This window comes from Bidens hawaiensis, unplaced genomic scaffold, assembly GCF_021521415.1.
Source record: "Bidens hawaiensis isolate Kalapana, Puna unplaced genomic scaffold, B.hawaiensis_p1.1 tig00035616_1, whole genome shotgun sequence".
NCBI classification, from domain to species: Eukaryota; Viridiplantae; Streptophyta; class Magnoliopsida; order Asterales; family Asteraceae; genus Bidens; species Bidens hawaiensis.
The window spans coordinates 59,242-131,330 of NW_027496203.1; the positions used below are offsets into that span (position 1 = coordinate 59,242).

At 39.4% G+C, this 72,089-nt stretch overlaps 1 protein-coding gene and 1 pseudogene across 1 annotated transcript; both read left to right on the plus strand.

The window, feature by feature from the left end:
- The first annotated feature begins 18,246 nt into the window (after nt 1-18,246).
- Nucleotides 18,247-25,218, plus strand: LOC143587613 (uncharacterized). The gene is made up of 11 exons (XM_077068859.1): nt 18,247-18,426; nt 18,512-18,583; nt 19,846-19,941; nt 20,033-20,108; nt 20,467-20,559; nt 20,651-20,727; nt 21,250-21,357; nt 21,447-21,584; nt 24,558-24,663; nt 24,735-24,961; nt 25,038-25,218. Exons 1-11 carry the CDS (start codon nt 18,361-18,363, stop codon nt 25,104-25,106), a joined length of 1,128 nt encoding a protein of 375 aa, XP_076924974.1. The 5' UTR covers nt 18,247-18,360; the 3' UTR covers nt 25,107-25,218.
- An 18,700-nt stretch (nt 25,219-43,918) lies between these two features.
- On the plus strand, nt 43,919-45,446 carry LOC143587614 (uncharacterized; annotated as a pseudogene).
- Nucleotides 45,447-72,089: the final 26,643 nt, after the last annotated feature.

Consider the following 72,089-nt stretch of genomic DNA (forward strand, 5'->3'; position numbering starts at 1 on the left):
ACAATGGTTGTACTAAAAACATCCATCTAGAAGAATCTTACCGGATTGGGAAGACTCATCAACCTCTGAAAATATTTCTCAGGTTGTTGGTGCATAGATGTCAGTAGTTCATATGTCTAATGTCTGTAATCGAGTCTGTAATATTGTTTGTGTATTTGTTTGTAAAAGCGAAGTTGTTGACAAGTTCGCTTAGGCGAACTTGTTAACCAAGCGAAGTTGTTGACAAGTTCGCCTAGGCGAACTTGTTGAACGAGCGAAGTTATAGACAACTTCGCCTGAGGCGAAGTTGTCGTGTATTTATATTGATAGGTTACGGGCTGTTTTAGGTTAATCGGTTGTTAGAGTTTTGGTCGATCGAGTTCAGTTTACGTGTAATTCAGTGAGTCTATTGACGTGAGTCTGTAAGCATCTCGGTTCGAGTTATTAATATAACATGGTTTTGTTCGTATCGTGTTCGTGTGTTCGTGAGCTTATATTCTACGTCCGTAATGATCTACACAGGGATTCCGCACCTGTGTATATCGGGATATCTCGTGTGATCCGTCCAGGGAACCTACAATTGGTATCAGAGCTTTTGCTCGATTGTGTGGTTCTGGATATTCACGCGGGTGTAGAATTCGTCTCATTTCGGGTATTACCGGGACGAGTTTGTGGTGTTTTTGCTTATTCTAGGCTCCTAACAGTGTGTTTAAGCCTTTAAACCATCAAAATCGTCGTTAAAATCCGATTTTCAGATCTGCAGAAAGTTTCAGTTCGTCAGGCGAAGTTGCTGTTCATCAGGCGAAGTTGCCGTCAGGATTCGTAGGGTTTCAGCGAAGATATAAGGAGAAGCGAAGTTATTCACAACTTCGTCTACCTCCTCAACTTCGCCTAACTCAGCGAAGTTCTCTTCAAGTTCGCTTACTTTCTAAGTTCGCTTACCCTAAGCGAAGTTATTCTCAACTTCGCCCAGTTACGCGAATTTAAGAAGAATCCAGCGAAGTTATTACTTAAGCGAAGTTATCCTTAACTTCGCCTACAGTACTGTTCAGAAGAATTTTTTTTTAACTTCGCCCTTTTCAGAATTTTTTTCGGGTTTCTTAGTCTTCAAGAAGGATGTCGTCGATCAACATTTCAGAGCTTGTAAAAATGGAAGTTGAAGCGGGGTCAGCTACAAAGGCCCCAAGGTTGCTGAAGGGAACCGATTTTGTCGCGTGGAAGGATCGGTTCATACAATACGTTAAGTAACAGGATGCGAAGATGTGGGTATGCATCCAAGATGGATATATTCCACCAATCATGGAATATGAGGGTCGAGACCAAATCAAGAAATACAGTAAAATGGAAGAGGAGGAGAAGAAGATGTATGAAGCCGAAAGCAAGGCTCATGCTGCAATCACAATGGCTCTTCCACAGGAGATCCTCCATACTTTCAGAAAGTATACATCAGCTAGAGAGCTTTGGGAAGCTCTTGAGAGCAGATTTGAAGGAAATGTAGGTATTCGGGCTTCAAAGATAAAGTTGCTCAAGACTCAATTTTCAGTCTTTAAGTACTTAAAGAACGAATCTCTTGATGATATTATCACTCGATATTATCATCTAATGACTGAATTGAGTAACTACTCCATTTCCTACCGAGAAGAAGAGATTGTGGAAAAACTTCTCGATGCTCTCCCACCAAAATGGGAGATGTATACTGTACTGATGAGGAAAGACAAGGACTTCCCTACTTATGATCTTGAAACCGCTGTCAACAACCTCAGAACTTTTGAGCTTAATATGGTAAGAAAAGAAACATCTATGGATCAGGTTCAAGATCCAGGCATGTACGGTGCGAAAGTAAACTCCAATACAAGTTCAAAGACTGATTCTGCCGCCTACTACTCGAAGGGTGAGTCGGGTGCCAATTCTTCACAGGAGGGGCAAGTGTTAGTAAACTCAAATGGGGATGTTTGCTTTGTTGCGGGTGGATCAAGTGGTACTCAACAGACAGCAAGCAAGAGTAGTGGATCTTCAAGTTCCTCAAGCAATAATTACTCTAAGATGCCAATGAGCGTCAAATCTGCTGAAGAGCAGTTTGGCCTCTATGCTTCATTTATTGCTTCATATGAAAACTATATTCAAGGAAAGGTGGTTGATCTAGCGATGCTAGATGAAGACTATGACCAGATCGATGCTGATGATCTGGAGGAGATGGATTTACAATGGCAAATGGCCATGATAGTGAGGAGAGTGAAGAAGTTCATGAGAAAGACGGGGAGAAAGTTTGTTGGTGGCAGGCCAGGGTTCGACAAGTCTAAGGTGAGGTGCTATAACTGTCAACAAAACGGGCACATTGCCAAAGATTGCAGAAACGAGAGAGTTGAACGTGGTCAAGGCCGGCCTGCTCACCACACTGGGAATAATAAGGAAATCAATGCCATGCTGTCCAGAGAAGCAGGTGAATACAACTGGAACCTGCATTTGAATGAAACTAGTGAACAGGCAAATATGGCTAAGGTTGAGAATGAAGAATGTGAGAAGACAACCGGAGAAGAGAAAGCTACTGGTAAGGAAAAAGCTTTCATGGCAGATAACAATGATCAACGCTCCGAGGTAAGTTCTAAATCTATTTGTACTAAATGTGAGAATTTGTCTGAGCAACTTGCAACCATAACTGATCAGTATGTTCGTTTAGATGCTGAATTTAAAACTCTTAAAGAAGATCATCACTTTACGAAAGCAAGAGAAAACAGTTACAAAGTTAAAATAAAAGCATGTGAAAAAGATGTTAAAAGCTTAAAAACAAAACTTGCTGAAAAAATTGAAGTAATTGATCTAAGTTATGAGGTTTTAGAAGAAAAGACTAAACTGATTGCTGAACGAGAAAAGCAGATTGCTGACCACCAGGTGAAAGTGGTGGAACTGAACCGAAAACTTGAACAGTTCCGAAATTCCTCAGCTATTCTTGACCACCTTGTTAGTGATCAAGGTACCTCTACAAAGAGAGGAGGAATTGGTTATCACGAGGTTCCACCACCTTATAACCATAATTACACTTTTAACCCTAGTGTTCAGAAATCTGTTGATTTTGAAGTTCCTCAGACAGTTCCAATCAAGGTTACGAGTAAAGAATCAAGTATTAGTAGTGGCGAAACGAGTTCGCCTGTTTCAAGTGTGAATATTTCTGTTACGAGTCCAGTCTCATCAGATTCGGATAAGTTGTCCGAATCGGGTAAGACAAAAGAGAAGGTAGTGTTACCCACTGGTGGAGAAAAAGATAAAACTTCTAAAAAGAGTACTCCACTCAACCCGTACGTCCCACCGTATGTGAGACGAACGGCCGGTAACACTGCCTCAACATCCAAAACAACCTTTGAAAAGAAAATGGAACATAGGTGTTGTTTTAGATGTAATAAGATAGGACATCTTGTTGCAGATTGTCCTCTGACGCCTAAATTCAGAGGCGTGAGGCCTATTAAAACTGAGCATAAGTCTACTGGTAATTTTAATACTGTTAAAAATGAAAACCCTTTAAAGTTCCGAAATGTAACTAATTCAGGTTTTCACAGACACAAACCTCAGTTTTACAATGCTAATCACCAAACCACAAGATATAATACTTTCAATACGCATAGGTTTGGAAGGCCTCACACTCAATTTCCAAGGAGATTTCCTACTAGGACTGACAGGAATTATCCAAATGCTAACTTTGGAAAGCAGAAGTACGGGATGTATAGATCCAAGACCAATTGGTCTTGGGTCCCTAGATTCTAATCATTTGCTTTATTGTGCAGGAACAGTTGAACAGGGCTGCCCACAGTCTTAGGATTGTAGATAGCGGCTGTTCCCGGCACATGACGGGCAACAAATATTTGTTGCACGACTTAAAAAATGTTCAAGGAGCGAGAGTTAGTTTTGCAGGTGAAAGTGGAGGAAGAATTACTGGTAAAGGAACGGTGTCCAATGGGAAAATAACTCTTGAAAATGTGAACTTTGTAGAAGAGTTGAAGCACAATCTGCTGAGTGTGTCGCAGATTTGTGATAAGGATTACACTGTTCATTTCACGAAGAATGAGGCGATCGTGTTGAAGCCTGGTTTTCAGATACCAGACGAGTGGATAGTGACGAAAGCTCCACGTGATACAAATACTTATGTGATGGATATGAGGTCTACTGAAATGGCCACGGGAGAATCATGTTTAATGACGAAAGCAAGCGAATCGGAATCCGAACTATGGCACAGGAGAATGGGGCACATTCATCTTCGGAAGATGAACCACATTGTCAGAAATGGGCTTGTGATGGGCGTTCCCTTGAAAAGTTTTAACTTTGAAGACAAATGTATTGCATGCAAGAAGGGAAAGCAACACAAGAAATCCCATCTCACCAAGAAGGTCAACTCTATTGCCAGTACTCTAGAACTGCTTCACATGGATCTCTTCGGTCCAGTGAATGTAAAAAGTCTAGGAGGTACTTCTTACTGCTTGGTGATCACTGATGACTACTCGCGATATTCGTGGGTATATTTTCTGAAATCGAAAGATGAGACGGCTCAAATGGTGAAGAATTTGATTACTAAAGTTGAGAACGTCATGAGTAAAACAGTTAAGTTCATCAGAAGTGACAATGGGACGGAGTTCAAGAATTTTGGGATGGAGATCTTCTGTCTTCAGAAAGGAATTGAACATCAATACAGCGCTCCGTATACTCCGCAACAGAATGGAGTGGCTGAAAGGAAGAACCGAACTTTAATTGAAGGAGCCAGGACTATGCTGGCAGATTCGAAGCTTCCTGTGATGTTCTGGGCTGAAGCGGTTGCTACAGCCTGCTATGTTCTGAATAGAGTGTTAACCGTTAAGAGACTTGGTAAAACGTGTTACGAGCTTATGCATGGAAGGAAGCCCAACTTGAGTGGTCTTGAACCATTCGGGTCCCCTTGTTCGATCTTGAAGACAAATTCTAAATTTGGGGAAGTAGCCGATGAAGGAATCTTAGTCGGTTATGTTGTTGGTACTCCCAACAGACGTGTCTTCAATACTTCGACTTGCAAGGTGGAGGTGGTGTGTAACACTGACATCACAAGTTACCAACCGCCAAAACCTAGCAATGGACCTGCTGAGCTTTTCGACTATGTTAAGCTTTTTAAGTCGTTTAACGTACCGGATTTGGAGATTTCTGAAGAAGAAGAAAGAGCTGCGACGAAGATGATACTCGATGAGGAAGAAAATCTATTGCAAAGGCAGCTGATTGATAAGTGTCAACCTTCCTCATCAAACACTATTGGTACCCCTGCTGCCTCAACTGAAGAAGAATTTATCAATCCTTTTCACTCTCAGCATGAAACAACCATTGATGAGATCTCTTCTAATTTGGAAGATAATTTGCATGTCGGTTCTGTTCCGACCACGAGAATTCATAAAGATCACCCTTTGGATAATGTGATTGGTGATGTGTCCTCAGGTGTACAAACGAGAAGTAGCTTGAATGAACATACCTGTGTTTATACAAGCATTAAGGAGACAGGAATAATCAATGAATGCCTGTATACCTGCTTTATAAGCCAGATTGAACCGAAGAATTATCAAATGGCTTTAAAGGACAGCTCGTGGGTCGAGGCCATGCAAGAAGAGTTGGCTCAATTCGAGAAGATGGAAGTTTGGACTTTGGTTGAAAAACCAAAGAATGTGCATGCGATAGGCACAAAATGGGTGTTCAAGTGCAAGAGAGATGATAAGGGGATTATTATAAGAAACAAGGCGAGGCTGGTCGTTAAAGGTTTTAATCAACAAGAGGGGATTGATTATAACGAAGTGTTCGCTCCTGTCGCCAGGTTGGAAGCCATAAGATTGTTTTTAGCGTTTGCTGCTTATAAAAAGATGAAGGTGTTTCAGCTAGATGTGAAGAGTGCGTTTTTAAATGGGAAAGTTGATGAGGTTGTGTATGTTGAACAACCTCCGGGTTTTCCTGACCCAGACTATCCAGATCACGTGTACAGGTTGAGCAAGGCGTTGTATGGATTACATCAGGCACCTCGTGCCTGGTATGCAACTTTATCAGATTACTTGCTCAAGAATGGTTTTGAAAGAGGGAAAATTGATAGCACGTTGTTCTTCAAAAGAGATGGAAGCGACTTTCTGCTGGTGCAAGTCTACGTGGATGACATTATATTTGCTGCATCAAAAGTCTCCATGTGTCAGGAGTTTGAAGCCGTCATGAAGAAAAGGTTTGAAATGAGTGCTATGGGTGAACTAACTTTCTTTCTAGGATTGCAGGTTGATCAGAGGAAGGACGGGATGTTCATTCATCAGACGAAGTATGTTCATGACGTGCTCAAGCGCTTCAAGATGGAGGACAGTTCTCCATATGATACTCCAATCTGCGTCAATCACAAATTGGGTGCTGAAGTAGACGGTGATGCAGATGTGGACCCAACTCAATATCGGGCGATAATAGGTTCTTTAATGTACTTAACTGCATCTAGGCCTGATATAATGTTTGCTGTTTGTCTTTGTGCACGTTTTCAGGCAAATCCAAAAGAATCTCATTTGAAAGGTGCAAAGAGGATACTGCGGTATCTCAAGGACAAGCCGAAGCTGGGGTTGTGGTACCCGAGAGGAGGAGACTTGGAGCTGGTCGCTTACACAGACTCTAATTATGGAGGGTGCAATCAGAGTCGGAAGTCAACAACTGGTGGATGTCAGTTTCTTGGTGGCAGATTGGTGTCGTGGCAATGCAAGAAGCAGACTTCAGTCGCAATTTCAACCTGTGAGGCAGAATACATGGCAGCATCCAACTGCTGCTCTCAGGTTCTTTGGATACAACAACAATTGCGCGACTATGGTCTGAATTTCTTACTTACTCCTATTTGCATTGATAACACTGCTGCTATCTCAGTAACTAACAATCCCGTGAAACATAGTAAAACTAAACACATTGACATACGTCATCATTTCATACGGGATTGTGCTGAGAAGAAACTGATAATTCTTGAAAAGGTGGATACGCTTGATAATTTCGCTGATTTATACACTAAAGCGTTTGACAAATCCGGATTTCAAAACCTTATTGAACTAAATGGGATGATCAATCCCGAGTAACCATGCTTTTCTTGTGATATTTAAAAAAAAAAACGTCACTAATCGCTTAAAAATATGTCGGTTACATCAGTTTAAAGGACTTGTCTTCGGATATGTTTTGGTCCTCATTTTCTACTTGTAGATTTTGAGGATAGCCATTAACCAGATTACTGATAGTGACCGGGGCGGTTTATGATGAATTTTTCGTTCTTTCGCATTAAATTGGTCGATCATACTTAGTTAGAAGGACACATACTAGTATGTGGTCGGTCCAGCTGATCCATTGGATCTTCGGGATAGCCGTTTACCTGAAGACTTTGTTTTGGTCGGGGCGAATAATGTTTAAATTTTGAAAAAGAAAAGGGAAATGAAATTATTTTTCAAGTCTGTTACTTCGTAAGAAGTTCGTTAGCTATGTTTAACAGAAAATTGATCCAACCTTGGAAAATGATAGATATACTAATTATCTGTGCTTAACTAGTGAAGTTATTAGGCTTAAAAGGCTTTAGGACAATCATTGTATGTCATGGTAACTTTTTATGGTGCGTAAAAGTAGATGTGATACAAACTAAATTTACTTGATTTTACGTGGAAACTCCTTAAGAGTTTTGCATGTCTTCATATATATCTTTCCGTATGATAGGCAGAAAAGCGATTACCCAGTCATACACGAGCCCATGTGTGTTCTGATTCCCGTGAAGTTAGCATCTCAAGATACAGCAGTGATCCAGATTCGGGACTTGCAGTTAATTTCTACTCTGAAGTCTATGTTTAAAAAAAAAAAAAAATTTGGAGTTATTGAAACATTTTAGAGATGATAAAATCAAGACTTCTCAATCTTAGAGCAAGAAGAAGAACGGGAACCAGAAGAAGAGTACTTACATGTTTAATCAGACACTATGGGTCGAAGTCAATTCGGGGTGACTTGGGGAAAGCCAAATACGTTTTGAGGATAGATAGGAGGCATCAATATTTCTAAGTTGTTGCCCACTTAAATTTTGAGGCTTAAGCGAACCTAACTCGTATCACAGAAACGATGAAAACCACTTTAAGTTATACCTGTCTACAACCTGTCTCTATATGTCATAATACAGCTAAACACGGATTTATGTGACAGTCACGTAGTTAGTATGATTCCTGTTCGGATCTTTTCTAAAACGTAGCAGTCCCTATCGAGACTGAAATTTGATCCCTTATACTGTAAATTTTTTTTAAGTTTTTGTACTTAGATAGTTTTATGATTTTTTAACTGGTTACTTAGAATTGATCACGTCATTTATTTCTTAAAGGGAAGTTTTAAAGGGTTAATTGAAAAATGTTCAAATTATAAGGTTTGATTTTGTAAATATATAGGCGATGTTGAACAGGCGAAGTTGTGGTTAACTTCGCCTAGGCGAAGTTATCCGTAACTTCGCCTGAATAACTCCGCCCATATATAACGATAATAAACAGTCAATCCTGTTCATAACTTATATTCACAGCGAACTTATATCCACATTCAAACTGTTCTTCTGGCGAACTTGATATCTACCTCGATTACGTGTTATTTATTCCGATTTTCACACCGATCAAAGGTTCGAGATGTTGTTTTATCATATATTACAAGTTCTTTCATGCTAATCAAGGGTCGTTTCGACCCGGTTATTAACCTCGAACCATCGGTTTTGAAACCGATTTTCATAACTTGTGTTTTTACGTGTTGAACACTATACTGATCGTCAACATGTCCTTAAAACTCGTGTTTAAGAGTTCTTAATCGTCTAAACTAGCCTAATCATCAACTGCACGTTGTTCCATAAATCTCACTGTCGCCGATTCAGATTCAGGAGAAGTTAGGGTTTAGGCGAAGTTATCCGTAACTTCGCCTGGAGCATAAGTTTGCCTGAGGCGAAGTTATCCGTAACTTCGCCCGAAGCTTAAGTTCGCCTGAGGCGAAGTTATCCGTAACTTCGCCTGAAACTTAAATTCGCCTGAGGCGATGTTGTGATGAGGCGAAGTTAACATTAACTTCGCCTGGATCATTTTTACTTAATATAAATTAGACGAACTTAAAGCTGAAGCGAAGTTGTTCCCAACTTCGCCTCAACTTTAACTTCGCCTATACAGAGTTTATCACAACTTCGCTCATGGTAACCAGCGAACTTGTGTTATTCATTAACGATTATCTAACTTGGTTAGTTTGTTGCAGATATGGCTGCAGTAGCAGGTGCTGGAGGTGCAGGAGGAGATGATGGTGACAATCAGAGACAATTTTTCCCGGGTCACAATATGTACATTACACTTGACCCGGAGGCGAGCGGTGTGGACGACTATCGCGAGATTATCACTTTCCTCCTACGCTCGAGGATTTTTCATGCCATCACCAACACTCTGCCGATATCTCTACCGAATATCGAAGACTTCTGGGAGACGGTAGAATATGATTGTCGTGTTGAGCCCCCGGTCATGAGAACGACGGTGAACAATCAACAAGTTCAGTTCAATTCTGAACAGATCCGGGTGGCATTAAGGTTTGGTGAAGAGACTAGGGATGACCCTACAGAGTTCGTAGCTCCCTTTCGTGATGGAGCGTTTCTTCGAATGGGCTACTCTGGTCCATTAGGAGATACCCAAAGGAGGAAGGGTTTCCTTCTTGATCAGTGGCGCTTCCTTATGCACGTCATGATAGTGTGCATGTCTGGGAGGAAGGCGGGCACTGACGGTATGGGTGCGACCATGCAGTCTGCCATGACTGCACTGACCTATAACAAGCGTTATAGCTTCAGTCAAATGGTCTTCTACGAGATTGATAGACAAAGACGGGCGATGTCTCGGGAGCGGTTCATTATGTACCCACGGTTCATCCAGATGATATTGAACCATGTCGCTCCGGCTCTACCTCAGAGACGCCCGATCAGATACGTGGAATCGGTGAGCAAACGTATCTTTGCTCAATGCCGCACGTCAAGTGCGAGGAGCAACCCTGAACGTCGTCCCAGGCATACTCCACTGTTTTGGTTTTTAATTAACCCAGAGTATGTTCCTGCTGGTGGGGACGAGTTCAGAGATCCTCAACCGCAACAGGCAAGAGCAACTCAAGCTGTTCCTGCTCCTGCTGTGCCTGTTGTATCAACTGCTGAGGATATAGACCTTGACGCTGTTTTTGGAGGTCAAGGCTATTTTGACATGGATCAAGTTGAAGAGGTGCAAGTCTCAGCTGCACAAGGTTTGGGTGTGAGTATGACTAGAGCAGCTACGTCGATGGCTGACTCCGATTTGGATGAGATTATGAATGAGGGGAGACGGTTGATGGTGTCTCGAGAAAGAACGTTCGGGAAAAGAAAGAGAACGGAGGATGATGAAGAATCGGAAGAGGAAGAGGACATACATAAGCTGATAAGAAGATCAAGACGGGAGAGGACAGGTACTGGCTTGGGAGCTGGAGAGACTTCAAGGACTGTACGTTTTGCTCCGGCCGCACTGTCTGGTATGTCTATTGTTCCTTCTTCTGTACAGGTGACAAGTACAAGCGCTGCGGATGTTCCCGTGGTGGCTACATCAGCTGCTGGCACTCCATCCATCACTGCTCTCCAGACGTCGACTCCGGAGATTGTGTCACTACCACCTCCAACGCTTACTCAGTCGGTGGTAGCTGCACGATTTGTAGAGTCAACGGTCGTTACTGCTGCAGGGTTATCAGGTATGGTACCACCTGCGGTTACGCCTGCTTCTGGAGTCTCGCCTTCGCCTATGTCAGACTCAGAGAGGATAGCTTCACTAGAGCGGATCGTGGCAGAGCAATCGAAGACTATTCAAAGCCTAGTGGAAGCAAATCAACTACAGGCATCCCTCCTGGTTGAGCATGGGAAAATCATAGATGCCTTGAAGGAGTTCTTGGCATCTCAGGGGGAGATGAGCTGTAAGGGCGACGAGCTCAGAACGAAGAAGAGAAACGACCGTGACGATGATCTCAATGCATCGAAAGATGCAGGTGGTGAGCTGCCAAGAACTTCTCAAGCTCTTGGTACTTCCACAGCTGAGGGGGAGTCTACCGATGCAGCTGGTGGTGATGATGTGGTGTTAGTTGAGGATGACGTGATTGATGCGTTAAAGGAGCTTGACGATGACATGTTCAGTGATGAGGTGTTGTTCGATGAAGATGTGCTGCCGAGTGATATGATTGAAAAGATCGGTGAGCAGATTGTGATTGAAGATGGGATAGAAGAGGGGGAGATAGTAGAAGAAAACGTTGAACACGAGATCCCTGATGTTGAGAAAGCCGACGTGGGTGTTGAGATGGATGAGACTGAGTGGGAGGAGCAGCCTAGGTGGAAGGAAGGCTATGCTCATTGGTTTATCAAGACCAAGAAGCCTGCTGTTCCAGCCATGTTCAAGAAGAGTTATAACATCAAAGGCTATGCTGAGTCGAAGAAGGGAATCATCTGTTGGATTTATGATGAACAGATAAAGCTGTTCGTGGTGAAGCGTTATGATGGTATTCAATACTTCAAACGAATGTTGAGATCTCTCAATACGTTGCCGGAATGTGAGGTGAAGGATTTGGCCAGGTTAGGCCTGATAAATAGAAGTGACAACAACATGGCAAGAATGATTGAGAAGATCGTGTGGAAAGAAAGCATAAAAGAAAAGAAGTTTGAACTATTAAAGCCACAGAAGGGAAAGCTTGTGGAGGATACAGAAAGGGGATTGAGAGCAGATGGCAAGCCATGGATGGTGATGAAGTACAAACCGATCCGATGCATCAAGGAGGTTCCAATGAAGACTATGCCTCAAGATGTGTTGAAGAATCTGAAATGGTGGTACGTTGATTGCCAGACTGCTGAAGCCGTGATGGAAGACGAAGATGAACAAGAAGTGCTGAGGGTGTATGACCCGATGCATCTTGTTAACTTATCGAAAGCTGATTTGCAAGTGTTGAATGAAAAGAAGATATTCTATATTCCTGCTTGGAAGGATGAAGCAAGGAAATATCAGCGAGTAGTCATGGTGTGTGTTAGAGAAGGAGTGCACGCTTGAAGATACAGGATTACGAGACAAGAGCTGAAAGATCAAGATATGAAGCTACTGCCAAGGGGAAGTCTGTTGGTGCATAGATGTCAGTAGTTCATATGTCTAATGTCTGTAATCTAGTCTGTAATATTGTTTGTGTATTTGTTTGTAAAAGCGAAGTTGTTGACAAGTTCGCTTAGGCTAACTTGTTAACCAAGCGAAGTTGTTGACAAGTTCGCCTAGGCGAACTTGTTGAACGAGCGAAGTTATAGACAACTTCGCCTGAGGCGAAGTTGTCGTGTATTTATATTGATAGGTTACGGGCTGTTTTAGGTTAATCGGTTGTTAGAGTTTTGGTCGATCGAGTTCAGTTTACGTGTAATTCAGTGAGTCTATTGACGTGAGTCTGTAAGCATCTCGGTTCGAGTTATTAATATAACGTGGTTTTGTTCGTATCGTGTTCGTGTGTTCGTGAGCTTATATTCTACGTCCGTAACGATCTACACAGGGATTCCGCACCTGTGTATATCGGGATATCTCGTGTGATCCGTCCAAGGAACCTACACATGTTTTGCTACACGAATCATACAACCAACCTGCCAAAACAACCATTGCTGTTTAAACCCAGTATCAAGTAATTAGGACAGTTACACTTACAGATTCATAGAATGTATGTACCTGATGTAGTGATGTGGCTCGAGTTTTGCAGTGGTACATCATTTTATATAAATCAAATGCATGTATATTTATATCAAACAATTGTGAAACCTAGAAAAAGATTAAAATTATAAATTACAATATCACCTGCAATATGACGAATTTGTGCATACATTATCTAACAGTTTTCAAGTTTGTCGCCTGTCATATCTTGAACCTCGGGTGTGGTTCATACTTTCATACGTATTATGGCCATTACAATTTACTCTAATTCTGAAAATCATTATTCTAACAACATGAATATAATCATCTTTAACCAATTCTAATATAATCTAACAATGTACAAAAGTGAGCATTCTAGTGGACAAAACTAAAATAGACATACATGTAAAAAAACTTTATAAAAGATTGTATGTTAAACAAAGCCCACTGTTGGAAGTCAAACAAAGATTGAAAACCAATCCTAACTTTTTAGATCCTTAGTCCTTTTAATAGAACCATCTAACATCTTTAAGTAATAACAAACTAAACCTCATATAACTACCTCATGATCAAAACCACCACAGTAATGGGAAGGTCATACTTAGTAAAAATTCACCATTTACAAAAAAAAAACGTCAAAGCAACCCAAATTCAGATTTGACTCAGAAAAAAAAGTCAAAATTTACTAAAAATTTAAACTTGACCACACCTTCAAATTTAACCAGAACGCATTTATTCTAAATAACTTTCATGATACATAATTACCTCTGCTATCATAATTCTTATTTAGATATTCCAGTCCCTCTTTCCATCTTCCTCATCTAAGACACAAAAAAGACTCATTAAAAATTATTTTTTATTAATTAATTAACATAAGCTTCTTTTTTATTCAAGATTAATTAATTAATGTGCATTTGAATGTTATCGTGTACTGTGTGTACTCGTTCATATTATAGTTCTTGTTCATATTATAGTTGAATACATCTTCTAGAAGACGACGACATTTCCGACTTAAAAACTCACACAGAGATACTTAAAGGCTACGACAAGTATCCCACATAAACAATTAAAAACTTTTAAATAAACGACTGTTTTTTATGAGGGCTTTAACTAAAATTTGCAGCAAGCATTTGTAACATAAAAAGTTGTTATATTATATGCATATGGCCCCACAACTACTACACATAAACAATACAAATGTTGAAAACTGACTAATATAATCTATAAGAATTATCTTCTAATAGCAGTGAGTAAAACACTTAGCAAATGTGGAAAAAAGTGAAAACCTACAAAAACCAACAGCTAAACTCAAACATAACCACCAATAACCTTAACGTACTGTCCACCTTACAATATGAGAAACAACACATGACAAAGAACTATTAGTCATGTTAAAAAAATAATACCTTCAACCAAACCACGTCTCACGTCACGCAAAGGCGAAATCACCAACCAACCTGTAAAGTAAAAAACGACAACCACCAATACAAATATAAAATTATATAAGGTGGCACACAACAGTTTGTACGTATAATTTCCCAAACATTATAACCTAAAATCAAGCCAAACATAAACAAAAACTAAAAATAACATCATCCTACACATCGTATTAAGATATCATAGCCACATGTTGAACCAGCTACCACAGACTCAACTAAACAAAAACAATATAATGTCATACACAACAGCTAAAACAACAAAATTGTCCCATGTTGAACCACCGAACTTGATCGACCTAGTCGGAACAAAAATAAATAAATAAATAAATAAAGTTGGACAACATATAGAAATCTCTAATAAAAATCCATAACAGAATTATCGAACAAGACGAAAGTTGTACCTGTGAATCAGTCCATCTTTTTGGTTATTTTAGGTCATCTGCAATTTTCAAATTACCAATCAGTATCACATGGAATTGACAACAGAACGAAATTTTGGTGCAAAGAGGTCAAAATGATCAAGAGATGTGTATCAATTAGAGTTGGAACTTCGACATGATGTTCGTCGTCTTTAGGTTATGGCCGGATTCTTCAAATAAGATTGCGGGTTTCAAAGATTATAAAAAAAGGGTTATGGATTGTGAAACAGATAACAAACCTGGATATGTGAGCATGGTGATTAAGAAGTTGAATCCTAGAAGAGTTAGGGTTTGAGAGCAAATAATCAGCTTGACCCGATCCAAACCCATCAGAAGAGAAGACATGGTGTTGAGTTTTTTGGTGTTAGGGTTTTTGGGGGTGAGGTGTTTGCAAGGTCCGAAGGAGTCGATGGATTGATTCTAGGGTTTCACAGTGGGGGGTGTTTGAGATGTTATGACCCGTAGGGTTATTTGGATCAAAAACGGGCTAAATCAATGAATTAAAGTCTCCATTCAGAAATCAAGCAATCTGGTGGCTTGAAAGGGGTGAGGAGCAATATGGGAGCGACACATAGAATTTTATGGTAGATAATTATATAGATAGTTAGATTTACATAGTGGATAAACATCAAGTGCTACTCAAAATGACAAAGTCGAGGTAGTTTATCTTTTTTTTTATTGTATAAATTTCAAAACAATTGAAACTAGAAAATTTTGATCAATACTATATGTCACCCCTGATAGGTACACTTTTCTCCTCTAACATCAGTAAACTTAGAGTCTTTGGTGACAAAAATTGGGTCTATAAAGATATGAAAAGTTATTGCCACATTTGTTTGTACTAGTTTTTCAAATCTGCTTTACGTACTTGGGTTTAATTTTCAACTTCATGTATGTTGTATGGTGTAGGCAAAAGTTGATATCTGGCCAAAGGAACTATCCATTTTGTTTATATTTAAAGTGCCACCTTGGTAATGGTTGGTAAGTTAAGCCAAGCAAGAAATTCATTTGTCGTTCATATACCTACGATGTCTTTATTAGAGTGTTTCTCTTATATATAATTCGTTTTGTGTTTAAAGTCACCTAGTTCCTTTATGAATTTTAGGGTATAGTGTTTTGGATATGCATAATAACCGAGTGGCACGTATCGATTACCCTTGCCTTTCTCCTTGGTTGTAAGTCTTTCTAATTCTTTCTATGTATTCTAGTATAAATTATTTCCCATTATAAAATTTTTATAGTCCAAAGCAAAGCTTGTAAACATTTGTCATATTTGTTTATCAAATTAGGGATATATATGATGTTGGATGCTCTGCATCATGGCTTCCTAAACACTCGGTAAAAATGTGACTCATTTTATTATTGATCGACATGTGTCTTTTTTTTCCAAGATAATATTTCTTTGATCTTTAATTTCTACGGTTGTGTTATGTTTTTAATATCTATTTGGTTAAAATAAACATAAATGTTTGAGTTAGTATATAACTATCTGTAGATTTATGCGATTGCATCAACATCTAGCAACGGTCTTCACATTTTAGACTTTTATTCACACTTGAGCTCCTCGTGCCATGTAAATTACGAGTAAGAAACATCCCATTTTTTTGTTCCTCAGCAAAGCAATACTTTTGTTGCAAAACTAAACTACCATAATTATTCTTGTAGTGAATCAAATAGTCCCTAGAGACTGTTGAGCATACGCCAAGCATATTTATACCATTATCTAAGCATGCTATCACTTGTGCCATTCATCCATTTAAAGGCACCATTGTTGCTAGAACCATGGTGGGTATACATACCTTATATTATTTCCATTTTATAGGATATGTTGTCAAGGCTAATGCAACAATTAATGTTTTTTTGTTTATTTAGAATGCATCTTTATTAACGATTTCTCAAAAGCACATTTGCAAGAAAGGTGATGGTGACGGTGATGATGGTGACGATAATGATGATTATGATGATGATGTTGAACTGATGATGATAATTGATGATGATGAGAAATCACAAAAGATGGTAGAGCTTGGAATTGTATTCCATAAAACAAAGGAATAAGATGTTTGTATTTAAGCAAGCAGCTATGTATGTATAGAGTATATGATATGTAACAATCATTGTAAGTATTTTATTATCGCATTATTATATAAAAAGGCAAGTATAAGGTTTGATTCTCAAACTTTTGATGTTTTTTTAAATGAGACGCCATATTTTATGATTTGTGCAATTTTTTTCCTGCGTTACTTTACATTTTTTAACTTCAACATTTTTCCACTTTCAACTATTGTCACCAAATATTTTTGTGAGGGTACCGTAACGAACCAAACCATAATGAGCGAGTTCCCGCCAAATGCGTTGGCTTAAAACAACTACAAAGAGAGGGGTTGATTTTTTTGCGGTTTTTCGATGCACTAGAAGAGGCCTTAAGGCTCATTTAAGAATCAAGTTCGAGCAACGTGCATGGTCTCAAACTTGTTCTAATTTATTTTACAGTGTTTTATATTATATTATTAAAGGTATCATTACATATTTTATTATTCAAAATTTTATTTCAACTTTTTAATTTAGTTTCACTCGGGTGTTTTATTAACCGAAATCATTTTAGGGTTTGAATTCCAAAGGAATTAAACTAAGTATTCAAGGGGTTGTATGACAACATCGTGTTGAGTCATTAAGAATCTTGACCAATTAATATGAGCCTCTGAATTAGCCAGAATATTTCTAAAAGTTACATATTAACAGGTTTCGTAAAAAATTAAGAAATATTTTTTTATTTTTAAAAGGCTAACAAACAGTCCCCGGAAACGAAAACATTTCAGTTTTAACTCCATTAATTTTCTGTCAGCTAAACATGATTTTAGCGGAGAATATTCCTTTGTAATTCATAATTTGAAATAAATCTATAAACTCCACGGTTCATGATCGTAAGAAAATGGACCTATTCTTGGTAAATAGCGATAAACAAAATCCCATTAACTAATAAATCCTTAAATATGATCGATAAAACCTTAAAAGGTTATATCTAGTTAAACAATGTATAAGAATATCTAAGTAGCATAAACTGATAAAAGCATACATGGTATACAAAACTGGTTTATGAGCTAAATTGGACCGGTTTGGAAGCCAATTCAGATCATGTCAAACAAAGTAAAAACTAGTTTGGCTCAAACTGAATCAGTTAAGAAACCGCTTACAAAAGCAAAAAATGTTGGATTACTTTGGTTTCAAACCAATTACATATACCAAACCAAATTTCAAATGATGAAAGTCAAAACCATTTCATTCTTCATCCAAACCAATTTCATGGATTCAATTTCTGATATAGATCTAGAGGGGTACAAGGAAAAAAAACCAGGTTTACGCCTGCCAACCTATTTTATAATTTATAACATGGCCCAGTTGATAAAAATACCGGTTTAGCCCAAACCAGTTTTGACCCGACACAACCCTCAAATCCGTATACCTATTCATAGTCTCGTTCCCTAAACCAATTTTGGACCGACCCGACTTGAAAAACATGCCAAAACCCTTTTTTTCTTTTTTTTTTTAATCCTAAACCGGTTTCTACCCTACCCGAATCAATTTGTGAGGCTCAACCATTTTTCCTCCTAAACCCGTTTTACAAACCCATTTTATATGAGAAGTATAGAATGCTTGGATGGCCCATTAAGACTTTTAAAAAAACACAAAAGGCCCATTAAGAATAACATGCTTAACAAGACGACGTCGTTCCGCCAAGATATCTATCTTCTCATCCTCACTTGTTGAATAATAATAATAATAATAATAATAAAATTGGTGTTCTAAATCGTGGATCGGAGACGGGTTTTGTCTTTCTCGATGGATTCTAAAACACCTTTTGCGATATTGCTGATTATTTCATCGATCTTGTGCTTACAATCAAAGGTTTGTAATTATTATTAATTAATTACATGATCTGGCTGTAAATCGGAGTTTGATTTGGATCTGTTTGTATTTGATTTGGATGCAGGCCGATGGAACCGGTTCGGTTTATTTCTTCGATAGCGATACTCACAACTATTTTCAATCTCAACCATCTGAGGTAATTGTTTTTTTATTTATTGAATATCATTTTAGTGTTTAAATCCATGAATCTGTTGAATTATTATGGTATCATTTGGAAGAAATAATTAAGTTATTGCAAATTCTTTTACTCGTACTGTTTGATTACGAGTTATATCATGGGTAGGTGAGCAAATGATACCGTAACGAACTGTTTGAGGTTTCGGTACATGTATTTACCGAATTTTTGCCTACAGCCGAATCGAGTATTTTCAGCACGGGTACCAAGTTTTTGGGAAATTTGGGGTCGGTACTGGCCTCATAACTGTGAAAACTAAGGGTTTCTCTGCAAGGTTCGTCCCGGGAGGAAAGGGTTGATGGTAAACCAGGAAATTTGAAATGGAAGTTCGCTAGCTCTTGTAATTAATTACGTGCTTTCATTTATGTTGGCTATTTTGTAACTTTCATTATTACAAGTTATCATCTACTACAATTGGTCAACATTTTTTTTATTATTATTTTTTATTTGTTAGCAAATGCATACCCATGTTTTTGTATTCATTGGGACCAAGGTTACAATATCATCCAAGGTAGGTAATTCTGTTTTGAACTAAGGTCTAGTATGGTTGCATAAAAAATGATGTAGCTCTTATGATTGTTATTTAGCGACTCTTGTCAAAAGTTCGTGTTTTTTAGTCAAAAAGTTGATCTAATATCTTGTCATAAGTTCATGTTTGTGATTGAAGTCTTCACATGTAAGTTTATCTGATTTATTATATATTTCAGTGTTTCCTTAATTTCACGAAGATTATGTTCAGTAAGATAGATATATTATTTACATGGTTGGAATTAAAAGTTTTATGGAAACGCATAATTTTGTTTAATATATAAGATAAAGTTAATTGCAGGACAAGTTCAAATGATTGTTACTTTGTTATTTCAGGTCTTTAAAGACAAAAATCAACATCCTTTTGTTGTTTTAACTTCAGTTAATTGTAATCTTTTGACTCATCTGCTAATAAGTGAAGATGTTATGATGAATTAAACTTTTTTATTTTGTAACTATCACCATAGAAGTAATAGCATGACATGTTTGTAAATCTGTTAATATTTTAGAACCTAGATAACATATGATTTTAGTATTCTATGTGCTGTTGAAGGTGTGTTAGTTGGATAATTATCAACTAGTCATGTTGTATTCATAGGTGAATTGTGAAATTGTAGTATTGTACCATTCCGTTATTCATTTTATAAGGCAACTTCAACACATCATGACAGCCAGTTTTATTTTGGCCTATGCAGTCGAAATCAATCTCACTTCCAGAAGTAGGAGCTGCGGTTTCAGTTCTGCTTGGTTTTGCACCTCCTTCTACATTGTCCTCTGCCAGCTCAGCAAAGGCAATATTAACTTTAAATTGTTTAAATTTCTTGTTTCTTGTTATAATTTTATCTGTTTTAAATAATATATAGTTTTATATTAATCTTGCAGTTGAATGAGGTGCTTAAGGCCAACCCCTTTAACAGGCCTCATGCTGTTTTCTTGTTAGAGATCAATGGATTTGAAGGTACCTAAATTCATCTCTAACGTATCATAAGTTACTCCAACAAATATTAGAACTTCAATAACTCCTAACAACCAATCATTTTGTTTGTTTTATATTATTTGAGGGTAGTTTTGTCATTTGTTATATGTAATTTTGTGATTACACACACACACACATACATATATATATATATAATTACATATAATAAATGACAAAACTTCTCTTAAGATATTATTAAATATATAAAATAAATAGATAAAATGATCAGATACTAAGAGTTATTGAAGTTTTTAAGTTATTGGGAAGTTCTGAAATGATCATAATCTTACTTCCAAATAATCTATCTTCTTTTTGTAAATTTTATTTACATTATAAGCAGATAAGCAGCTTGAGCTTGGTTCAAATAGTGATCTTTTCAGCAAGGCTTTTAAGAGTGAACTTGCTATTGGAGATGCTGATATTCAACTGTCGGGTATGACATATTTCTTCTCATTTTTCTGAAAACAAAGTTGTCTACATAAATGACACAAACGACCAATAATATTTTATATGCGTATTTGCAGATGAGGATGAGTTGTCTCTAGTCTCGTTAAACGAACCCCTGCCAATGGAATTCACCGACACTGATTTAACCAACTTTGTTAGTTCTTAGATTATGCTGTACTCCAACTAGGGGTGTGCACAAAACCAAATAACTGAATCGTAACCGAAATAACTGGCATTACAGAACCATAATAACCAAACCTAATAAAAAAATCGACAGTTCGGTTTGGCTATATGTATTTTAGTCCTAACAACCAAAAGCCAAAAAACTGAACTAGATAAACCAATTTAAAGTAGTTTATAAGAAAATAGTAAATGGTGTAGCCCAAAATTTTTTAGTCCAAATGTTTAATAATCAATTCATCATTACTTATCAAAAAAATTTAGGCTCAAAGATTCTGGCCCAGTTTTATCTTTTAAGGTCATTTTTTGGCCTATAATTTTCAAGCCCAAATGGTAGAACTGTAACCAAACCAACGCCATTGTGAATACCTGAAAAACCAAAGCTGAACGGTTTTGAAAAACTCAAAAATAGAGTTTTATGCAAACAAAACCATGCGCATCCCTCTTAACTATGTTATATTTTCATGTCTAATGTTGTCCGTTGATTTGGATCTAGGCTTCTTTGTTTGGTGGATCATATGTTAATGATGAGCTGGAATCATTGTCCGGAGAGTTGACTATCCCATTGGCAAATGATGCTCAACTAAAGCTAGATATGTCAAAGGTTGTGATTCCATTATTATTATTAGTTTATGTTTAAAAGTTTTTTTTAATATCATTATAGATTGATACATGGTTCGTTTATTATTGTAGGAAGCCGACAGAAAGTTTGTAACAGGCATCCTCTCTCTTATCCACAATGTCCAGAGGGCAAAACAAGTGCATGAAGATTTAGTTGGAAGTGGTCCCACTCCAGCTGAATTGATCAATGGAAGATTTGATGGTTTTAAGGTTATACATCATAATCTTCTTTTCTATATTTTTTTGGTTGTTGATCATAGTGTTGTTCAAATAGCTCGCAGCTCAAAATCAGCTCATTAACAGACAAGCCGAGCTGACTCTTTTAAATATTGATCCAAGCTCGGCTGTTCAAATTTAGTTGGCCATTTGAGAAGCCTGGCATTTGTAAGCAAACAGACCACCCCTTTTATGTTGTTATATTCGTACGTGTAAACGAGCCAAGCCGCTCGTGAGCTACCCGAGATTAGCTCGCTGAAAGCTTGAGCGGAGCTTAAACAAACTCGAGCCCAAGAATAGGCTTGTTAAGAGCTCAAGTTAGCTCACAAACGTAGAGGAGCCCATTATTTATACATTTCTTCATCTCTACTATATATAAAGAGTGAGTGAAGGACCTCTTAAAAGTTAAGAGGTCCAACACATATTGCTAAGTTTACAAGTCTAAATGCATATATTAACTTCTTTTTAAGGGTAAAGATGTCTTTCTATCAATACTTATATCTTGGCCCCTCAATTTTTATCAACTTTTACTATATAAACAATAATATATTTTTGGCCCCTCAAGTAAAACCAACTATCCCTCACGATTTTTAAAAGATCATAACTATTTCATACGTTAATATTTAAAAAAAGAAACTACATAAAAACGAGAATTTTGTTCTCTTTAATTTGAGTATAGTAATGCTATACTTTGTAATTTTAAAAAATTCGCATGTTACACGAATACGATTTACGACCGGTAACCGGGTTCTGGCAAGGCGTTTAACATCGTCGGGTTACACCGACACTGGTTAAGCGCTTGATGTCGGGTTACATGCGTACCGACATCGGTTACTAGTCAGATGTCGCGTTACACACGTGGCGACGTTAGATTTCATGCGTTCAAGCGCGGGTTACCCAGGTACCGAATCTGGTTACGCATCCGATGATGCATTATGCGTTTATGGTCGTCAAGTTACGCTCGTACCGGTAACAACTATGTGGTCGATGTGCCTTCGTTACATGTGTATCGACATTGTTTACAAGTTTGATATTGCTTTTTGCGACATATATGGGTTTGTGTTCATTCCAATGTTGGTTGACGCGCATAGAGAGCCTGACGCGCCTACTAACGTCGGGTTGTGCGTGCCATATCAACCTATTCTGATCAGTTGGAAAATAACACCACCTAATTCTAACCTGTTTGAAAATAACACCAACCCATTTTGACACGTTATAATCACGCAATATATGTTGCAATTTTGCATGCACATAATTACGCATAAAGAAAGATAATTACACACCTTCTATGATAATTACACAACATATTTTCATAATTACGCATGACTATAATCACACTTATTATACGCACAACACACCTAGGTATAAAGAAAATCATTTTTTTTCTTTAAAAAAATAGTATAGCAAAAAAAAAGTAGTTTGTTTTCTTAGAAAAGAAAATACTTATGTAATTTTTTTTAAATGCTTGATTTTATGGTGTTGTTTTTTATATAATAATGTCGTGGAGAAAAAATATCAATGTTTTAAAAGTTGAAGAATTATGCTTAACATTTAGGTTCTCGTATAAGGATGAGAAAAATATAAATGCATATAAAGTTCAATAGTTTAAGTAAATACAAGTGTTAAAACACATTAGAAATCTTATAAATAATTTATCTTTTTGTTTAACGTTAAACATTTATTATTGTTTCTCTGTCCATATGAATGGAGAAACAATATGGGAGAGACTATATATTCTATAAACACAAGTTCAGTCCTTATAACAAGCAACTGAGTTACTCAACTTTTTGGTTAAGTAAAGTCTTAGAATTAATCCATCGACATGATTAAGTTATATGTGTGATATTTATGATAATAAATTGTAAAGTTGAGCCAAATTGAGTCAATGAGAAAACGTACGGTCCTCTTGCAAGATCTAATTGCATAACATGATACGTACACAAGACGATTACGTTAACAATACTTTATTGATATACGTTGTTGTTCCTACATTACATAAGTTAAGCCTATAGAGAATTCGGCATGGTAACGTTACACGGAGAATAAATATGGCATAGATATCTACGTATATTCATTAGGAAATGCCTATTTATAAGCTACCCTCATTCGTTAATCATCACTAATGAATGAGGTCTCTCATTCGTTAGACACACCTAACGAATAAGGTTTCCCATAGAGAATGACCTCCCATTTGTTAAACATCCTCAACGAATGGACATTACATTAACGAATGAGCCTTCATTTGCTAAATCCCTTAGCGAATGAGCTTAATCTATAATGAATGGACCTCATTCGCTAAACATGCCTAGCGAATGAGCCATATTACATTAAACATAAAGACTAAACCACCCTTAACTTATCGATCAGCTGTGGACAACAAATCATACACTGACAGTCAAGCATACCATCTCAAGTTTAATTTGAAGCCTAGCCAATTCAGCTCGGAATGAAGTTCGAGTCCAGTTCGAGCTAGCCCTAGTTTGGATTATATTAGCTCGTTAACAACCTTTAACTATTGTTCGCCGCTGCATCGCGCGGGCACTCTACTAGTGTATAAATATATATATATATATATATATATATATATATATATATATTTATATAATGATTATTAATATATGTAAATTATGATAAAAAGTAACTAAATGTGTATATAAAAATTATTATAAATGTGTATAAACAAGTCAAGCTCAAGCATGATCGAGCTCAGCTCGTTTACACACCTAGTTATTTTTATCCATAATATATATTTTTTTGTTGTGTGCGAGAAACTCAGTATTATATTTTTTTAAATAAACTGGTTGACTTGAGATTTATCCGAACTCCGCTCGTTGAGAGTTTCCGAGTTCGCCTAGCATAGCCAAGCCAGTTTGTTTAGCTTGGAGCTTCGGCCGAATCTGGCTCTCTTGGATCGGATTGCTTTTTAACCATTCTAGCTGATCACCACATGGATTAATTGTATTGTAGGCTTTTCAAGAGCAATATGGAAACAATGATATTGTTCAGAAGGGTGCTGAGCTGTTAACAACCGCAATATCCAAAATATACTCCTCCTTGCAAACCACATACAAAGGTTCACTTCCTTTCTTTTTTCCTTTTTGCTGAGTCAGCAACACTACTAAAAAACTGCTCTTCATTTAACAGGTGAAATTGTCGGGACTGTCATTTTCACCAAGTCCTCACCCGCTAAACAATCGGACACAATCCTAAACATAAAGCTGGCGAAAAACCCATCTCCGAGGTGGTTAGAAGAGGAAAAAGAAGCTTCTAACGATGCAGCAGCACGCATTTTAATCGCAGAGGTGCTTCTTGTTAGACGAACGCTTGCGTGGATCACAGGCATTATTCTTGTCATTGCTACACTCATGGGGGTAAGTCTTAGTTTTACAATTCATAATATGTGTTAATGGCCCGACACGTAAATTTGAATGTTTGTATGAATCGCAGGTGTGGTTCCTCTTGTATATGCCACTCACAAGGGATACTCTTCTGTATTCTAACGTCAAGCTGGATTAAACACGAGTGGAATTGTGGAACGGTGTTCGTTGAAGAGTTGATGAATGTTACAAACAATTTGTGTCAGTTGTGTTTGTATATTTGTTGGGGGGTGGGGTGGTTGTGGGGGAGGGGTAGGAATAAGAATACTGCTATTTATTATTATTATGTGTTGCTTGCTGTTAGGCAGTGTGTTCTATTTTTTTGAATAATGAAAGATGAGAATAAGCTGTTATTTTACTGTTATTAGAACCGGATCATATGTTTGATCAGTGAACCCGTAGTTTATAAATGAACTCTCGGTGCTGGTCAAATTGGTCGATATAATCAATGGCTGCACGAACTATGGGCCGGACATTAGTTCCAAATGATGAAATTCCTGTTGTAGCAAGCTATTGATATTGTTGTACAGATTTTGGGTTTTAATATTTATCCATTTTCTTGTGTTGTGTATATATGTTTTATGCATTCATTTCATGCCATGAAACAGGGGTTTGGTTTCAAAATCATCAGGAACTGGACGTTTAACCATATGGATTTACGAGTTTCTTCTAGTGATAGGGCAACGACACGAAGAAATGAGCATCGTAACGCCACCCAAACATAAGAGCAAGGCAAATTATAAACAAATTCGGATAATTGTAGTTGATTTTGATCAATGTACTGATAGTAGGGTTGATTTGGTTACATGGGATGGGTAATAAAAATGGTATGACTCATAACTTTGTAAATACTATAAATAATGATACATAAATAGTGAAAGAAAAATTCAATTTATAAACTTTGTAAATACTTGTAAGAAATGATACATAAATAATGTAAGAAAAATTCAATTTTTAAAAATGTTTATGAACAAACTTAATTCCTTTTAAATTTGAATAAACATTTTATAAAAAACAATTATTATTGGGGAGAATGAGAGGCAGAAAACAAAAAGGATTATATATAAATAAAAAAAGAATTGAAGAAATATGTGTAATTAATAGTAGAGTAAATCGGAGAAAATGGTGAGAATGCAAGAGAGTGATAGATGACAAATATATAGATCTGTTTAAACTATTTGAAAAAATTGATCAAAATTATCATGGGTTTAAGAAAATGCACTTATTTATTTTGTCTAAAATTAAAAAGAAAATAAGTAGACATATATTTGCCTAATTAAAAAAAACAATAAGTGCATATACATATATTTATATATCTACAATTGTGGGAGGTTTGTGCATTGTTTTGTTGTAACTTATGCATAATAGGTGTTTTGTGCTTTGTGTGTTATACATCTTGCAACAATTGTTATACGTTAGCTTTAACCGGTTTATGTACATCTTGATGTACATATTCATCACCTATGTGGCTGCTTAAGTTTAGTTTTGCTTACCAGGTGTCGGTGGTTTCCAGCTATGCTTCTGTCTTCCAGCTACTTTTTATCAGACTTTTATTTTAGGGTCATGTTATTCATACACCCCTTCTAGAAACTCGCACACCCTATATACGATCGTATAGGAGCTATACGAAAGTATGGAATAAAAGTACAACAAAAGTACACCCACACGCGCAGTGTACGGAGTTTGAACGGGAGTCATACGATAGTATGACTCCCATACGATCGTATGTAAACTAAACAACAAAAACCAAAATTGATTGAGTTAGCTGTGTATGTTAAAAACAAAACGTGATGATACATGGACATGAATGCTACATGATATATGATATAATATCCCGTACGTACTTACCCATCGTTTTACGCAGCGACACGATAATTCCGACATGATATAATATTCAGTTTATTATTTGATACGACACAATATTCCGAACGTGATATAATATTCTACCGGTTTTAATATATAAACACGAAGGAAACTTGTTTCTTTCTCATTCATTTACTACCAAAGCTAACACATGCATGTACCCAAAGCTATACCCTTTCTCAAAACTCACACGTCCTAAAAAAAAGATCGTATTGTTGCTTGTTTAAAAAACTCACAAACCCAAAGTTCATACGAAAGTTGCATATTGTTAAAAAAACAAGTTATACGATCATATAGTATTCATACTATCGTATGGAATGTTCCTGGACAGCAGACAAAGACTGCAAGAATCTGACAAAAGCTGCAGAGCCATACGATCGTATAAGAGTCATACGATCATATGGATTCCAAGGGTGTGTGAATAAGTCAAAGGGTGTGTGGATAACCGGAGCCTTATTTTATTTTGGTTATACTCTCTCTTTCTTTCAAACTATGACTTCATTTCTCAAACCGTTGTCGGGTTCAATTTCAAAAGCCTAGGTGGCGGTGGCTTTGGCTTTTAAACTTAAGTTGTTGAGATGGTTGTCGGCTGAAACATTGTTTAGCGGCTTCCATTTTGTAGTCGTTAGCGGCGTTGGTGTCCTGGTGGTCATGCGTAATTGCGTTTAATTACATACTTCCATTTGCCATCGTTGGGGCTCGACTTCAAAAACCGATGTAACGGTGGTTGTTAAAGTTAAGGTTTTTGGGGGCGGTTGCCGCTTTAATCATCGTTTGTCGACCTCCATTTTGTAGACGTAGGCTGTGGTGGTGTCGCTTAGGTTTCATCCAATTACTTAGCTCAACCGTCCCCCGTAATCAATAGGTGATGGTTTCGATTCGGAACCCTTGGTGGCGGTAGAATGGTGGTGACGTGGATCGGTTTGGTTGATATAGGTTATGATGATGAAATGTTTGAGCCTATTTGTAAACTTATTTCTTACAACTTTTGATTGTTGGTTTGTGTAGAGGTAGGGTACCAAAAAGACCAAAATACCCTTAAATACTACCCGCGGGTCATAGAGAACCCTCTTATAAACCACCCGCGGGACACTCGGGTCACCCGCACGTCACGAATGAGGAGGAACATCCTCATAACACACGCGGAAGCATCCTGGCATCCTCAAAAGTCATACGCAGGACAAGACATCTGTCCGCCTAAACAACCGGAATGCAATGCCAGTAGGACAACTGTCATCACTCAAGTATTTTCTAGAAGAAGGTTTACGATTCTAACTTGGGAAACACATAACATATTAACCAATGAATAAAGGACACCTGGCCAAGTTGTTATAACAGTGCACATGGCCAGGGTGCAATCCGTCCTATCATTTGGTGACGCGTGTCCAGGTTGTTATACCCATGCACATGAGACGTATAGCTCAACCTATCACAAGAGGACACGTGCCCCAGACAGTTATCAGAGATCTTCTAGAAGAGGACAGCTGCCCCAATCATCCTTCGGCTATAAATACCTTTTCAAATGGTATGAGGTATTCATTCACCCACATATATTCTGACTACACTTAGTCTCTGTACTTCAGTACTTTCTTCATTACGAACGTTACTGATTCTCACGCCGGAGGGTGGTTACAGGAAGACCCCCCCCTCTCGTCCTTCCTGTAACGAGACTCACGGTGTTTGTTTCGCAGGTTCCAGTCACTGGACTTTAGGGAGCCTCACTCATATCTTGGTAGTAGTTATTGTATTGTACCCTGTTGACTCATTGGATCCAGGACCCATACCTGGGGAGTGGATCCGTGTTTCTTCATTGGTGCCATCCGTGATTTGTGTTAGAACAGCAATAGTTTTCGATGGTTTTTTGGTTCGTTTGATATGAGTAAACTTCCTGAAGGGCCGACGGGAACCCCTGCAACTGAGTCACGTGTAACTAACACAAAAGCACCTCCGGGTCTTAGTGTTTTTGCACGCATCAAGAATCCAAGTGGACATACTCTTTAACGAGTCACAACTCCAGGGTCACAGAACATTGACGTAACACCTGGGGGTTTTACCCTAGAGAACGTCACAGCACCAACTGGTACCACCCCCCAGATATGGGACGGGCCTCGGCACCGGAAGGTTCTAATTTGGGCAATCTCAGACGGATTATGGAAGAAACTCACCGAAAGAGGTCAGTGTTGGATCTAGAAAATGATTCAGGTGACTCTGACGTGGCGAGATCTCATAGACGTAATTCCAGATCCAGAGGAGCCTTGACTCCTGAAGAGTGGCTCCATGTGCAACAACAAAGTTTGGTGGCTGAATACGAGCATAGAAAACGTAACGAGCAACTTCACGCCCGCACTTTGGATTATGAGGAATCCCCTAGGGGATCTCCTTCTCCTCCACCAACAGTGCGAGGAAGTCAAACCCGTTACAGTCAACAGACGGAGCTAGAGTTTGGCGAACTTCCGAGGCTACGTCCTCGTCCTCGCATAAATATGCGGATGCCATCTTATTTAGATGAGTTTGACGGTTACGATTCATCCTACCACCCGGGAGTTTACAGTATGTATACCGGAGACAGTAGGATGAGTTCTCAGGCAAAAAGCAGCCGTCCGCATGACATAGTCCGCCATACCGAATACCATAGCAATGCGGAACGAGACTTTACTAAACCATACCGCCCCACGGCCTTCGCTGAAAAATCAAAGTTCATAGCAAGTATTGCCACAACACCATTTCTCGTTAATGCTAAGATACCTACATCGGTGGGTAAGTATAATGGTATGACTGATCCAAGTGATCATCTCCAAAACTTTATTGCGGTAGGTGGTGTTAGTGGTTGGACGCTGCCTTATTGGTGTCACATGTTCGCATTGACACTAACAGGGGTAGCAAGAGAATGGTTTGAAAAGTTACCTAACGGTGAAATTTCTAGTTGGGACTATCTGGTGAAAAAATATTCCCAACACTTCAGTCAACAGAAAAAACATACGCGAGACCAATCAGAAATTTTGGATGTTGTCCGCCGCGATAACGAGTCCATAGAAGATTTTATCACCAGGTTCAATGACGAAAGTTTGAACATCGGTGGAATCAGTAAAGACATGCTTCATGGTGCCTTCCGCAAAAACATCAAATGTGACTATTTAGTCCGCACGCTTACGGGCAGAGATGGAATGCCAAAAGAGTGGGACGGCCTGATGACTGCGGCAAAGGTGTATGCTAACACTGAGAAAACATTGAGGAATGGTAAAACGAAACAAAAATTTAAAGTTGAGTTTCAGAATCCGAGACCCAATAGACAGGCGAAAGGCCCTATATGGTCAAGGCTTCAGCCAAGTGCGGAAGCGTCAAAACCGTTTGATGAAAGATCCCTCATAGGCAACAAGAACAAAGCGGGACCTGTAAAACGAGGTCCCAACAATTGGACTCCTCTTTCAAAGACTCCCGCTGAAATTCTCACTACAGAGACTATAAAGTTTAGAAAGTCACAGCCATTAACAAGAGGATCATTCTTGGATGCTACTAAGCACTGTTCGTATCATGACGGCATTGGTCATAATACGAATGAATGTAGAACATTGAAAAATAAAATTGAGACGGCTGTGAAATCTGGAAAGCTCAAACACTTGGTAAAAATTGGAAAACCGGACAATGGAAAAACACCTGTTCGGGACATCCAAGGCCCGAGTAAGAAAAAAATTAAAGATTTGAATGTTCATATGATACAAGGAGAGTTCCATACAGGGAATAAGAGAAAAGAATCTGATGATGAAGAGTGGAAGAATGAACCAGTAATCTTCCCTCGAATGAAAGGTGGCCCGAACAATAAGAATCCCCTGATCATCACTGCTCTCTTCGGGCACTATCGTTCTCATTACGTCTTCTTTGACATGGGTAGCACATCAGATATCATGTAAGATCAATGCTTTGATCAGCTTGACGAAGAAGATAAAGAAAGATTGAAACCCATTCATGCTCCAATATCCGGATTTGGAGTAGAAATAATGCATCTGCGAGGTGTAATCTCATTCCCAGTTACCCTGAGAGATGGAATTCATTCGAGGACCGAGGAGGTCGAATTTCTGGTTTTGCCTGCAACATCAAGACATGATATTATCCTTGGACGAGAAGCGATTGGTGATTTCAATGCTCATCCGTCCATAGCACACGGTGCAGTAGAAGTCCCAACTTGTACTGGCATCGCAATAATTCATGTTAATAGGCACTGCTTTGCAACCGAGAGTTTAAAACCTAGCAAGATTCCAAAACAAACTTTGAGAACTGAACCGGAAAAGTGGGTTTTGAACAAAGATTTCCCCGATCAAACTGTAACAATTGGACCTGCTATCTCCGAGATAGTACAAACTTTCTTGAAACAATTATTATCAAAAAATATCGATGTTTTCGCATGGCAACCTGCGGACATGACAGGTGTCCCGCGGAACATTGCGGAACACAAACTAAGGGTAAACCCGTTCTTTACGCCAATTGTTCAAAAACAACGCAAGATGGGTCCGGAATAAACGAAAGCAATGAATGAACAAGTCCAGGACCTCTTGCAGGCAGGGATCATTCGTCCAATCCGTTACCAAACTTGGGTTGCCAACCCAATTATCGTCCCCAAAAGCAATGGGGCATGGCGGATGTGTATCGATTTCAAGGACTTAAATAAAGCCTGTCCCATGGATTGTTATCCTTTACCCGAGATAGACCTCAAGGTTGATGCTGTAGCACCATTAAAATTTAAGTGTTTCCTGGATGCCTACAAAGGCTACCATCAGATCCGCATGGCAGCGGGCGATGAGGACAAAACAGCATTTCGCACCGATCAAGGCACCTTTTGTTACAAAATGATGCCTTTCGGACTGAAAAATGCGGGAGCCACGTATCAACGACTGATGGACATAGCATTCAAGAGTCAAATTGGTCGAAATCTAGAGGTGTATATGGATGATCTCGTAATCAAAAGTGTTGAAGAAGATCAAATGTTGAGAGATATCGAAGAAACATTCGATACTTTGAAGAGTATCAACATGAAGTTGAATCCAGCCAAGTGTTCATTTGGAATGGAAGAAGGAAAATTTCTGGGAGTGATTGTCACGGACGAGGGCTTCAAAGCTAATCCAGATAAAGTTCAAGCCATAGCCCGCATGCCTTCCCCGTCCTCCCTCAAGGAAGTTCAGACACTCAATGGGCGTTTGTTTGCTTTGAATCGATTCTTGGAAAACCATGCAGCCAAATCTCACCCATTTATCTCAACACTAAGAAATTGCCTTAAGAAAGCACATTTCAATTGGACTGCGGAAGCAGAACAAGCTTTTTTGGAGGTTAAAAAATGTTTGATGGAGCTGCCCAAGTTAACAGCACCCTGTGCGGGGGGACCTTTAACGATATACCTATCAGCATCAGACATTGCCATCGGGGCCGTCCTCCTGACAGATCGAAAGAATATTCAAACACCGATCTATTACGTTAGCAGAACACTATCGGACCCAGAAACAAGATACTCCATGCTTGAAAAACTTGTTTTTGGCACTGGTCTATGCTGCCCGACGCTTCCGCAGGTACTTTAAGGGCACCCCATCAATGTTTTAACCGGATACAAGCTCAAAAATGTTCTTAGTAAGCCCGAATTATCTGGCCGATTGGCCAAATGGGCCATCGAACTAGGTGAACATGCAATAGAATACAAACCTAGGCCAGCAATCAAAGGGCATGTGTTGGCGGACTTCGTGACAGAAGTTCCGCATCACAAAGAAAAAGAATGTTTAATCGAGCAACAACCCCAAGCACCTCCGGAATTGGGACAAATTTGGTCCTTATTCACAGATGGAGCTTCAAGCAATGAGGGATGTGGCGCAGGCCTCAGGCTGGTCAATCCCGAAGGCCATGAGTTTACATATGCCATAAAGCTGGACTTCAAAAGTACCAACAACGAGGCAGAATATGAAGCTTTCTTGGCAGGCTTGGGGATAGCCAAAAAGCTCGGGTTTAAACATTTAGAAGCCCGGGTGGATTCCATGTTGATTGCGGGACAGATCAATGGTACATACGAAGCAAAAGACGATATCATGGCTTCATATGTGTCACAGGCAAAGGATTTGATGCTTCAGTTCTCTTCTTGCAAAGTCATTCATATAAAGAGAAGTGAAAACAAATCAGCGGATGCTCTCAGTAAATTGGCTTCAACGAACTTCTAACATTTCGCCAAGGACATCCGCATTGAAGTATTAGATCGCCCGTCTGTTCCGCAACATCAGGTTTTAGTGATCCAAACAGGAGTAGAATCCTGGATGACACCCATTATGGCATACTTGTCATCTGGAGCACTTCCGGAAAGAAAAGCAGCGGCCCGGAAGATAAAGCACAAAGCCTTGAACTATCAGATTCTTGATGGTGTTTTGTACCGACGTTCTTTCCTCGGACCACTACTTCGATGTGTGGATGCCGAGGACGCGAATTACTTAATCAGAGAGGTTCATGAAGGCATTTGTGGTCTTCACGCGGGTCCGTGGATGGTTGTAGCAAAGATAATGAATGATGGATATTACTGGCCGGGGATGCATATGGATGCTGTACATGAAATCAGAAAGTGTGATTCATGTCAACGCCATGCTCCTAATACGCTTCGACCAAAAAATGAGTTAGTCCCAGTCACTTCAGCTTGGCCGTTCCAGAAATGGGCAGTTGACATAATGAGACCTTTCCCTGAAGCCCCCGAACGTATCAAGTTCCTGATAGTAGCCATCGACTACTTTACAAAATGGGTGGAGGCCAAACCATTTGCTTCTATAACAGCAACGAGTGTTATAAAATTCTTGTGGGAATTCATCATATGCCGTTTCGGCCTCCCTCTAGAGCTCGTTAGTGACAACGGGACACAATTCGCGGAAAGTGGGTTGCAAGAATGGTTAAAAGAGTTACACATTTCTCAAATCTTCACCTCTGTATCCCACCCACAAGCGAATGGTCAAGTCGAAAGAACAAATCGGACGATCAAAGAAGGAATCAAAATGAGGCTGGGAACAAAACGAACGGGATGGGTGGACGAATTGCCCCATGTACTATGGGCCTTCCGCACTCAAAGGAATTCCAGCAATTCCGAAACCCCCTTCTGTTTAACATATGGCACAGAAGACATGATTCCCGCCGAGATTGGTATCCCATGCGCCAGAGTCCTTATGATTGAAGATAATGATCATGAGCTACAGATGAACCTCGAACTCCTCGAGGAAAGGAGGGAAATGGCATCGATCCGCGAGCATTATTACAAACGACAGTTGCAAAAGTATTATGACTCGCGGGTTCAAAGATGTGAATTCGATGCGGGAGACTATGTCTTCCGCAGTAACGAAGCCTCATGGTAAGAGCCTCCGGGCAAGTTGGCCCCTACATGGGAAGGACCTTATAGAATCCAGAAAGTTCTGTCTAAAGGTGCCTATAAACTAGAAAGGTTGGACGGGACAGAGGTCCCTAGAACTTGGAATGGGGCCCAACTGAGGAAATGCTACATTTAGTATGTTTATCTTTTTGGCATGCGTGCCTAACTAGAAGTTCACAACATATGTAATTTCATTTCTTGTATTTTGGCTTATGCCTCAGTTATGAAAATTTTCATTTCAGTCATTTGAGACTTGTATCATTAGGTAATCCTTTGTTGGCGTACAAAGAAGATCCTACAAAACACTTATATTGTGACAAATAAACAAAGTGTAACGGATGCAAAATTAAGCCTTCTTTATTCATACAAATGGGATTACAACAAAAGGATCAAGTTAAAAGAGCAAAAAAAAAAAAAAAAACTATGGTGCACCATCACTGTGCCCCGCACCTTCACCTTCCGCATATTCGTTATCTCCTTATTCTTCTTCTTTGTTTTCTTCATCAAGTTCAAGAAGAATCTTTAATTACGGAATGCTATCCTCCTTGTCCGCAAGCGCGGATATCTGTTTCGTCAAAGAAAATTTCAGAGAATCAAAGTCCTTTGATTTCTGTTTAAGGATAGCAACAATATCCTTGCCAGCTAGGACATACTCCTCAGGAAGCTTGGAGGTTGAACCAAACTGATAGCCTTCTTGGAAACCCAGTTGGCGACCAGCCTGCTTCGAAGCTTTAAGGAGGATAGCAACACAATTCCCAAGTTCATCACTAGCCCGAACATCGGCAATGACCTGATAGAACAGTTACACATAAGTAACTCTAAAAATACTTGGAACATTTATGATGAGAATAAGGCACATACCTTGGGAATAGCTTCCGTCAATAGCCATTTTTGGTCCGCCTTGGCTCGAACAAGCTCCATTTTGTGTTGTGCTCATTCCAACGATTGATTTCGGCTCTTGGTGTTAAGGTCAGATAAACGCCTGTCCTTGGCTGCTGATTCAGCCTGAAGAGCCTCCATTAATCTGGCTTGTTCTTCCAACTGTTTTTGGAGAACAGCCTTGGCTTCCTCAGCAGCGGACCGAGCAACTTTTTCCGCCTCCAGGGCCTGGCTGGCCTCCCTAGCTTCGTTTATAGCTTTAAGAGCTTCTTGTTTAGCATCAGAAGCAGAGGCCGCCAGCTCATCCCATTGTTCATTCATCGCCAACCAATCTATGGTTATCTCATGAGTAGTGGACATAGTATTCGCCAAATAATAAGAAATGTGCTCACGCCCCCTTGATCCCTGAAGTATGTTCAGTTGTGTTACCCCCCCCCCCCTTCTTCTTCAGTGGGGAATCGCCCGCCAATAACATAGTGGGTGACACCGTAGTATGTTCAGTTGTGTCACCCCCCTTCTTCTTCAGTGGGGAATCGTCCGCCACAACTACTGGATTTTCAACAGTGTTAGGAGACGGTGGTGGCGGACGAAGAGGTGAATCCTTCAAACCAGAAATACCCTCAGAAAGGTTATCCAGGTTCACTGAAAAGTGTTAACAATGGATTAGAAATTCTCCAACTCAAAATAAATAAAGAGTAGAGTCAAAATTTACATACCTAGAGAAGGGTCCTCCGCATCAAGTTGTTCTAAATGGGCTTCCAAGGCGGAAGAAGTTGTTTTCTTGGATTTTTTCTTCTTTAAGATAATCTTCACAGGATTAACCTTGCGCTTACCCGCCGCCTTGGAAACACCCACGTCAACAACCGGACGTTTACCCTCAGCAGCAGCGTCATCAGGTTCTGGACCCTCAACTTCCGCAGTAACATCAACGTTATCATGGCCTGTTGCCTGATTATTGGTGGCTCATTGACGGGTAAGACCTGCAGTTGAGCTCACAGCTTTATTAGCATCAGTTGAATAAGCTTCTTCGTAAAATGATGACTCCTCGCTAGACGAGAAGAACACAATCATTCCGCTAGAAGTAAGAGCAGTTACAGGTTTGGGTTTCAAACCGCCCTCACCTTTCTGGATGCAATCTTCAACATACTTCTCACCTTGGGCATACATTGGTTCAGAGACCAATGGCTCCGGACGAAGAGCAGTAGGGAACAAAAATTTGTCGCTCGTCCGATCCAGAAAGGAACCATCTTTTGGATCAATCGGACGTCGCACCATCATGCCCCCTTCCTTGTCCAACAAGGTACTGAAGGCAGAACCTTCACCTACACAAATATGTAAAGTCAGAAATTATTCATATTAAGAAAGAGACGGAGGCCATAAACAAAGTCACTCTTATCAGTTTTCTCATAATATGGCTCTAATGTGGGGAATGGCCACAATCGGCTCATCTTTGCACTCACCATTGCGCCCTCGTGAATAGGACGCATGGGAGAAGGAGTAGACATCAGGGTCTTAAACCATGAAAGACCTTCATGAGCGACCGCAGGAACAACAGGCGGAGGAATGTCCTCCTTGCGTTTAGTCATCCGAAAAGGGTTAACGTCCTCCCGGATCCAGAAAAACTTTGGCTTCCAGCCATGAAGGCTACGGAGCCACTCCGTGCCTATGATCCTCTTCTCGATGGTTGCAAAACTGTACCACCCATCGCGAAAGGTCATTTTGTAAAAAACGGCAAAAATGCCAACGGTGGGCTCAAGGTTGTGAGTTTGGCAACAGAATTCGAAGTGTCGAACCCTCAACATCCCGAAGGGATGGATCTGTGAAAGATGAATTCCGTAAGATGTCAAGATCGATTGGACAAACTTAGTAACTGGAATCCGGAAGTTCCCCGTTGTGAAATGGTCTACGTATACAGCCATTTTATTCGGAGGAGGGCTAGTGGCAATAGAACCACTAGCAGGACGTTCCAGCTCCCACTCCGTTGCCAATCCGTTTACGTTGACGACGTCATTATAATCTTCTTCCTTAAGGCAGACAGTGACTTCACCAGTAACTTCACCGATAGAAGGGGTACTCTTTTTCTCTTTAACCATTTCTATATTAGAAGGGTTAAAAGAAATCTCAGAAAGACGAAGAAATTTTGGAGAAGGTTGAAAGGCCTCAAGTGTTTGAAGAAATATGAAAGTGATAAAGTTTAAATGGAAACCACAAGGGTGGTATTTATACCCATCGCAATTAATGTGATTCATAAATTGCCAGAAGAGAGAGAAACCGCGGGCCGCCAGATGACAGACACATCAGGCGGGAAATTCAAGATGATGAAAACAGGATGTCAAAGGCGTCATGAAAGTCTTATCAGTTGTCCTCAATAAGTTTCTCTCTCCGCCACATCATCATAGTTATCCAAACTTTCAAATACTTCAAAAAGTCGAAGATTTCAGAAAAATCTTCTCAAGAGATATAAAATATCAAAAACATTTCCTAAAGATATTTTCATCAAAAGAATAGAATATCCACAAAAGACAAAAGAAACCTTCCTCATTAATTATCCAAAAAGTAATTACAAGAAGGAAAAGAAAAATTTACAAGATACAAAACATCTAAGCTTATCCTAAGGATTTGAAGCCGATGGGCCTTCCGAAGCCTTCAACGACGTGTCTTCGGAAGAGTCATCCTCAGAGTCTTCCCCAAGATAAGTCTTCAAAAGTTGTACGCCGTCATATGCGGAAGCAAATTCTGGAAGCACATCTTGTAAGGGGAAGACTAAAGTGTCATCTTCCTTAACCCGGTTGACACGATCTTGTTTGACGTTTACGCCATAGAGCGGATGATATTTGAATGTGCGGTTACTCTGGGCGTACTTCATCCTTTCATGAAAGCCCACAACACGCCCAAGTGAGGAAGAAGCTATCATCGCATTGGCAAAGCTGTCATTCAGCTCCTTACCTCTTTTGATATGGCGGACAACCTATTAAGACGAAAACATAAGTTCCCAGTATCAAAAAGTGAAAGTAAAATAACAAGTAATAAAGATTAACTTACAGCATCAACGCCTCGAGTAAGGAACCATTGCCGGTCCTGTTCCGCACGTTCAGCCCGCGCTCGGAACTCCTTAGCTTTCGCAGTAGCTTCCTCATGGGCTTGAAGGAGAGAATCATAAGCAGTCTGAATTTCAGCAGCACTCTGATCCTTAAGTCTGGCCTGCTCCTTCTGCAACTTTAGCTCCGCTTCAAGGTCATGAATCCGTACGCCTTGAAGGGCCACTTGATTCTCTATTGAATAATTAGCTTCTTGAGCACGAGCCAATTCATCCCTTTCCCTCTGAGTTTTAGCTCGAGCAGCCTCAAGAAGGGAATTTTGCTTTTCACAAGCTTCTTTCCATCGACGCGCTGCATCAGCATTACGATCTTGCTCGGCCTTCAGGGCGATTTCCGCATCAGATTGTTTCCATTTGGCGGTTTGGGCAACAAGGCGATGCTCCTCAGCCTCCTTCTTCGCAACCTCAGTTGCCCGACGAGCTTCCCCCACTTTCCCACTTAAAGTACGCCATTCACTTAAGACTTCCTGGCTACCAGCCAAAGCATTAGCCAGATGATAAGCCACATTTGTGTGAAGATCATGGCAGGAAAGGTCACGTTGATATGTCATCTCAGCGGGTGGTGTACAATGTTCAACGAAATCCATACAAGTCCTAGCTTGGGAAAACCGGGATCCGTTAGTAATACCCCATGGAGGAACAAACAGCTCATGTTTGTCTCCCAAGCCTATATCACCGTAATAACGGGAACCTGAAGGTTTAAGGCGAGATGGGGTTGAAAAAGGTTGTTGCGGAGGAGCAGACTCCACTTTTCTAACATTCTCTTAGTTAACAGCAGGACTGTCCTGCTGACCACCAGTACCACCCCCAGCCTGAAACAGATAGTCGAAGCGAGTATCAGTTTCAGACTGGATATTAGCTTCCTCCGTTGAAATATCAGCTGGAGGAGTTGGCACCCTATCTCCCGCAACAGTTTCAGTTGAAGGCTCTACATTAGGGCCACTCGGCGGAGTAGTCAACTCAGTCTCAGCATCTTCCTTGGGAGAAGGGGGTGGTGGTTTTTCAGTTTGGGGAGTTGGTGTAGATAGCCTCTCCGAAATATCCTCACTAAAGATCAACGGATCTACACAACAAAGTTGTACTTAGCTAAAACACTCATAAAAAAAAAAGATTACAGTGTAACACCAAAGTTATACGTACCTTCAACAGTGTCAATGCGGTCAGCAAGGCTGTATTGCGGCTTCTTGGGACGGTGCACTTTCTGTTTTTTCTTCGATGGCCCCGCCTCAGTATTCGCAGCCTTCACATTTGGGCGATCCGTCTGAGAAGCTACAAAAGCTCTCTTTCTCTCCAATTCTGCTAACAAAGACGAGACAGAGGAAAATTCAGAATCACCCTCATCAGAGTTTTCTTCCTCTTCCGAAGCGGAAAACTAAGAAACATCTCCATCATCATCACTTGATGATAAGATGGCAATCGCTCCGTCGGAAGTAACGGCAGTAAGAGGAGGAGGGTTTAGAACATACGCACTTGTTTCAAAGGTGGCGTTGGAAATTACAGGTTCAGCCTGAACCTTCTTAGGAAACAAAAATTGAGACTTAATCTTGTCAAGTATGGGTTGGTTCCCAGCCTCGCGGATACTCTTGCGGACACAACCCCTGTCTCCAAAAAGAACATTGAACAGGGAGCTTCGACCTGAAAAGATAGAAACTTAATCATCAGAATATTCAAAAAAGAGAGGAGACGGTCCAAAGAAACTTACGTTCATGCAGATCTGCAAAAATGGGTTCCATAAACTCCGTCGGCCACAACCGGCTCATGCCCGCCCACACCAAAGCTTCTTCCGGTAAAGCACGCATAGGTGAGGGCTCCATGGTAAGTACACGATACTATTCACGACCCTCATGAGCGGCCGTGACAACGTCCGGAAGAGCAGCATTCACTGTACGGCGAACCATGGCAAGGGGCACCACATCCTCAGATATCCAGAAAAACTTGTTACGCCAGTCGACGGACAACTTTTCAACTTCATACCCAAGGCTTCGATCAGAAAACCCTTGACATGTATACCAACCATTACGATTAGTAAGACGATAAAACACTGGAAATCGATCTATATGGGGAACCATATCACGTGCTATACATACAAATTCATAATGACAAATTCGCATCATAGCACGCGGGTGTAGTTGAGATAAATAAATTCCATAAGCGGTCAGAATTCTCTCTAAAAATTTTGTTATAGGAAGACGAAAATTCCCATGAACAAAATAATCGGCATACAAAGCCATTTTCCCAGGCGGTGGGAAACTGGCTATAGATCCAATGGAAGGAAACTCTGGTTCCCACTCGGGTGGAATACCATACGTTTCCAGCAATTTTTCATACTCTGAATAGTCCCATGCAATTTCTATCTCATCAACTTCAGTCTGTGCGTTCGACATTATAATGGATTGAAAGGAAGATATATGGAAAGTTAAGAAAGAATTAAGAAGATAATCAGACGAAAAGAGTGATAAAACTTCAAAAAGAAGAAGCCTCTCCCTATTTATACTCATCGCAATTAATGCGATGAGACATGAACAGTAGAAAGAGAAAAACATTAACCAACCAGTGACTGACACGTCACGCGGGAAAATTCGAAAAAGAGAAAAAACTACACAATCGGGTACAGTGACAGCCGTCAAAAACGTTCCATCATCTATTCACGCGCCTGCGAGTGGTCAACTTGTCCTTTTTTCATGATTATCCATACAACAGAAGATATTTTTTACCTAACCTCCGAACAACAAAATTCCCCAACATACATTAAGTCCAGAATTCCACCCGCACAAAGACTTCACGCGGAAGAAACACTGGACTAGGGGGACTTGTAGAGGTAGGGTACCAAAAAGACCCAAATACCCTTAAATACTACCCATGGGTCATAGAGAACCCTCTTATAAACCACCCGCGGGACACTCGGGTCACCCGCACGTCACGAATGAAGAGGAACGTCCTCATAACACACGCGGAAGCATTTTGGCATCCTCAAAAGTCATCCGCAAGACAAGACATTTGTCCGCCTAAACAACCGGAAGGCAATGCCAGTAGGACAGCTGTCATCACTCAAGTATTCTCTAGAATAAGGTTTACGATTCTAACTTGGGGAACACATAACATATTAACCAATGAATAAAGGACACCTGGCCAGGTTGTTATAACCGTGCACATGGCAAGGGTGCAATCTGTCTTATCATTTGGTGACGCGTGTCCAGGTTGTTATACCCATGCACATGAGACGTATAGCTCAACCTATCACAAGAGGACACGTGCCCAGACGGTTATCAGAGATCTTCTAGAAGAGGAAAGCTGCCCCAATCATCCTTCCTTCATCCTTCGGCTATAAATACCTTGTCAAATGGTATAAGGTATTCATTCACCCACATATATTCTGATTACACTTAGTCTCTGTACTTCAGTACTTTCTTCATTTCGAACGTTACTGATTCTCACGCCAGAGGGTGGTTACAGGAAGACCCCCCCCTCTCGTCTTTCCTGTAACGAGACTCACGGTGTTTGTTTCGCAGGTTCCGGTCACTGGACTTTAGGGAGCCTCACTCATATCGTGGTAGTAGTTATTGTATTGTACCCTGTGGACTCATTGGATCCAGGACCCATACCTGGGGAGTGGATCCGTGTTTCTTCAGTTTGGTTTTCTTGGGATTGATTTTCACTTTAGCAAATGAGATTTATTGTTGGTTCGATTTGATTGTGGACGGATTTATCGCTGCCAGGTTCTATTTGGGACCCCTAGGTAGCGTTGGCGTGGCGGTGGCTGATTGCCGGTCAGAGAGCAGCTGTTGGTTGGCTTTCGTCTATCGCTATCGACTTCCGATTCGGGACCGTTGGTGGTGGTAGCTGGGGGGTTACTGACTTGGAACTTTTGTAACATTTATCCTAAGTGGATGGCCCAAATATATGGTTTCTTGATGACAATTGTTTTTGGCTGTTAAAAGTGTTGTTTGTTTATGAGTTCATTGTTTTGGTCGAATTTAGTTTTGATGTAAATTTGGGTTCCATAACCTGTAGTTTTTTAATCTATTGGTTCCATCAAAATTTACTTTCTTTCTGTTGTGGCTCAAGTTATAATGTATACATAAATTTTACCTAATGAAGTATAATAACTTGACAGATTTTGTTTATGGTTTGATTGAGCAACGAGTTGTTGTGGTGTCTCATGTAACTTGAGACATGCTAGCAAAAGTTTGCATGTTTTAATATAATTTAGAGTTTATGGTGTTTTATATAATAACCTAACGGTGTTTCTTCAACTTTAATGGTGATTGTTGGAAACATTGAAATCGACAGCCCCTCCCGCAACGCGGGGGTGCAGAAATACTAGTTTGTCTAATAAAATAGTAATAAGAAACCACTATTTGAAGTCTACTATTTGTCTAATAAAAGAATTAAAAAAAAAACTCTTTTATAATGAAGTATACATATAGATCTGTTTATATTATTTGAAAAAAAAATTATCAAAGTTATCATGGGTTTAAAAAAATGCACTTATTTATTATGTTACTGAATTTTTGTCTAATTAAATAAAATTTTTTAAAGTTAACATGACTTGTCAATATTAGATTCTCTAGAATTTAATATTTAGTTTAAGCACTTTGAAATACATAGCAGTTTTTCTAAAAAGTTGTTTTCATTATTTGTGCTATTGCTCATTGTCATCGGTGGCGGCCCAACCATTTAGAAGGTCTAAAGCAAAGTGAAAATCAGAAGCCTTTTGCATTGTTCTTGCTTGATTAGTAGCTTTAAAATTATTCAGATCCATTAACAATATTTGATCCTTAGCTATCCAGCTCAATCTAAATTTTATTTTTCACACCAAACTATAAAATATAAGTAATTTGTTGGTAAAAGTTCTAGCTTATTTTGTTCCATAATTTTGATATAACAATATCTTAATTAATACACAATAATGTTAGTAACAAAAAATTATCCCATTACAATGCATATGTTAGAAAGAAAATTACACAAATAAAAATGCATGACATGGAAAAAAATAAAATAAAAGATAATGACCACAAGAAACAAAATAATTAATCTCCTATCTGTATTGAAACTTGAAAGCAAGAGTTAAAAATTGAAAAGTAATTAAATTAGATATTTCTTGAGTTTAAAGGGGCCTCTACACTGCCAATTAAATGCAAAAAAGGAAAAAAAAATGACATACCCCTGGGTTTCGGACTTAGGCATTCACAATCACAACTGACTACCCTTACCATTACACAACAGCAAGGAGATATGTTAAATGAATTAAACTTCAAATAATATAATTTATCTATACAATTTTGTTTTGTTTTTTTTTTTAAAATGAGGCCTCAACGATTTAGGGGCCTAAAGCCCTAGCTTTACTCGATTACACTATAGGGCCGACCCTGATTGTCACAACTTTACCACTCAGCGGTGTGGTGTGACCAATAAGTTTGGTAGACTAACTTCTTTAGACGATACAGTAAGCGCTGTAAAGGGGTGATGTGGAGGGGCTTTAAAGCCCCAAACACCATGTTGGGGCTGCATTGAGAGCGGTATAAGGCAATGTGTAATGGGGCGATGAAAGGGGCGAAGAGGGACGACGAATTGTAGGAACACCCCCCTCCCCTCGGCGATATTGGGGCGAAAAGGGGCGGGGGCGATTTGTTATTGTCGCCGGATAAAGAAGAAAATAATAATATAATATTAATATTACCGTTGGATAACGGTTCAATTAAAAAAAATTAAATTAAAAACTTAATATAAATATCAAACCAATAAAACCATTTTCACCATATCATACACAAACTCAAACATAAAAATACCAATCATTTTCATCATTTCATACTTCTTCAAACAAAATGGGTTCCCCAGATTTCACGAATTCTGTCAAGATTTGGGATCAATTAATCCAGGAGAGTCAAAGAATTCATCAGATTCATCGACGAGTGGTGGAAGAGCATTTAGAGGTCACGAAGGCGGTTCGGGCCGTCGCCAATAACATAGTGTCCGGCTCTACTAGCTATTCGCCACTACGTAGACGGTCATATATCCTTCGGGATCGTAAGCAAGCGAACGATCGTTTGATGAAGGACTACTTCAACAACACACCTACATATAACCACGCTATGTTTCGGCGTCGTTTTTGGATGTCCAAGCGTTTATTTTTGCGCATCGTTGGAGATATGGAGCGGGAGTATGAGTATTTTCAACAGAAACCCGACGCAAGAGGATATTTAGGATTCTCCGCCATCCAAAAGTGTACTTCGGCTCTACGCATCCTCGCATACGGCAACACGACCGACATCAATGACGAGTATTTAAAGATGACTGAGAAAACAATGAGAGATGCGTTGGAGAATTTTTGCATCAGTAAAATTTAAATTGTTTTTATTAATTATTGCTTTTAATATAAATATTTTTTAATAATTTATTTGTATAGGAATAATATAATTATACTCTCGTCGTTATCTGAGGATTCCAACCTCAAACGACCTGACTCGCATATAGGATGTACACGAAAGCAAACATTCTTTTCCAGGCATGATTGGGAGTGTAGATTGCATGCATTGAGAGTGGGCCAACTGTCCAACCGCGTGGCGAGGTCAACACACTCGTGGTGACCATGGAGTGCCAACAGTTAGTCTTCAAGCCATTTCTTCACATGACCTCTGGATTTGGTCAGTCTACTTCGGCTCAGTCGGGTCCAACAACGACATAAACGTTCTCAACGTGTCACCCGTGCTAGAGTATTACATTAGTCGTAGCATACCAGTCTTACCGTTTTATGCCAATGATACCTTCTATCTTCACAGATACTATTTGGGAGATGGGATATATCCAAAGTACTCGATCATCGTCAAGACGTTTCAAGACCCGATCGAAGAAAAAAGAGAATATTTTAAGAAGGAAGAGTCCGCGAGAAAGGATATCGAGAGGTGTTTCGGGGTTCTAAAAAACGTTGGCATTATGTGAAAAACCCATGTCGTGTATGGTCGTTGGCAAAAATGAGCGATGCCATGTATACGTGTATTATATTGCATAATATGATTTTAGAAGACAAGGGAAACGAAATATGTCAACACTACATACCAGGAAGCATTCCAGAATAGTTCCCTGAACCAACCCAAGACCAACGAACGTATAACATTCACCAGCTCACATCAAGAGATATACATAACCAACTGAAGGCGGATTTGGTTTAACCCGTGTGGAATAATCGTCCCGTTGAAGACGAAGAGGAGGACGAAGACGAGGAGGAGGACGAAGAAGATGAGGACGAGGACGAAGATGAAGACGAATAGATTAGTTTTTTATTTGTATTTTTATATGTATTTTGTTGTGTGTTTTTTTTATTATAATTTATTTTTATTATTGGTGTGTTTTTTTTAGTTTTATGTATTTTTTTTATTTTTTAATTTTAATACATTTTTATTTAATTATTTAGATAAATTGGTTTTTATTTGTTTAGTTTAATTATAAAAAGAAATAATAAAAAAAGATATTGTGGGCCCAATTTGTAGCCAATACACCATTATACCCCAAAAACAAATTTCCACCTCTTACTGACTGAACGCCACGTGTCGTAATTCGCCCCTATTTGTAGCCCTTCTACTACGCATAGCCCAAGAAAGAAGTTGTATTTGGTTAATGGGCTGGAAGAGAAAATGGTGGGCCATGCTTTGCTTTTAACATTCTTTCTCTCCCTCCCTCACTTTCATACACATACATACACATAAACACACACACACATAAATTTATATATTATAAAATAAAATGATAAAGGGGGCTTAATCCAAAATGGAACGTTATGAAGAGGGGTTTTGAAGCCCTGTTTTCTATGTGGTAATGACATGGAGGGGCGGTGTAGCCCTTCCATAACACGTAGTCTTATGATTGTTGTGTTCCTTAAATGGGACAAATTCAAATTGTCAAATGTTGTGTTCCTTAAATGTGACAAATTCAAATTCTTTTGACAGATTTCCACTTTACTATTTCAAATTCCAATTCCAAATCCTTCAACAAATTCAACTCCTTTGACAATTCCAATTCTTTCAAACAAAATTTTCGAGAACCAAACACACCCTAATAATTCTGTGGCTGTGATATGATCATGCAACAAATGCAACCTTGCACTTCCCAATTGGTTCAACCGAGGTCAAAGCGGACACAGCAGCACAATTTTTTGTGTGTAACATGAGAACTCGTTATCCGAAGACACACAGGACCCACAAATAACCTTTCATCCTTTACCTTGCTAACCAATTCGATCAGATAAAATGCAACATGTGGCTGACTGGTGGCCCGTGGGCTTCAAGGAATAAAAGATGAGCTTTCATCAAACAATCCAAAAACAAAACAACTTACAAAGTCATTCATATACCGTGTAAGATGAGCTTTCATCAAACAATACAACTGTAGAATTACAACAAAAGTTCCAAGATTTTTATACCGTGTAAGCATAAACAGTGGTCGGAAGCCTGCTATCTCGATAATTATGAGGTAAAATACTGAAATCTGGCGAGACGGCACTTTGAGCTCTAGGTCAGGCTCACCATCATAAACCATTTATGGTCGGGCAAATATTGCAGTATAGTTATTACAGCTGCATACAGTTATTACCTGGAACTTAAAGAAATATTGCAGTATATACTCGGTGTCACAACTGAAAATTAGATGTTAAGCTGAACTGTTGATACAAAATTTCACAGAAAAAGTTGGTGATTGTCTTGAGACATCACATATTATTATTATCATAAGTTTCTCTAAATTTATAAAAAAGAATTATACAGTTTCGTCAACGAATGATCTACTGACAATTGATACACAAAAAGAATCACTTTCCACCCGTCAGATCATATCCCAATCCGCTATTATCAATCCCGACCCACTGTTCAAAAAATGATTCATTATCGAAAACAAATACGCAAAAAATCTTTATTCAACCGTTAACAATAAACTCGTCATCTTGATTATGCCCTTCAACTTGACCATCCCCATCAACCATCCCACCAACATGCTGCAAATTATGCATCATTTGCGAAATATAATGACCGCCCACACCATTATTATTATTATTATTACTACTATCCCCAATCCCACTCGGATTCCCATACTGCGACACCATCCCGAGCAACTGACTCATCAAATTCTGTTGCAAGTCAAGCACCCGGCTCTGAAACTGCGCCATTTCCGCTCTATGCGCACTCAACATCTCATCAATCCTTGAATTCCACTCCGCCCTCCTCCTCTCACACCGCTCCTCCCGCTTCTGTTCTTGAACCAATTCCTCCTCCCTCCGCCTCCTCCTTTCCTCCCTCAAACTCTCCATCGCCTCCCACTCCCGTTCCCTTTCCTCCTTCAACTTCCCAACCACTTTCCTCATCTCCTCATTATTCTTAACCCGCACACTCTCCCTCCTCTCTCGTTCCCGCTCCCTCTCCTCCTCACGCTGCTCAAACCGCGCCTCCATCTCACGCAACTGCGCCAACTGGTTCGTCACAAACGCCCACGCCTTCGTCTCCACGTTCTTCCCCACTTTCCGCTTATTATTATTATTATTATTCTTCTTCTTCACTTCCGACTCCATCGTCTCCTCTTCATAAACCCGATCCCCATAATCAAAGTCCATCCCCATGACCACCCCATTCGTATACTCACCGCCACCACTCGACTGGCCCACCTGTCCTAAATGATCAAACTCCGCAATCTCAATCCCACGGTGATCATTAAACAACAAGTCGGTCCCAAACGGAAGCGCAACGTCACCGAACACTTCCTTATACCGAAGGAAGTTGGACCAGTGAGTCAACCCCTCAACCCAATCAAACTCGAAACCGTCGTCCGATAAACCCATCTCGGGGCGCTTAATCTTCTGTTTAACGAGCGAATACTGGTGGCGCATATTCTGGACCTTGTTGGAGACGTCCTTCCATGTCCATTCCCAGGGGTAGGCAATGGGGTCAGCGAGATGGTGAATGGAATTGACATGTAAAGCGATGGGTTTGTATTTCTTCTCACGGGTTTTCAGTTTGGATAAGGTGCCGTCGGAGATGAGCTGGGCGTACCTGTCGATTAAGGTTCGTTCTTCGGCTTCGGTCCATTTTTTGCGTCTGGGTGGTGGCATCGATTAATTGATGTGGGTTATCATTCAATTGAGTTGTACGGTAACAGAAACGGAAACCCTAATTTGTTGTGGGTATGTAGATTGAGGTAGAAGATATAGCCATATAGGACTAAATTGGAATTAGACAGAAGAATTATGAATTGAGTCAGAAACACATACGACTTCTTGAAAAACACAAACACGTCCTAAAATGTAGGGATGTCTTTCGGAGTTTAATCGGGTTGTCATCAGTTTTCCGGTCGTCTTATTGGGGTTTTATAAAATAATAATAGCCATATTGGAATTATACCTGTTTACTGATTGGAATAAGATTTGGGTCAACCGGTTTCGTGTTTATTCAGGTTGGGTTAATTGGTAGCGGTGCAAACGAGTTGAACCGAGCCCGAGCTCGACTAGGTTCGAGTTCGGCTCGATTAACTTACATAGAGCTCGAGCTCGGCTCGTTTCGATCTCTATTTTTAATGCTTGAGCTTAGCTCGTAATGCAAGCTCGAACTCGACTCATTAACTATATTTATCAATTATTTTTTATATATTTTTTCTATTATAATTTTATGTATGAAATACTATATATTATTTAGTTAGTTTTATTTAGTTTTTCATAAAATTATATATAATAATTAATAGTTATTAAATATATGTTTTAAAAAAATATATAAGTGACATACTCTTTTAACCTCACTAGCCGTCTTGAGCTCGATAAGTGAAGCTCGGCCTTATTTATTAAACGAACTTATTTTTAGGCTCGGGCTCGGACTTGATTAAGCTCGGCTCCCGATTTTAAGTAGCTCGCGAACAGCTCGGCTCGTTTGCATCCCTGTTAATTGGTATTCATGTTTCTAAGTACAAGTTAGAATTCATAGTATACGATTTAACTTAGCGTGATATTCTTTAGATAATAGGCACAAAATGTCAAATATCAAAAGTACTACTATAATCAATTACCGAACTGAATATTAGCTTCTGGTTTTGGGTTCCATGATAATTGGGTTCGGTTGTTTGGGTTCCATCTTAATTGGGTTTGGGTTCAATCGGGTTAGGTATCATTTGGTGTTTGGGTTACGGGTAAAAACTGCACCCCTATCTAAAATCCACCTTTTTCAATAGGTAATTTTTTTTACTCTATGAGATTCAAACTCAAGACTATTTGATTTAATAGGCTTTATGTATGTGATTAGGCCACCAACCCTAGTAAAAATAGATATTGTTGCTGCAACAAAGATAAGACCAATGATAGTGAAGGGACTAGTTAGGCTAACAGGCTTCAAGGGTTCAGGTTAACCTAACGCAGGTCGTGGTGTCCCTCTACGTTTGGAAAACGTAGAAGGAGGTTCACTAGTTTGTTTGTTGATTGTTGAAGTTCACCGAAGATCCAGAACCGTGATGTTTGGAATCGGTTCTTGGATGTTGTTCTTGGTGAAGCTATGAAGTTATTGAAGTAAGAAAGAAATAAGCTAAGAGCATATTTCTCAAGAAAGAAGAGAAAATCAGGGAGAGTATGATATCTGCCCAGATCATGTTGTGTTCATGTTTATGGCTAAGTCTTTCTTATGTAGGAGAAGAGACTTAAGCCTTTCGTCCAGTTGTAACTAATCTAGTTCCCCTCCAGTTTGCCTAGAGAGTTGACATTTGTGGGCGGGAAGCCTTGGACCGCTGGTCCATAATTAAAATAATAATACTTTGTCTGAGCATGTCCTTTGCTCAGAGGGGACAAGGATGTGATCAGTGAGTTGACATCGTACTGTAGCACGTGGATACTTGTTTACATAAGTTTGGGCGGGAAATAAAGATTTTAACCTTTTAACCTTTTTAGCGTTAATGTGTTCCAGCCATTTTATTATTTCCTTGGGCTATCCCCGTCATCAGCCCCCCAAGTCAGGGGAATTTGAGAGGTAAGCTCAAGGGCTTCTGACTTTTGCACACATTTTGTTTATTGCTTAAAGGCTGCAAGGCTTGTAGGCTTCGAGGCTTTGTTCAGTTTTGGTTATTTTTTGAATTTCTGACATGACAGTTGATGTGATGGTAACTGCCAGATTGCGTTTCCCAATAACTGCTTTTTCATTAATAGTTATCAATAGGATTACTACTCATTTTCTTCCAGTTTTCCTTTAAAGTTTCCATCATAAACATATTCAAGTTCCTTTCAATCCTCTATCAGACTAGTTTCGATCCTTCATCTTTCCTTCAAAATTATGGTTGCCAAAAAAGATCTTTCGGTCAGTTTTTCTCGATTAACCCAAGAAGAGGTTGAATCGTTTTGTATTGAGTGGGGAATAGGGTTAAAGTATAAACCGGTTGCTCCGCCGGTCGATTCATGATCGATCGTTGTCCGGCGGGCTCCATTGCTCTATATTGCCGTCATTTTGAATTTTCTAATCTCCGACACCCTTTTCAGTTTTTGTTTTGAATGTTTTGGAGTATTACCGTGTATCGTTCGGTCAAATCCATCCTTTAGGGCTTGCTAGGGTTTTGCATTTTGAGGTTTTGTGTAGAGCCCTAGGTTATGACCCTTCATTGTTGAGTTTTCGCCGTTTCTTTCGCTTAGCAAAGAACGGTGATTGGTATACTTTTGAACAAACTAAGGTCGATACGTGTTTGGTTTCCTCGGCGATTACAACCCTCGGTTCTTGGAAGGACCGTTTTTTCTTTGTTTCCGATTCTATCATTCCATTTAAACCCGTTTGGAGACAACCTGAGGCTGTTCTAAATGAACCAGAGCCGACCGAATCGGAGTTAAATGAGGCTTTTTTGAAATCGATTAGAAAATGTCCATCACGTCTTCGCCCTCTTCCCGAACATCTTCTTGTGTTGTTAGGAATAAGCAAATTGTGGGATAAGCCTAATCGGGATCCCGTGCTTATGCGGGATAATAAGGGTATGCATTTGTTTTCCTCTTCTTCCTCGAGATCCTCTTCTTCTTCAGGATCTTCCTCCGATTCATAAGGGTTCTTGATTGGTGAGTTAAACCTCTTTTTATAGGGTATGCTAACCCTCATTTTTGGTTTGTGAATGGGTTCTGCAGATGTTGGTGGGGTCTCGTATTGATAGTTTAATGGTGGTGATCCAAATTGCCATCTCCTTTGATCAGAGTGACAATTCATCCAGCTTGATGATTCCGATTCAGTTTCCTGCTTGATCTTACTCTGCACCTCCTGTTCCTCGGAAGGATGGTATGTTGGAATGTCGGAGGGGTAATACTGGGGAATATTTTCCTCAGTATTATCAAAGATTTCGATTGGATATTGTTGACTGCCTGGGAGATACACGGGTTGACTCCCATAGGGTATCACCGGATTGATTGGTTGATTGTGACTGAAAAAGCTAGTATAATATCTATTGCTACTTTCCATATCTGATGGTTCGTGATTGATTGTCGGTATTGATCGAATAGCTACTCGGTGTCTACGACCAAAGTAGTTAATGTAAGACATCTGCACTTTAGTTAGATTAGGGATAGGAGGCTTACCAATCCTATCTTATCCCTACGAGTAATAGTAATAATAATAATGGTTAAAGCTTTGGTACTAGTGTTTAAATACCTAATTCGCTGAAACCGATGGCTCTGATACCAACCTGTCACACCCCGACTTAGGGCCTAGGCGTGTGACCACAAGTTGATACCTGTTTTGTAAATATATCAGAGTTTATGGGTTAATTTTAGCGAAAGACTTTAGGTTGAATATAATATTAATTTACATTGAAAATTTACTCGGGAATTAAATACCCGAGTATTGGTTTACAAAAGATATGTTTTCATATTACAAGGATTATATGTCAAAAACGGAGCCATCTTGTACGCGCTTCTATCTTCATTAAGACTCCAATCCTTGTTAATGGTACTAACACTTAGTTACCTGCAAAGGGTGGGAAAAATACGTCAGCTATATGCTGGTGAACACGTATGACTCAATAAAATATTTTGAATGACATTACAATACAAACGTAGTTTTCTTGACAATCTCAGCGGAAGCATTTCTACTTCCGGTATATGTACCAGTGCCCTACACACACAACGGTATTCCCCGAGCCAAACGGCCCTGAACTGAGAACTGGTCATGACCGTTTAAGCTCGCGGCTTCATTGCCTTTGATTGATTGATTGAGCTTTAATAGTTATGTTTGGATCCAGACACATGCGTATTCGGTCTGAGTTGATATTATTCTCTACTTTGTATTATAACGTTTTAGAGATTTCATTATCTCATGTAGACATTGATTGACTCGTTAATACAAACAACCGTTCGTCTCATTGAGTATAAATATGTTTGACTGATTGAAAAGGTTAACGTATTCACGTTATAAAAGGTTTGAACGTATTCACCTGTACTGTCGGTGTTGGAAAACCTTGGCTGATTGATTGATTGATTGATACTTAACCTATACACGAATAGGTTTGTATGAATGATTTGCATGATGTTAAGCTATGATTGAAAGCTTAACCTTGAAATTGTTTATCTTTGATTGTGATTGAAAACACTTGGTTTTATGTGACGTTTGATATAGCATGCTTTGGCCTAATAGGTTCTAACACGTTGGTAAGTTTCTCCAGGTAAGTAAACGGGTCCCTCGGTTGATTGGGATTTATGCGAATTACTTTCCTTAGGCAAGAAACTTACTACTAGTGCTATCCCCCTTCCGGTTACTACATGCCCGTCAAAATATATCTTTTGTTTAACATATCATGAAGTAAGGTTTATGAAAACATGATTGTGAATGAATGTTTGTAAAATACAATCAAGGTTAAAGGCCATAGACTCGATTGATAGTCTAAGCTATAATTCAAATAACTTAAACGTAACTCATAAGTTAGATTGGACGCTTAGACTGAAAACAAGAAAAAGGCAGAGTCTTGATCTAATCGCTTAAGTGATTGCTACTTGAATATAACTTCGTTTCTTGCACGAAATACGAGAAAACAGCACGTCGACTTGGTACGGCAAAGGGGCACGCCTTACGAGGTTAAGTGTGTGTAAAGGAAGGTGTGTTTGGGATGAAATGAGCTCAAGCCCGCCACCCCCCTTTTATAGGCGATTTTGGACCTCGTCGCGTACCGCGCCCGGTCCTTTGGGACTGGTCGCGTACCGCGAGCCGCCTTTTTACACCGCCTTATGCGGCGATGACACGTGGCCTGTCATATTACGCCACGTGTTGACATGGTTTTCAACACGTGTCCACTGACTCAGCACCCCCATCACGCTACGCGATGGGTTATTTGGTACCCCCGTCGCGTACCGCGATGGGAGAATATTTTCAGAATTTACAGTTTAGACCCTATACTTACAAAAGTTAGTATTTTAGGCTAAAACCTATAGGGCTTGAGACGTGGTGTTACATCCTCCCCACCTTTTGAATATTCTCGTCCTCGAGATTTATTGGAATAGATATTTCTTCTTCATTTCTGACTCGAGCTCCCACGTATACTCGGGTCCATGTCTTGAATCCCATTTGACTTTCACGAGTTTGAGTCGTTTATGCTTGAGAAACTTGATCATGCTATCTTCTATTTGAATTGGTTGTTCTACAAACTTAAGCTTCTCGTTGATCTTGACATCTTTCAATGGCATGGCAAGAGTTTCGTCAGCTAAGCACTTGCGTAAATTGGATACGTGAAATATGTCGTGAATACCCTTCATCTCCTCGGGTAACTCTAAGCGGTAAGCAACTGGTCCTATTCGTTCAAGTATCTTAAATGGTCCAACGAATCGTGGACTCAATTTTCCTTTCTTTCCAAATCTTACAACACCTTTCCAAGGTGATACTTTCAATAGTACTTTGTCGCCTTCTTTAAACTCTAGAGGCTTGCGACGAACGTCCTCATAGCTCTTTTGTCGATCTCTTGCTGTTTTCAATCGTTCACGAATTTATATTACTTGATCGGTGGTCCTTTGAACGATTTCAGGTCCTGGTAACTGAGCATCACCTGTTTCTAACCAACATACAGGCGTCCTACACTTACGACCATACAATGCTTCAAATGGTGCTGCTTGGATACTTGTATGATAGCTATTGTTGTACGAGAATTCCATCAAGGCAAGATGAGTGTCCCAACTTCCTCCTAAGTCGATAACACAAGCACGAAGCATATCTTTTAATGTTTGAATCGTGCGTTCACTTTGGCCATCAGTTTGGGGATGGTAAGCAATACTTAGGTTCAGTCGAGTCCCCATAGCTTTTTGAAAACTTGACCAAAAGTTTGAAGTAAAACGACTATCTCTATCGGATATGATGGATAGCGGCACACCATGTAAGGATACAATGTTTTCAACATATAAATGTGCTAACTTATCTATACTAAACGTTTCTTGAATTGGGATGAAATGATCAGACTTCGTAAGTCTATCTACAATAACCCAGAATGCATCATTTTGGCGTGAAGTTTTTGGTAACTTCATGATGAAATCCATAGTTATCATATCCCATTTCCAAATTGGTATCTCAGGTTGTTGTAACAATCCTAACGGCTTTTGGTGCTTGGCTTTCACTTTGGAACACGTTAGGCATTTGGCTACATACAAGGCAACATCTTTCTTCATTCCAATCCACCAGTAATCATCTTTTAAATTGTAATACATCTTGTCACTTCCTGGATGCATCATATACTTTGACTTGTGTGCTTCTTCGAGAATTTTGTCTCTTAAGTTTCCAACCATCGATACCCAAATCCTTGTTCCGAGTCTAAGGATTTCGTCATTTCCTTTGATTAGTTGGTCAATAGTACCATTTTCTTTCTCGGCTTTTATATTTCCTTCCTCCTGTGCCAACTTCTGAGCTTCTTTGGTTTGACTGGCTAAATCGACTTTAAGTTCCAATCTAAGAGCTCGAACTCTCTTTGGCTTCTCATGTTCTTTCCTACTTAAGGCGTCAGCCACTACGTTGGCTTTTTCTTCATGATATACTATTTCACAATCATAATCATTAAGCGTTTCCATCCAACGTCTTTGCCTCATGTTTAGTTCTTTCTGATCGAATATATGCTTCAAACTTTTATGATCAGTGTATACCGTGAACCTTACACCATACAGGTAATGTCGCCATAACTTTAACGCGAAAATTATAGCGCCTAATTCAAGATCATGTGTGGTGTAATTCTTTTCATGAACTTTCAATTGTCTCGGAGCGTAAGCAATCACTTTCTTTCCTTGCATCAAAACACATCCCATTCCCGTGTGCGAAGCATCATAGTAAATGTTAAAGTTTTCCAATCCATCTGGCAAGGCCAGAATAGGTGCGTTGGTTAACTTTTGTTAGAGTGTTTCGAATGCTTCCTCTTGCTTCGGTCCCCATTCAAACTTAATTGCTTTCCTTGTGAGTGAAGTTAATGGGACAACTATTCAGGAGAAGTCTTGAATGAATCTTCGGTAATATCCGGCTAAGCCTAGAAAACTTCGGACTTGAGTCGGTGTCTTAGGTTTCTCCCATTTGGTTATAGCCTCAATCTTTGCTGGGTCTACTTGAATACCTTTCTCATTTATGACGTGACCGAGAAATTGTACTTCGGACAACCAAAATTCACATTTGGAAAACTTGGCGTATAATTTCTCGCTTCTTAGGGTTTCAAGTATGATCTTAAGATGAGCTTGATGATCGTTTTTGGATTTTGAGTAAATGATGTGTGAAAAGTGTATATAAAATTAATAATCAAGTTTTACCGAATTCACCTAAAAAACCACACACAATCGGCAAGTGTACCGGACGCAATGTAGCTAGCAAGTAAGAACGGATATCGAACCTTGGACACTATGGGTAAACTCTAATTATTAAACCTAATGATTACTAACCTAGACTTTCTTTTGATTTTTTAAAATTCTTTTTTTTAATATTAATTAAACTAATAAAACTTAACTAATTAAAATTTAAACTAAAAATAAAACTTTATAAAAATTGGGTTTTAAACAAATATGAGAAACGACTACCTAGGTAATGGAATCACACTAGTTAAATTAATAGTTAACGAACTTGACTTGGTTGAAAAACAATATCTTAAAAATATGACATTAAAGACCACTAAAATACGCTAGATCACCTCCCGGCCTCACCAACGACACCCTAGAACTCTAATGACATGTGAAGCTCAATTGTTAAAGGTTTGGATCACCTGCCGGTCTCACCTTGCCTAATAATATTATGGTACCCTCAAAACCCGAATCACCTCCTGGTCTCTTCGAATACAATATATATTAATATAAATAGGGTATATTTAATTAATTTGAACACAACTTGTATCACAATAATCTCAAGGGACCCAGGATAACTCACTCTCGTGCAATTATTACCCAAACCCGCAAAAGACAAAGATGACACAACACTGAATCACCTCCCGGTCTCTCTAGTGAAAGAACAATAAAAATCTAATAAACTTTTATAAATTACTCCTACGGTTATTTCGACCATAAACCGCAAACAAGTTGAAAACACAAAGTAAACAACATAATCATGTGTCTAATAATCACAAAAACTATTAAACACAAGTGAAGTAAATATTAAAGTAATAAATTAAATTCAATTACTCAACAATATCGTGAACAAACCAATTAAAAACCTTACCATAATACCAAATCAACCAAAAATCAATAGTAGTTCGTCAAACCATTAAATCTAACATAGTAATCAACCAAAACCTAGATAGTATAAAGGTTTTTAGCTACTCATAATTAAATACGAAACAAAAATAAAATAACTATTAAAGTTCATCAAAATATTAAAAATCAAGTTGACTTTGTTTCACAGCCACTGGACTTACGAAAAGAATAATAATATATTCTGCTTTCTTGATTTCTTCATGTGAGAAACACCACCAAAAAAACCACAAAACCCTTTTTGACTTTATGGATGCGAACCTTATATACAGGAGCCACATGAACCCAACTTGTCAATCAAGCACGGTAATCACCTACGAATAATATCTCTCCCTGACTTGCAGCACATACAATAATAATAATCCCCCTCTTTCATAGGTTTTTTTCTTTATATATATATATATATATATTCCAAATTCCACCGTCAAAGCCTTTTTGTTGGGCCTTTACTTTTTGTCGATCACAATCCAAAAAAAAAAAATGCACCATCGCGACCCTGACATGAAATTTTTTTCAATTAAAGTCCATTGGGTTTTATTTGAAGTCCAAAGACAAAAGACTTAGGAGATCATAAAAAAACTGATTATAATGTTAAAGCCCATATTTTACTAGCCACATAAATTATGATTCAAATTATTACTTTCGTATGCTTTCCACATCCAACATAATTGGAACTGTTTATTTCTTTAACTTTATTTCTTTTTCTCTTTTTTTTTTCTTTTTTTTTTCATATTTTAACTCGCTCTCTCAAAACTTTAAAATTCAAAAATGAGCTAGTTAGGAGTAATAATGAATAAAAATGAGCCACAATTTAGTTAAAAGTGTAGGAATATCTATATAATTCATATGAAATTAAGAGTATATCAAATATCTCCACACTTAAACCTTTTTCGTCCCTGAAAAATATATATATTGCAATGGAATAAGAATTCAAGACTAGTTTTCAAAACATATAGGTTATCTTTTAAGCACAGATAATGCAAAAACCGCGATTGCCGATATTGTTGTCCACTTAAACCTAGCCACCAGCCTATCAAGCCCCCCTTTGCATTAAGCGTTTTAAGTTTAAAAACCACGGCTACACCTACCCTATCTCAGACAAAGAGAGCTAGAAAAAACTAGAGTCAAAGCAAACGGGTTTGGCAAATCACCATAAGCTAAGGACTCGTTGATGGTACTAATTAGATGCACTCGGTGATATTTGATGGATGAATGGTCCTGTGGAGGTCGTACGAGCTATTCCTAAATATTATCGGACTTTGTCCTATAAATTCCTAATTTGATATTTATTGACTAAGAACCTTCGAGCCCCAATAGTGTATCCTCAGAGTCACTATCCCCTTGGTAACACGTAAACTCTAAGTCCCGTCTAGTATGTGCATCTTTGGCCTCTTTTACTAACTTTGAGAATGCTCTTTGGCATTTTTCATTACATAACTTTCTTCAAAAGCATTTGATTTTCTTGAACAACTTTTGATAATACACATAACTTTCAAAACATATTTCTCTCTTTTTTTCTTTTTTCTTTCTTTTTCTTTTTTTTTTATATCACCCTAAAGTATATAACTATTTCTAAGCTCGTAAAAAGATGGACATGTGGTGGTGTGTTTATTTGAGTGCATCTAAGTCTTACCATCTCAAAGTTTTTAGATTATGGCAATCCTCCCTAAGCATCGAAATTCGGTTTCACCGTTTTTCAAATTATTAGATATACAAAATCTGCTAAAGAGGACCATCAAAGCTAGTTGGGCCTACCGACACATCCCAAGTTTAGTACGTAATCTTTTATTTAATCTCATATATAATAGTAGTTTTAAAAACCAATCTCAAATTTTCTATCATTTTCCATTATTTGCAAAAAAATTCATTAAAATTTTGGGACAATTTTTTTTTATCTTTTTTTTATTTTTATATTTTATATTTTTTTTAATTATTTTTTTAATAAAATTTGAAACTCTTTAATTTTTTATTCTTTTAAAGAAAACGCCAGTTCCCATCCACAAACTTAAAATCTACATTGTCCCCGATGTAGGAATAGAAAAAGACAGAAAATAAAGCTGAATAAAAAAAATGTAAGCAAATAAAACAATAAATTGGAACATACTCCCCTGGTAATAATGCAGTTATCTTCACAAGTCTTGTTCCAAGGCGACCGTATAGCATTTCATTCGCGGCCGCAGCTTCTGGGTGTCCTCTACAATATGATAGGCTCAGAAAAATCCTCATCCGAATGGAGATTGAGTACGAACGTGAAAATCCAATCCTGCAAAATAAAACACAAAACAACCCAAAGCAAACATCAAACAGACTCTAAGGACTGAAAAGACTCAAAGAAAAATAAAATAAAGCAGAATAAAAATAAAAGAAAATAAAAATAATGCAACTAAAATTTTATACAAACTCTACATCTCGGGAAAAGTCCCGAGTGTGCTCTCCTCCTCTACTCTCCAGGAGAATCAAGGTAGATCGCCTCTTCCTAGTGATCACCAATTGGACCTCCAACATAATGCGTCAGTCTATGCCCATTCACTTTCCAAGAATGTCCATCATCAGCCTCTATCTCAACTGCTCCATAAGGAAACGCCTCTTTCACAACGAACGGACCAGCCATCGGGATTTCAGTTTACCCGGAAACAACTTCAACCGAGAATTATATAGAAGAACCTTATCCCCACACTTAAACTCTTTGGGACCCTTAATGTGTTTATCATGGCGTTCCTTTGTCCGCTTATTATATCCCCAACTTCTTTCATACGCCTCATTCCGTAACTCCTCAACCTCATGAATTTGAAGATAACGACTCTTTCCTGCCGCAGATAAATCAAGATTTACGGCTCTTAAAGCCCAATATGCACGGTGCTCTAACTCAACAGGAAGATAACACGCCTTTCCATAAACTATTCGAAAGGGAGTAGTCCCGATAGGCGTTTTGAATGCAGTACGAAAGGCCCAAAGTGCATCATCTAGCTTTTCAGCCCAGTCCCCGCGACTGTTCCTAACTGTTTTCTCTAAGATCCTCTTAATACCATGATTGGTGTTTTCCACTTGACCGCTAGTCTGAGGATGGTAGGTCGTAGAAAGTCGATGGGTGACCCCATAACGTTTCAGAACCTTATCCATCTGAGCATTACAAAAGTGGGTACCCCGATCACTGATAAGGGCCTTAGGAGTACCGAATCGAGCAAAGAGTTTTCGAAGGAATCCCACTACAACCCGCGCGTCATTTCTAGGTAAGGCTTGAGCCTCCACCCATTTGGACACGTAATCGACCTCCACGGGAATGTATCGGTTTCCTCTAGACATAGGAAACAGACCCATAAAATCAATGCCCCATATATCGAAGATCTCAACCACCTAGATGGGGTTTTGGGGCATCTCATTTCGGGATGAGATGTTTCCAGCTCTCTGACACACATCACACGAACGAACAAACTCATGCGCATCACGAAAAATAGTTGGCCAATAAAATCCCGCATCAAGCACGCGTTTGGCGGTATAAGTCGCACCAAAATGGCCTCCAGTCGGGCCCTCATGACAATGTCGAAGAATACTACGAGCTTCATCACCAAAAAAACATCGTCGAATCACCTGATCCGAGCCAATACGGAATAAGTACGGATCCTACCAAATGTAGAACTTAATATCTGCAAAGAACTTCTTCTTTTACTGACATGTCAATCCGGGCACTAACTCACCAGAGGATAGATAATTAGCAAGATCAGCAAACCATGGAAACCCCTCTTCACTCGCCTTTACATACAGTAGAGTCTCACTCGGGAAATCATCACCAATTCCCTGTTCCCGGGTCTTGTCCATGTCGGGATTTTCTAGCTGTGACAAGTGGTCGGCGGCGACATTTTCGGCTCCTCTTTATCTTTAATTTCTATATCGAACTCTTGAAGCAAAAGGATCCAACGAAGGAGTCGGGGCTTCGCATCTTTCTTAGCGAACAAGTAACGTAGAGCCGCATGATCAGAAAAAATGATAGTCTTAGAAAGCACGAGATATGAACGGAATTTATCGCACGCGAAAACAACCGCAAGAAGTTCCTTCTCTGTCGTGGTGTAATTCTCCTAAGCATCGTTAAGGGTCTTGCTAGCGTAATATATGGGATGAAAATGTTTCTCTCGACGCTGCCCTAACACGGCTCCAACAGCAAAATCGCTCGCATCACACATGAGCTCAAATGAAAGAGTCCAATCGGGAGCAACAAGAATAGGAGCACTCACTAACCTCTCCTTAATCAACTCAAAGGCCCTCATACACTCCTCACTAAAATCGAACGGCATATCTTTCACTAGAAGCTGGGTCATCGGACGGGAGATTTTCGAGAAATCTTTAATAAATCGGCGGTAGAATCCCGCATGACCTAAGAAACTACGAATAGATTTCACGGAAGTGGGCGGTGGAAGTTTGGAAATGGTGTCGACCTAAGCTCTATCTACCTCAATCCCCGCACTAGAAATCTTATGACCTAAAACAATACCCTCACGAACCATAAAATGACATTTCTCCCAATTAAGCATAAGGTTCGTCTCTTCACATCTAGCGATCACTCGATCTAAGTTATGTAAACAATCATCGAAGGAATTCCCAAAGACAGAAAAATCATCCATAAAGACTTCCATGGAATCCTCGATTAACTCATGAAAAATGGCCACCATGCACCGCTGAAATGTGGCTGGAGCATTACATAATCCGAATGGCATACGTCGGTACGCGAATGTGCCAAAGGGACATGTAAATGTGGTCTTCTCCTGATCACCCGGGGCGATGGGGATCTGGAAATAACCAGAAAAGCCGTCAAGGAAACAGTAGAACTGTTGTCCCGACAAACGCTCAAGCATCTGATCGATGAATGGAAGCGGGAAGTGGTCCTTTCGTGTGGCCTCGTTAAGTCTGCGGTAGTCAATGCAAACTCGCCACCCTGTTACAGTCCGTGTCGGTATGAGCTCATTCTTTTCATTCGTGATAACTGTCATACCGCCCTTTTTAGGGACCACCTGGACTGGACTAACCCACGCGGAGTCGGAGATCAGAAAAATCAAACCAGCATCGAGCAACTTAATAACCTCTTCTTAACAACCTCCTGCATGTTCGGGTTAAGCCTCCTCTGCGGCTGAACCATAGGTTTAAACTCGTCCTCCATAAAGATTTTATGTGTGCAGAATGACGGGTTTATACCTTTTATATCCATAAGCTTCCATGCAATGGCATGCTTATGAGATTTCAGAACAACCATCAGCTTCTCCTTCTCCTCCGTATCCAAACACGAAGAGATGATGACGGGAAGTTGAGACCCCTCCCCTAAAAACGCATACTCGAGATAAGATGGTAAATCTTTTAGCTCTAAAGATGGGAGGTTCTCAACTGATGGTTTTTAGATGGGGAACTCTTGCTCTTCAACCGCAAGGACATTAGAAAAGATTTGGGAACTCATGATCGGTTCGTTTCCTCCTGTCTCAGGTAACTGCTGTTCCTCCTTCTCCTGGAACTCAAAATCAAATTCTGTCATCTCGAATGACTGATTCTCCACATCTATGATCTGAGTGTCGGTCGTGTCTCTCTGGCAGACCTTCGTAAGATAGTCACCTACATGCATCATGAAAGTGTCGATGAAGTAGAGAGTGTCATCCTGCTGCTGATTATGCCTCATGGATTTCTTCATGTCGAATGTGACTGTGTCATCATGAACTCGAAGAGTCAATTTGCCATCGGCAACATCGATGAGAGCGCGTGCGGTGGCTAAGAATGGACGACCGAGGATGAGCGGGACGTTCGAGTCCTAATCCATATCGAGAATGACAAAGTCGACCGGAAAAATGAATTTGTCCACCTGCACCAACATGTTCTCCACAATGCCCCTTGGAAACTTCACAGATCGGTCTGCCAGCTGGATACTCATTCGGGTGGGAAGCAGCTCTCCCACGTTAAGTTTGGCAAACACTGAATAGGGCATGAGGTTAATTCTTGCACCGAGGTTGGCCAAAGCATTGCTAACATGTAGAATACCAATCAAGCAAGGAATGGTAAAGCTGCCCGGATCTGTCATCTTCCTAGGAAGCTTGTTCTGTACGGCGGCAGAACACTCCTCACTAAGAGTAACAGTCGAAAGCTCCTCAAGTTTCTTTTTATTAGTAAGCAAAACTTTAAGAAACTTGGCGTGTTTTGGCATGCTAGCGAGAGCTTCGATAAACAGAATGTTCACATGGAGCTTCTTAAGCATGTCGAGAAACCTAGAGTACTGCTCCGAATCATTCTTCTTCACTAGACGACCGGGATATGGCGGTTTTGGCTTATAGACGTGCACCGGTTCCTGCTCAACCTGCTTCTCCTTCTCAACTGACGCACCGCCTGGCCGTGAGGTAGTTGCTGGGCCTCGCCTCTGGTTCACCTTATCAGGCGGTGTCTCTAACTCCAGCTCCTCGTCAATTTCCTCCTCCTCTCTTGGTGTATCCCTAACGACCCCTCGCCCACTTCGGGTGGTCACTGCCTTTGCTGGGCATTTTGGAATGGTTTAGAATAGGTGGGACCGGGATTAGGGGCGGTGTTACTTGGAAGACTCCCCGAGGGTCTTTGATCAATATTTGCGGATAACTCACCAAACTTGGCCTCAAGATTCTGAAATGCGACTTGTTGTCCCTTCATAAACGTCTCATGCTGCATAAGAGTGGATTTGGTGTTGGCATCATTTTGTAAGAGCTGATTTAACAATTGAGATTGGTTAGCCAACATCTCCTCGATCTTAGAAGTACTATTTGGTACAGGAGCAGGTTCGGGGGCGGGTTCTTGGAACAGATTATGGCGTTGCTGATAACCGGTGTTACCTGCCCGCCAATTAGAGTTAGAATTATTGTTTCGCCACCCAGAATTGAAGATACGGTTTTGATTAGAAAGAAAATCTACCTCCTTTCGAGAATCAATGGGACCATCGGCTGTCTCGTGATTTCCACGACATATCTCGCACCTACGAGCTTGCAACTTAAGCTCTTTCACTTCCCTCTTCAGTGCCTCCACATCTGCTGACACACTGATATTCTGATCAACATGATGCACTCCACGTGATGCTGAGTTGGTTGCGGCCTTGGCAGCCGAGACGGACCTTCTACTCGGTGTATGCTGATCCGCTAATGCTATGCTCTCGAACATTTCTTCAACCTCCTCTATGGTGAGTTTATCGAGCATGTTTCCTCCGGCGGCGGTATTGAACCGCTGTTGGGTTTCGGGAGTAAGACCGTTATAGAATTTTTCAACCACAGCCCAATCGTTTAGGCCATGCTGAGGAAAACGGCTTATAAGAGTTTGGAAACGCTCCCACGCGGAATAGCAGGACTCATCGGGGTCCATATGAAAAGAACGGATTTGTTCGCGTAGACGCCCGGCCTTCGATGGAGGGAAATACTTCCTAAGGAACTTGGACTGCAAGTCGGCCCATGTGGCGATTGAGGCGTTCGGAAGAGAGTCAAACCATGTAGCAGCACGACCGGAGAGCGAGAATGGGAATAACTTAAGATGAATGACGTCGGATGAGATATTATTAATATTAAAAGTTTCACAGATCCGCACAAATCGGGACAGGTGTCCCGGAGCATCTTCGTCATCCAAGACGTGGAACTGAGCAGAATTGGTGATAGAATTTATCACGTGAGATGGAATTTGCCAGTTTTGATTATTAGTCGCAGCAGGTCGAACAATTGCAGATCGGGTTCCCACGATGCCATCGTTGGCTCTAGCATGAACGGTTTGTCTCGGTGGTGGAATAGCGTCGCCCATATCTATTCTAGGAGTAGAGACGCTAACCTGGTTGTCGGGTAAATCGCTCTCGCTATCTGTAGTCTCCTTAAGTCGCTCCTGAAATTCTCTCTAAGGCTCTTTTGATGCAGTGAATAAAGGTGGACCTTGAGAACGGGTATTATGCATAAACTAAAACAAAATTTTTTAGAATTTTTTTTTAACTAAAACTAAAGGCAAAAATAGCAAGTAAAAGCACCTAAAGAAAAAATAACAACTAAAAAGCAAATAAACAATTAAACATATCAGATAATCAACTCGGTTTTAAACAAAGAATTTGCCAATGTCCCCGGCAACGGCGCCAAAAACTTGATGTGTGAAAAGTGTATATAAAATTAATAACCAAGTTTTACCGAATTCACCTAAAAAACCACACACAATCGGCAAGTGTACCGGACGCAATGTAGCTAAAAAGTAAGAACGGATATCGAACCTCGGACACTATGGGTAAACTCTAATTATTAAACCTATTGATTACTAACCTAGACTTCTTTTGATTTTTTTAAAATTCTTTTTTTTAATATTAATTAAACTAATAACTTAACTAATTAAAATTTAAACTAAAAATAAAACTTTATAAAAATTGGGTTTTAAACAAATATGAGAAACGACTACCTAGGTAATGGAATCACACTAGTTAAATTAATAGTTAACGAACTTGACTTGGTTGAAAAATAATATATTAAAAATATGACATTAAAGACCACTAAAATACGCTAGATCGCCACCCGGCCTCACTAACGACACCCTAGAACTCTAATGACATGTGAAGCTCAATTATTAAAGGTTTGGATCACCTGCCGGTCTCACATTGCCTAATAATATTATGGTACCCCAAAACCCGAATCACCTCCCGGTCTCTTCGAATACAATATATATTAATATAAAGAGGGTATTTTTAATTAATTTGAACACAACTTGTATCACAATAATCTTAAGGGACTCAGGATAACTCACTCCCGTGCAATTATTACCCAAACCCGCAAAAGACAAAGATGACACAACACTAAATAACCTCCCGGTCTCTTTAGTGAAAGAACAATAAAAATCTAATAAACTTTTATAAATTACTCCTACGGTTATTTCGACCATAAACCGCAAACAAGCTGAAAACACAAAGTAAACAATCTAATCATGTGTCTAATAATCACAAATAATATTAAACAAAAGTGAAGTAAATATTAAAGTAATAAACCAAATTCAATTACTCAACAATATCGTGAACAAACTAATTAAAAACCTTACCATAATACCAAATTAACCAAAAATCAATAGTAGGTCGTCAAACCATTAAATCTAACATAGTACTCAACCAAAACCTAGGTAGTATAAAGGTTTTTAGCTACTCATAATTAAATACGAAACAAAAATAAAATAACTATTAAAGTTCATCAAAATATTAAAAATCAAGTTGACCTTGTTTCACAGCCACTAGACTTACGAAAAGAATAATAATATATTCTGCTTTCTTAGTTTCTTCACGTGAGCAACACCACCAAAAAAACCACAAAACCCTTTTTGACTTTATGGTTGCGAACCTTGTATACAGGAGCCACATGAACCCAACTTGTCAATCAAGCACGGTAACCACCTATGAATAATATCTCTCCCTAACTTGCGGCACATACAATAATAATAATCCCCCTCTTTCATAGGTTTTTTTCTTTATATATATATTCCAAAGTCCACCGTCAAAGCCTTTTTCTTGGGCCTTCACTTTTTGTCAATCACAATCCAAAAAAAAATGCACCATCGCGACCCTGACATGAAAATTTATTCAATTAAAGTCCATTGGGTTTTATTTGAAGTCCAAAGAAAAAAGACTTAGGAGATCATAAAAAAACTGATTATAATGTTAAAGCCCATATTTTACTAACCACATAAATTATGAATCAAATTATTACTTTCGTATGCTTTGCACATCCAACATAATTGGAACTGTTTATTTCTTTAACTTTATTTCTTTTTCTCTTTTTTTTTTCTTTTTTTTTCCATATTTTAACTCGCTCTCTCAAAACTTTAAAATTCAAAACATGAGCTAGTTAGGAGTAATAATGAATAAAAATGAGCCACAATTTAGTTAAAAGTGTAGGAATATCTATATAATTCATATGAAATTAAGAGCATATCAGTAAACAAGAATGTTATCGATGAAAACAATAACAAACTTGTCCAAATATGGCTTGCAAATTTGATTCATCATGTCCATAAAAGCTGCTGGAGCATTAGTGAGTCCAAAAGGCATCACAGTGAATTCATAATGTCCGTATCGAGTTCTAAAGGTTGTTCTAGGTATATCTTCCTCTTGCACCTTCAATTGATGATATCCCGATCTTAGATCAATCTTGGAAAAACAACTCGCTCCTTGAAGCTGATCAAACAAGTCGTCGATTCTTGGTAGTGGATACTTGTTCTTGATCGTGACCTTGTTTAGTTCGCGGTAGTCTATACACATTCTCATCGATCCGTCCTTCTTCTTAACAAAAAGTTTTGGAGCCCCCCACGGTGATGAACTTGGACGTATGAATCCTTTTCCTAGTATTTCGTCTAACTGTTTCTTCAATTCCTTCATTTCCGTAAGTGCTAGACGATAAGGTGATTTGGTAATTGGTGATGTTCCTGGCATAAGATCGATCTTGAATTCTACTTCTCTATCAGGTGGGGCTCCTGGTAGTTCATCGGGAAATATATCTTGAAATTCAGATACTATTGGCACTTCCTTCATCTTCTTTGGTTCGGGTTTCTTGGTTACTTAGGCCATGAATTCAAGGCATCCTTTACCTATGCAATGACTTGCTTTGATCTTGGAAATGATTCCTACCTTTCCTCCTTCTTTGTCTCCAGTTATACGAATGGTTTTGTTATTAGGGGTTCGTATGTCGATGGCTCTATCGTTACATAGGATATGGGCTTGATTAAACGACAACCAATCCATACCTAAAACTACATCAAAACCTGCTAATGTCATGGGTAGCAATCGTACAGGTATGACGTGATTGGCTAAAGATATTGTGGCATTCTCTAAAGCCTCGGTTATTCTACTTACATTCCCATCGGCAGTTTCTACTTCATAATGTTTATCTAGTTTAACTAAGGGCTCATTCAATAGACTACAGAATTTATAATCTATAAAGCTTTGGTTTGCACCCGAGTCAAATAATACTCTATCATAAACATTATTAATAGGAAACGTACCGGTGATCACGTCCGGTATCTCTGCTGCTTTTTGGGTGTCTATCATGAAGACACGAGCATTTCCCTTCTTGGCATCGGTCTTCACACCGCTGCCACTTGCACCAACTGTCACTACCGTTGGCTTCTTCTTTGGGCACTCAGTACTATAATGCCCCTTCTCGCCACACTCAAAACATACCCCGGTCTTCTTCCTACACTCTGCTTCCGAGTGTCCTGGCTTCTTGCAAAATCCACATGTAACAGTGTTGGTTGGTCGAAGACATCTACCGAAATGCCTTCTACCACATGACTTGCAAATGGGGCGACTATACACAAACGCCCCTTCATTCTTCTTCTCGGTTTTCCTCATCTTTCCACCAACCGGCGTCTTGCCATCTCTTTCTTCCTCTCATCACGGTTCCTCAACATCCCATCCATTAAATACCCGACCAACTCCATGGCTGATTCCGTCGTAGACGGCATATGTGACCAAACTAAATCACGGATCTCGATTGGTAGTCCGTAAATGTATCGTGTCACCTTATTGATTTCAGGAGTGACCAGATGCGGAACAATCCTACAATACTCAAGGAACTTGGTGTTGTATTCCTTGAGATTCGTTCCCACAACCTTGTGGTTCCACAGCTTGGTTTGAAACTGATCCATTTCATTGATCGGACAGAATTTCTTCAATACCATAGCTTTGAATGTTTCCCAATCCAAGTTGTATAGATTATCTCTACCCTTAACTCCAATTAGGGTATTCCACCACTCCAACGCCTCCCCCTTGAACATCTGGGAGGTATACTGAACTTTCTCTCTTTTAGTACACTTGCTTATTAGCACAATCGATTCCATTTCCTCCAACCATCGAAGGGTATGTATCACACCTTTATCCCCGTGAAATTCTTTGGGGTTGTAAACTTAAAACACCTTGAAATCACAACCTTCGTTTATTTTGAGTTTCTTAGTTTTCTCACGAAGGTCATTTTAAGCAGTGGAGCTTGTATCACTCGTTTCTTTCTTTTTCGGTTCTTTCTCTTTCTTACTTTCTTTCTTTTCTGATTCTTTCTTTGATTCTCTTTTTGAAGTAGCAGTTTCACTTCTACTTTGACTTGTTCTTTTATTAGAATGTGAAGCAGTACGGCTTGGATCATTTTTTAATATTTCATAGATTGGGTTTACTGCTTCTTTGATTAGATCGCGAATATCGAGTACGTAGTCCTTCGGTATCGCTTGAATGTTTTCCTCGATAACTTTTTCTTGTAAAAGTTCTTCGATTGTCTTTCCATTATTATTTACTTGCATATCTGGATTGGTGTTTGCTTTAGACATGCTGTTACATGAATAAAACAAAATTTAGGAAAGACACACCTTATATTACATTATTTATCTTAAAAGAAAAGATCACACAACTTATTATAGTACATAACAACGATTTCTAATCCTTAATCCATTTTTTAACAAGATTTTTCATCTTGTCACATTTCTTAGCTATATTTTTCACAATCTTCTTTTTGTCCACTCTCTCATTCCTCAGCTCGTCAATCACTGCATTGGGCGGGTTTGGATATCCCGTTGGTGCGGATGCGGCTGGGAAGAGATATCAGATAAGCGTTCTCCTTGGGATAGGGATGTGGGTTAGCTACGTATGCATGCATTTCTTCATCGGGAATGTTATTGGTGTAAAACTCTTCGATGAGATTTGCCTCCTCGCGAATCTCTTTTGCTTGTTGTGAAATTGAAGGTCTTGATCCTAAATATGAAGGGAAGTAAGGATATTTGTTTTTCTCTTCTTCCTCGAGATCCTCTTCTTCAGGATCTTCCTCCGATTCATAAGGGTTCTTGAATGGTGAGTTAAACCTCTTTTTATAGGGTATGCTAACCCTCATTTTTGGTTTATGACTAGGTTCTGCAGATGCTGGTGGGGTCTCGTATTGATAGTTTAATGGTGGTGATCCAAATTGCCATCTCCTTTGATCAGAGTGATAATTCATCCAGCTTGATGATTCCGATTCAGTTTCCTGCTTGATCTTACTCTGCACCTCCTGTTCCTCGGAAGGATGTTATGTTGGAATGTCGGAGGGGTAATACTGGGGAATATTTTCCTCAGTATTATCAGAGATTTTGATTGGATATTGTTGACTGCCTGGGAGATACACGGGTTGACTCCCATAAGGTATCACCGGATTGATTGGTTGATTGTGACTGAAAAAGCTAGTATAATATCTATCGCTACTTTCCATATCCGATGGTTCGTGATTGATTGTCGGTATTGATCGAATACCTGCTCGGTGTCTACGACCAAAGTAGTTAATGTAAGACATCTGCACTTTAGTTAGATTAGGGGTAGGAGGCTTACCAATCCTATCTTATCCCTACGAGTAATAGTAATAATAATAATGGTTAAAGCTTAGGTACTAGTGTTTAAATACATAATTCGCTGAAACCGATGGCTCTGATACCAACCTGTCACACCCCGACTTAGGGCCTAGGCGTGTGACCACAAGTTGGTATCTGTTTTGTAAATATATCAAAGTTTATGGGTTAATTTTAGCGGAATACTTTAGGTTGAATATAATATTAATTTACATTGAAAATTTACTCGGGAATTAAATACCCGAGTTTTGGTTTACAAAAGATATGTTTTCATATTACAAGGATTATATGTCAAAAACGGAGCCATCTTGTACGCGCGTCTATCTTTATTAAGACTCCAATCCTTGTTAATGGTACTAACACTTAGTTACCTGCAAAGGGTGGGAAAAATACGTCTGCTATATGCTGGTGAACACGTATGACTCAATAAAATATTTTGAATGACATTACAATACAAACGTAGTTTTCTTGACAATCTCAGCGGAAGCATTTCTACTTCCGGTATATGTACCACTGCCCTACACACACAACGGTATTCCCCGAGCCAAACGGCCCTGAACTGAGAACTGGTCATGACCGTTTAAGCTTGCGGCTTCATTGCCTTTGATTGATTGATTGAGCTTTAACAGTTATGTTTGGATCCAGACACATGCGTATTCGGTCTGAGTTGATATTATTCTCTACTTTGTATTATAACGTTTTAGAGATTTCATTATCTCGTGTAGACATTGATTGACTCGTTAAGACAAACACCCATTCGTCTCATTGAGTATAAATATGTTTGACTGATTGAAAAGGTTAACGTATTCACGTTATAAAAGGTTTGAACGTATTCACCTGTACTGTCGGTGTTGGAAAACCTTGGCTGATTGATTGATTGATTGATACTTAACCTATACACGAATAGGTTTGTATGAATGATTTGCATGATGTTAAGCTATGATTGAAAGCTTAACCTTGAAATTGTTTATCTTTGATTGTGATTGAAAACACTTGGTTTTATGTGACGTTTGATATAGCATGCTTTGGTTTAATAGGTTCTAACACGTTGGTAAGTTTCTCCAAGTAAGTAAACGGGTCCCTCGGTTGATTGGGATTTATGCGAATTACATTCCTTAGGCAAGAAACTTACTACTAGTGCTATCCCCTTTCCAGTTACTACATGCCCGTCAAAATATATCTTTTGTTTAACATATCATGAAGTAACGTTTATGAAAACTTGATTGTGAATGAATTTTGTAAAATACAATCAAGGTTAAAGGCCATAGACTCGATTGATAGTCTAAGCTATAATTCAAATAACTTAAACGTAACTCATAAGTTAGATTGGACGCTTAGACTGAAAACAAGAAAAAGGCAGAGTCTTGATCTAATCGCTTAAGTGATTGCTACTTGACTATAACTTCGTTTCTTGCACGAAATACGAGAAAACAGCACGTCGGCTTGGTACGGAAAAGGGGCACGCCTTACGAGGTTAAGTGTGTGTAAAGGAAGGTGTGTTTGGGATGAAATGAGCTCAAGCCCGTCACCCCCCTTTTATAGGCGATTTTGGACCCCGTCGCGTACTGCGCCCGGTCCTTTGGGACTGGTCGCGTACCGCGACGCCGCCTTTTTACACCGCCTTATGCGGTGATGACACGTGGCCTGTAATATTATGCCACGTGTCGACACGGTGTTCAACAAGTATCCACTGAATCAGCACCCCCATCGCGCTACGCGATGGGTTATTTGGTACCCCGTCGCGTACCGTGTTGGAAGAATATTTTTAGAATTTATAGTTTAGACCCTATACTTACAAAAGTTAGTATTTTAGGCTAAAACCTATAGGGTTTGAGATGTGGTGTTACAACCAAGGTTGCCGGTTCCAAGGCTTCCACTCGTCGTTCTACACGGCGTTTGTTGT

Excerpts from the sequence above, each read along its gene's own strand:
- LOC143587613 (XM_077068859.1), top strand. The coding sequence starts at position 18,361 with ATGGATTCTAAAACACCTTTTGCGATATTGCTGATTATTTCATCGATC. Across the intron at positions 20,109-20,466 it reads AGAGATCAATGGATTTGAAG|ATAAGCAGCTTGAGCTTGGT; the intron begins GTACCTAAATTC and ends CATTATAAGCAG. Across the intron at positions 21,585-24,557 it reads GAAGATTTGATGGTTTTAAG|GCTTTTCAAGAGCAATATGG; the intron begins GTTATACATCAT and ends ATTGTATTGTAG.